Source organism: Haematobia irritans, chromosome 4 (assembly GCF_050003625.1).
Source record: "Haematobia irritans isolate KBUSLIRL chromosome 4, ASM5000362v1, whole genome shotgun sequence".
Taxonomy (NCBI): Eukaryota; Metazoa; Arthropoda; class Insecta; order Diptera; family Muscidae; genus Haematobia; species Haematobia irritans.
In genome coordinates, this window is record NC_134400.1 from 58,084,208 (window position 1) to 58,156,296 (window position 72,089).

The window sequence follows — 72,089 nt, forward strand, 5'->3', positions numbered from 1 at the left end:
TCTGGCTGAAATTTGATATATGATGTTGATATATGGTCTCTAACAACCATGCAAAAATTGGTCCGCATCGGTCCATAATTATATATAGCCCCTATATAAACCGATCCCCAGATTTGGCTTGCGAAGCCTAAAAGAGAAGAAAATTTCATCCGATCCAGCTGAAATTTGGTACATGGTGTTGGTATATGGTCTCTAACAACCATGCAAAAATTAGTCCACATCGGTCCATAATTATATATAGCCCCCATATACACCGATCCCCAGATTTGGCTTGAGAAGCCTCAAAGAGAAGCAAATTTCATCCGATCCGGTTGTAATTTGGAACATGGTGTTAGTATATGATCTTTAACAACCGTGCCAGAATTGGTCAATATCGGTTGATAATTATATATAGCCCCCATATAAAACATTCTCCAGATTTGACCTCCGGAGCCTCTTGGAGGAGCAAAATTCATCCGATCCGGTTGAAATTTTGAACATGATGTTAGAATGTGGTCTCTAACAAACACGCAAGAATTGGTCCATAATTATATATAGCCCCCATATAAAACATTCTCCAGATTTGACCTCCGGAGCCTCTTGGAGGAGCAAAATTCATCCGATCCGGTTCAAATTAGGAACGTGGTGTTAGTATATGGTCGCTAACAACCATACCAAAATTGGTCCAATCACACAAAAATTGGTCCATATCGGTTCATAATCATGGTTGCCACTAGAGCCAAAAATAATCTACCAACATTTTATTTCTATAGAAATTTTATTTCTATAGAAAATTTTGTCAAAATTTTATTTCTAGAGAAAATTTTGTTAAAATTTTATTCGGTTCATAATAAAATTTTCATCATTGTCAAAATTTTATTTCTATAGAAAATTTTGTCAAAATTTTATTTCTATAGAAAGTTTTGTCAAAATTTTATTTCTATAGAAAATTTTGTTCAAATTTTATTCGGTTCATAATCATGGTTGCCACTCGAGCCAAAAATAATCTACCAAGATTTTATTTCTATAGAAAATTTTGTCAAAAGTTTATTTCTATAGAAAATTTTGTTAAAATTTTATTTCTGTAGAAATTTTTGTCAAAATTTTCTTTGTATAGAAAATTTCGTCAAAATTTTTATTTCTACAGAAAATTGTGTGAAAATTTTATTTCTATAGAAAATTTTGTTAAAATTTTATTTCTGTAGAAAATTTTGTCAAAATTTTATGTCTACTTTGTCAAACTGAATTACATATGTATTGGATCGATCTTTTTTGATTTAATATATACCACGTATGGACTTACATACAATTTAGAAGATGGTGTTAGGAGATTTTAAGATACCTTGCCATCGGCAAGCGTTACCGCAACTTAAGTAATTCGATTGTGGATGGCAGTGTTTAGATGAAGTTTCTACGCAATCCATGATGGAGGGTACATAAGCTTCGGCCTGGCCGAACTTACGGCCGTATATACTTGTTTCACACTCATATAATACATTTTAGAATATTGTTATTTATTTATACTTAGGTTAGGTTAGGTTAGGTGGCAGCCCGATGTATCAGGCTTACTTAGACTATTCAGTCCATTGTGATACCACATTGGTTAACTTCTCTCTTATCACTAAGTGCTGCCCGATTCCATGTTAAGCTCAATGACAAGGGACCTCCTTTTTATAGCCGAGTCCGAACGGCGTTCCACATTGTAGTGTTATTTTATTTATTATTTATACTTATACTTAATGTTATTTTATTTTAATTATAATTGTAATTTAATTTAATAAACATTAATAACAATATTATAAAAATCTAACCATGTTACTCCAGTACTATAATTCATAAGATTCAATCTTGTTGTACTGGAAATACCATTCAATAAATGAAATGAAATATCGTCAGTCACTGCTTTTAACTCCGCCGGAGTAATTCCATCAGGTCCGGGGGACTTGAATTTCCAAAAACTATTTAACACCTATTTTATTATAGATTCCGATACAATTTCCTCGATAGGAAATGACCGCTGAGCCGCTGTGGCACCGCCAGAACATGGTTCAACCGTCTGATTTCCAGGAAAATGTGTGTCCAATCGTACCTCCAGTGTCTCGTCACTGGACGTTGTCCGATTTCCCTCCGTTGTTTTAATGAAACCTGGAGCGGAGTTAGTGGACGCTAGTACCTTCCGTAGCCTCGGACGAATTTTCAATACTGCTGCAGTAATCATTCCAAGAGTTATGCTGAGCCTTTCTCAGTTCTCGCTTGTATGCTCTCATATTCTTCTTGTAAGCGTCCAAATCCTCCGGAGCTCTGGTGGACTTTGCCTTGTTAAAGAGCTTCCTGCAGGATTTCCTCATATTACTTAACTCCGTAGACCACCATGGCGGTCGATTTTCCCCCTTAGCTTCCCTCTATGGCTTACAGCTTTCAGTGAGATGTTGAAGGCCTTAGTAATCCGCTCCAATGCGTGTTCGATATCTTGCACAGTGCTAGGGATCTATAAATCGAAAATCGATTATTCGAATTGTGGCATGAAAATGTAAAAAATCCGAAATCGATTATTGACATAAAAACAAGTATATACGGCCGTAAGTTCGGCCAGGCCGAATCTTATGTACCATCCACCATGGATTGCGTAGAATTCTACGAAAGACTGTCATCCACAATCGAATTACTTGGGTTGTGGTATCTTAAAACTTCTTAACATAATTCTCTAAATTGTGAGTTAGTCCATACGTGGTATATATTAGACAAAAAAATTATGTATAGGTAACTCTACATTTAATTATGAATCGACATGGAGTTTTGCACGGTACGTAGAGAGCCAGAATTGAAATATGGGGGTCGCTTATATGGGGTCTATATAGAATTATGAACTTGATATGGACCAATTTTTGTGTGATTGGGGATCGATTTATCTGAGGGCTATATATAACTATAGACCGATATGGACCTAGTTAGGCATGGTTTTTAACGGCCATATACTAGCACAATGTACCAAATTTCAACTGACTCGCATGAAATTTGCTCCTCCAAATCTCGGGATCGGTTTATATGGGGAGCCACCGAGGTGCAATGGTTACCATGCCTGCATACACAAGGTCGTGGGTTCGATTCCTGCTACGACCGAACACCAAAAAGTTTTTCAGCGGTGGATTATCCCACCTCAGTAATGCTGGTGACATTTCTGAGGGTTTCAAAGCTTCTCTAAGTGGTTTCACTGGAATGTGGAATGCCGTTCGGACTCGGCTATAAAAAGGAGGTCCCTTGTCATTGAGCTTAACATGGAATCGGGCAGCACTCAGTGATAAGAGAGAAGTTCACCACTGTGGTATCACAATGGACTGAATAGTCTAAGTGAGCCTGATACATCGGGCTGACACATAACCTGACCTTTATATGGGGGCTATATATGATTATGGACTGATATGGACCACTTTTGGCATGGTTGTTAAATATCATATACTACCACCACGTACAAAATTTCAACCAGATCGGATGAATTTTGCTTCTCCAAAAGGCACCAGAAGTCAAATCTGGAGATCGGTTTATATGGGGGCTATATATAATTATTGACCGATTTCGACCAATTTTTGCATGGGTGTTTGAGGCCATATATTAACACCACGTACCAAATTTCATTTGAATCAGATGAATTTTGGTCTTCCAAGAGGCTCCGGAGGTCAAATCTGGTGATCGGTTTATATGGGGCTATATATAATTACGGACCGATGTGGACCAATTTTTGCATGGTCATTAGAGACCATATACTAACACCATGTACCAAATTTCAGCCGGATCGGATGAAATTTGCTTCTCTTAGAGGCTCCGCAAGCCCAATCGGTGGATCGGTTTATATGGGGGCTATATATAATTATGGACCGATGTGGACCAATTTTTGCATGGTTGTTAGGACGGACATGCTCAGATCGACTCAGAATTTCACCACGACCCAGAATATATATACTTTATGGGGTCTTAGAGCAATATTTCGATGTGTTACAAACCGAATGACAAAGTTAATATACCCCCATCCCATGGTGGAGGGTATAACAATCACAAACCCGATTTTAGATTTTCAACTGATTTTTAGTTTTGACCATTAAAAATCGATTTTAGGTTTTGAACTATTTATACCCTTCACCACTACTGTGGTACAGGGTATAATAAGTTTGTGCATTTGTATGTAACGCCAAGAAGGAGTAATCATAGATCAACCTTTTAGTATACGGATCGGCTTAGAATTACATTCTGAGTCGATTTAGCGATGTCCGTCCGTCTGTCTGTCTGTTGATGTATTTTTGTGTGCAATGTACAGCTCGCAGTTTTAGTCCGATTGTCCTAAAATATGGTATAGGGTCCTGTTTCGGCTCAAAGACGATCCCTATTGATTTTGGAAAAAATCGGTTCAGATTTAGATATAGCTGCCATATATATTTTTCACCGATCTGGTCATAATTGGCGTGTATATCAACCGATCTTCCTCAAATTCCGTACATCCGAATATTCTATGAGTCTCGAAAAGCTTGCAAAATATCAGCCAAATCGGTTCAGATTTAGATTTAGCTCCCATATATAGCGTTCGCCCGATTTACACTCATTTGCCCACAGAGACCAATTTTTTGCTCCGATTTAGTTGAAATTTTGCATAGGGAGTAGAATTAGCATTGTAACTATGCGTGCCAAATTTGGTTGAAATCGGTTCAGATTTGGATATATCTCCCATATATAGCTTTCGCCCGATTTACACTCATATGACCACAGAGGCCAATTTTTAACTCCGAGTTAGTTGAAATTTTGCACAGAGAGTAGAATTAGCATTGTAGCTATGCGTGCCAAATTTGGTTGACATCGGTTCAGATTTAGATATAGCTCCCATATATATGTTTTTCTGATTTCGACAAAAATTGTCAAAATACCAACATTTTCCTTGTTAAATCGCCACTGCTGAGTCGAAAAGTTGTAAAAATGACTCTAATTTTCCTAAACTTCTAATGCATATATATCGAACGATAAATCATAAATAAACTTTTGCGAAGTTTCCTTAAAATTGTCTCAGATTTAAATGTTTCCCATATTTTTTTACTAACATTGTGTTCCACCCTAGTGCATTAGCCGACATAAATTTTGAGTCTATAGATTTTGTAGAAATTTATCAAATTCTGTCGAGATCGAGCGATATTTAAATGTATGTATTTGGGACAAACTTTTATATATAGCCCCCAACACGTTTGACGAATGTGATATGGTATCGAAAATTTAGATCTACTAAGTGGTGCAGGGTATAATATAGTCGGCCCCGCCCGACTTTAGACTTTCCTTACTTGTTTTTTACTAACATTGTTTTCCACCCTAGTGCATTAGCCGATATAAATTTTAAGTCTATAGATTTTGTAGAAGTCTATCAAATTCTGTCCAGATCGAGTGATATTTAAATGTATGTATTTGGGACAAACCTTTATATATAGCCATCAACACGTTTGACGAATGTGATATGGTATCGAAAATTTAGATCTACTAAGTGGTGCAGGGTATAATATAGTCTGCCCCGCCCGTCTTTAGACTTTCCTTACTTGTTTTAATTTGATTTTTAATGGAAAAATATATTTTTTCAAAAATATATGCCGAAACTACTAAGTAAAAGTTTTTTTATTGTAAAAATTAGATAATAAGAAAATTAAAGTGTTAAAAAGTGATAAATAGTGGTGGAAGAAATTTTTGGTTTTTTGGTTTTTTTTAATTGCTTCATTCAAATGAACTTCCAAGGCACAACTTTTAAAGCAATGGAAAGGATCCAAAAATTGAGTTCTATGATACACACAAAAATTTTTTTTCTGATTCAAACACGAAATTAATTGATCCAATTAATTTTTTAATTGAAATGTCTTCAATCCCTGAAATGATAGTATCAATTAAAAACTTAATTGGTAGTCAATTAAAAAAATATTTAATCCAATTAAAAAGTTAATTGATACTATTAATTTATGTGATTGATTTTTATTTAAATTAAAAAATTTGTTTATTCAATTAAATTTTTAATTGAATATTTTTTAAAACTCCATTAAGATTTTAATTGGAAAAATGTTCGTTGAAATTTTTTCTGTGTAAGCCCATGTAAAAATCATTGGAGATGATCCATGTTTTCACTACTTCACAAATTGGGGATAAAAAGTACTTTTTTGGAAGCTTTTTTGCTGGCTGATAAAACGATTTTACAAAACTTCAATTAATACTTTCCCAGAAATCGAGAATACAATCCGTCAACTTGCTTACCCCCAGAAGAAGAAAAAAGGTATTGAAGATATTGAGTACTCATTTACTAGTAACGACTACTCAAAAATTAGTCAGTAATGAGTATTTGTAATCATCTACTCGTTACTTTCCCATCACTAATTTGAGTTGTTTGATATGTTATGATCCATTACAATAAATACCAAATACTTTTTTGGGTTGGAAGTTAGCGTGATTTTATCAGATTGACGGACAGGCATAGCTAGACTGACTCAAAATTTTACCAAGAATGTATATACTTTATGGGTCTGAGTTGGTGTAGAATATAATAATAAAAGGTTATATTAGGTTAAAGTGGCAGCCTGATTTGATCAACATAAACTAAAATTACCTATTACATATAGGCTCTTCTAGTTTTAACCGTTGAACCCACCCGATTATTTTCAACTCTTGAACCATCCTGATTGTACCAAAAACATTAGCAGACTGCTTATGCCCCTAACATTTGTTTACACCTTACACAAAATGTAGGACACTTACACAAGAGGTGTTCAATTGAATCCTTTTCCTCCGCATCATGTCAGCTCATACAGTAGTCATTATACTTCACGCTAATAGTTTTTGAAAAATCGCCAATAAGGCAGCGACCCGTTATATCAGATATCAGGATTGATATCTGACGTCTTGAGAACACTAGCATATCTAGTGTGCGGTTTAAGGTTAAATGGCGCCATATTTGCTTGTTGTCGTTGCAACTCTTGCAACTCTCCCATTGGACTCTCCCATTCATAACAGCCTTCTCACGCAGTTCCCCTGGAATGTGTAAGGTAGTTCTTAGCCTTGCTAACATACCCGCTTCGCAGTTCCCTGGTATGTTTCTGTGGACAGGCACCCATATGTTATTTGCGCCAGTCTATGGTCGTTTGCGGGTTAAGTAACACAGAGTCCAAGGATTTTATTGCAGGTTGACTGTCGGAGTATATATTTGTTGGATCATTACTTTTCAAAAAATTGTTTTTCTGATTCAATCACGAAATTAATTGATCCAATTAATTTTTTTAATTGAAATGACTTCAATCACAAAAGTGATAATATCACAGTTTTGATTGGGCATAAAAAATTAACTGATCTCATTACCAAATTTCTGTTAATTTTTTAATTGATTCAATTAAAAATTTAATTGATGTTGATTGCAAAACACAATTAATTATTTTAATCAAAAACCTAACTAATTCCAATTACTTTATTAACTGACTTTTTCTTTTTATTTTGATTAAAAAATTTATTGTTTGAAATAATTTTTTTATTAAAAATCAAAAAAAGCCATCACTTTTTTAATTGACTTAATTAAAAAGTTAATTGCATGAAACAATTTATTAATAGAAAAATTTTTGAACTTCAATCAACTTTTTAATTGGAAATATTTTGGTATCATTTCGCTATTTAGGTAATCATTTCGCTATTACAGGTCTTTAGAATATACTCCAAAACCCAATTGTCCGTCAAATTTGGAGCCATGGCACAGTGGTTCCAATACGCTTTTTTGCAAATAATTCTGCAACTTTTGAACGGATAAAGATATCAACATAATAAGGACACGTATTAAGCTTTTATCTGCCTTTTTTGTCATGTAGTATATGAGTTCTTCTCCTCAAAAAACCGGCAATTTTTCTAAAAAAAAAATTTTGTTTTCAAAAATTCTTATTTGGCAATCCACCGATTGCTAAGCCGATATCTTTTCCAAAAAGCCCCATGTGTCTACAGCTGAGAAATATGCAAATTACAAAAAATAACGTTTTTTTAGCACTGTCTCTACTTTGGGGATTTTTGGTCCCAATTTTGGGAATAGTATATTCAGCAATGATTCCCCGCAAAAATCAATAAAAATCATAACGATGTCTTAATTAGTTTAAAAGTTATTAAGGTTTGAATTCATATTTTTAATCAAAAATCAGAATTGTTCTTTGCACCAAAAACTTAAAATTTACGTAAATGCTATCTGTGAAAAATTTAAAGTAAATCGGAGTGAAACTGTGGCCTCGGAGTGAAAATTTGTAGCTCGGTGGTCATGCAAGTGTATATCCGACAATATATATATATATATATATATATATATATATATATATATATATATATATATATATATATATATATATATATATATATATATATATATATATATATATATATATATATATATATATATATATATATATATATATATATATATATATATATATATATATATATATATATATATATATATATATATATATATATATATATATATATATATATATATATGGGAGCTATCTAAATCTGAACCGATTTCCACCACAATTGACTGTACTACTAATTAGACTCCTCGTGCAAAATTTCAAGCAAATCTAAACAAAACTCTCGCCTCTGAGGCCATATAATATACTGATCAAATCAGGTGTTACTGCTTTATGGCCCCATAAGTCAGAGTTTTACGCACAAGTTCTATCCAGCAAAGAAAAAATCATCCAAATCGGTTCAAAATTGCCTAGATGACAGCTAAAACAAATTGTCATTCCCCCGAGGTGACCAACTTTCAACGCCTACAGGTCAGCCCGTGGACCCACTAGGGACCCATAAATTTGCAAGTTTAGAGGAAAACAAACATTTAGTGCATGCATTAAATTTAAAAGGGCTACATATTCGCGGTGTTTTCGCAACCATTGAAATTTTCTCCCCGGTATTTCGCTAATCATAATAGCCTGCTCACGAGGTATGAGCTTGTAGATAACCAAATGCATATCAACAGGTTCTCGTTCTCCTAGACTGTGTAAAGCAGTTCCTAGTCTATCTGGTTCATATTAGGTGCATATTGAATTGTTCAGCCATTACGTTCAAAGATTTAATAAGCCCAATAGAACTTTTTCAAACATTCACATACATTCGTATTATGCTTGCCCTTAAATGGCTACAATATTTATAAATTGGTATTTTCTTTAGGAGTTATCCCTTTAGCACTACACTGTCTTTCGAGGATTCCCTGTATGCGATTCATGATAGAGAGCACCTAAACGTAAGATTCGGTCATATTGAGTTGTTTCTATTAGCGTGGAAAACAATTTTGCACTTTGAAGGTCAAACTAATTTTGTGGTCATTGGAATCATTGTATGTACTTGCAACCAAGTGCAAAAGTTTGTCCGTGGTAGGTGGGATATTTACTAAAGCTACAATAATAATAAAAAATGCCAAAAGGTAGTTCGATAGCTATGGTTATTATGTGGATGCCTTTCACAACCAACAATGTAACCTAGCCGGCCATCATGAGGTAAGACAGTTCGAGGAGGGACTGCATAATGGAATAAGGAATGTTAACAAATAATCTGCAACTTTCTTACAACTAATAAACCTCAACTTCTGCCTACTCTCCTATGGAACCCTTACCCACTAACCGTTTCATGGCAACTTGATGAAATAAAACTGCAAATGTGCAGTAAAGTTTATCCGAAGAAAATAATCGCAATTCCAAGTTTGCTTCAATTTATAAGGAACAATATACCAACTAACTAGAGGAACACTGTTTGTTTCTTGCTTAATACATAATGGGATTTTGCAAAAGCTTAAAACATAATAACTTCTAATAATCCCAAGTTATACGGCTGAAATACTATTTTCCTACACTTAAGAAAAATTAATCAAAAATTGCGACCTTCCCTTAAAGGCAGCCAGACAAAAATATTCAGAAAAACAACATTTTTGCCGCAAAATTTTTGGTTTCTTCCCGAACATAAAGTGGCTGTCGAAATTTGATATTTTGTTCGCCGTAAGCGAGAATGAAAATAAACAAAAAATAAAACGCAAAGTTGGTTATAGTTTTATAATAGTAAATAAGGGCAGCCGTAAGCTTTATTTATGAAATTCTAAATTTTGGAAATAAGTGTACCTTTGTGTTTTAAATTATACCAAGATGTAATAATCAACGAGAATGATCCGAGTGATCCAATTGCTCGAAAACCAATAACAATTATTATCAAGATGGAGAAAGCGGGGGCGTCAGTCAGTTAAAAAAACAACGAATTACTGGGTAAACCTGTGTAAAAACTCCCTCTCTATAAAAAACTCCTCAAGGGTTGGAATAAAAATGGAGTGCAGATTTTACCCACAACAAAATTCCACATTAGAGTTGCCAATACAAATGTAACCGATAAAAAAACCAAATTATTTATTCAAACTTAAACATATACAATGTCCGAATATAGTGTGTATCGGTCAAGTTTTGGTATACAAACTTGTTATATGTTCACCGTCCAAAATTAACATTTTGCTATAGGAGGTGATAATTCTTCTCTGGGTGTACTTCGCACTGACATCAAAGTTAATTTTAAAGAATAGTTTGAGCTAACTAAGTTTTCACATTCACAGAATCTGTCGAATGACTGATTTGTTTATGATGTAAATATTCTCTTAATTTGAAAAAATGATCAAATTTCCGCTGTGGTTAAAATTTTCATTGTTTTGTATTTTTATTGATTCTATTCCACTATCGCCTGAGTCATTTAGTTGTTCAAAGTTCAATTTTTCATTTAAAATAGACAACAACCCCATTTTTCTGAGACTTGTCAAAAACCCTTAAACGGATTTAGAAATAATTCGAACAACTTCCATTTTGTTTTTGTACACAACAAAACGTCATTCGGAAAGGACAAAAATGTTGTCACAAACGATAGATGTTATCCCCAATACTCAAGTCATATCTAAGTAGCCTAAGTATGCCTGGGAGGCTGAAAAACTGGGGATTATTGTGACATTTCTGCTTCTATTTGTTTAGTGCCTCGTAGAGGCACAAAAAGATCGATGATGCTTTCAAAAGGGTAAAGTGTTCTCCACACACCGCCAACATTAATACAAGCAATAACTTGCATAAAGGTTTTACAATTTTAAATATGTATATTTATTTAAAAAAAAAAGAAAGGCAAAATTGCCTTCTACATTTTTTTGCTCACAACCCTCTCGAACTTTTCATGAAAAATTATACTTTGCATATATAAAATGGAATCTTAAGCAGTATGAATACACAAAATAATTATTTTTTCTGCTTTTCGCTAAAGACTAACTCAAAACAAATGTTATTTTCATGTTCTCACTAGATGCATATTCCTCATATCGTTCTCACTTCAATGTGGCTTATTTACTTCCCAGAACATTTTTCTGTCATATAAACATTAGAAATTATTCGATTTTATAAATTTTACCTTACGGGCAGACGGAGAAACCGCGAACCACGCAGTTTGTACACTGAAAAAAGCATGTCCGGTTCCAAGGATTTTGTCTGTACGCGAATGATGTTGGTATTGATTCCGAGCCAAAAAAGCAGAGAATTGAAGGAAAGATACTTTTAGGACAGAATTTCTTTTGAAATTGGAGTTTTAGGTATTTGATTCTACACTCAAAAAAGTTTACTTGGATCCAAAGATTTTGACCTTGCTTGGATCCGAAGATATGGCTTCTTTTAAATAAAAAAACTTTTTTAGGGACCAATGTATTTATTAAATTACTGATTTTTTTGTCTTACTTGCGGGTTCTTTAAAATAAGGACATTTTTTTGCGACCTATCTGGCTTTAAATCTAGGATCTATAAAATTAAAATTAGGATACAGATCTCATTTATAGAATTTTCATTCTATTTTTCCGGTATATTAATAAAGCTATTCACGTACAAACAAAGGCCAGTTTAAAAATCCAAATTATGACGAATACTTCGAAGTAAAAAATATTTTCTTAATTCCAAAAAAACTTTAAACCAAAGATGCTAAATCCTCAAAGTAAGTCTTAGCCTATATTTGAAGAGTTTTTAACTTAAATCTAAAGATTCAATATTTCAGTTAATTTAAGGACGATTTCTTTAAATCAAAAATGTGTTTCTTTACTTTAAGGAAAATTTGCCTTAGTTTAAAGACATGCAACTTTAACAAAGGCACGCAAATTTTCAAAATGTGTGTCCTACATTTAATGAAAAACAAGTAAGGAAAGTCTAAAGTCGGGCGGGGCCGACTATATTATACTCTGCACCACTTTGTGGATCTAAATTTTCGATACCATATCACATCCGTCAAATGTGTTGGGTGCTATATATAAAGGTTTGTCCCAAATACATACATTTAAATATCACTCGACTTGGACAGAATTTGATAGACTTTTACAAAATCTATAGACTCAAAATTTAAATTGGCTAATGCAATAGGGTGGAACACAATTTTAGTAAAAAAATATGGGAAATATTTAAATCTGAAACAATTTTAAGGAAACTTCGCAAAAGTTTATTTATGATTTATCACCCGATATATATGTATTAGAAGTTTAGGAAAATTAGAATCATTTTTACAACTTTTCGACTACGCAGTGGCGATTTTACAAGGAAAATGTTGGCATTTTGACCATTTTTGTCGAAATCAGAAAAACATATATATGGGAGCTATATCTAAATCTGAACTGATTTCAACAAAATTTGGCACGCATAGCTACAATGCTAATTCTACTCCCTGTGCAAAATGTCAACTAAATCGGAGCAAAAAATTGGCCTCTGTGGTCATATGAGTTTAAATCGGGCGTAAGCTATATATGGGAGCTATATCTAAATCTGAACCGATTTCAACCAAATTTGGCACACATAGCTACAATGCTAATCCTACTCCTACTCAATTAAATCAGAGTAACAGATTTTTTTTTTTTTTATAAATATTTCATTTATTCAGAAATTCATATAAATGAATATGGTTTAGTCTACATAAAATATTAAATTGCCTCAGCGCCGAAATGACTTTATAGAGGCTATTTGGCAACTAATTTAATTTATATCTATGTTAAAAATCACAAATTGATTAATAATTTCATATTTATGTTAAAAGTATTTCCACGTTGTTCAAAAAGAATGTCTTTAGATTAATCTTAAAAGTTGATAAACATTGATCACTTTTTAAATGAGGTGGTAAAAGGTTATACTCTGGAGCCACCGTGGTGCAATGGTTAGCATGCCCGCCTTGCATACACAAGGTCGTGGGTTCGATTCCTGCTACGACCGAACACCAAAAAGTTTTTCAGCGGTGGATTATCCCACCTCAGTAATGCTGGTGACATTTCTGAGGGTTTCAAAGCTTCTCTAAGTGGTTTCACTGGAATGTGGAACGCCGTTCGGACTCGGCTATAAAAAGGAGGTCCCTTGTCATTGAGCTTAACATGGAATCGGGCAGCACTCAGTGATAAGAGAGAAGTTCACCACTGTGGTATCACAATGGACTGAATAGTCTAAGTGAGCCTGATACATCGGGCTGCCACATAACCTAACCTAACCTATACTCTGTAGGTCCCGCAAAACTAATTCGCTGCTTAGTCAATTCTAGTCTACATCGAACTGCAGCTAGGTCCATCGACTGCCTAGTGTCTCTTTGGGTATATTCAATATTTCTTCGGAAATCAATGGTTCGAAATCCTAACATACTTATAGATTTGCGAACAGAGGTAAGTAGTTTTTGGAGATAAAGACCTCTAATTGGAAGCACTTTCTCTCCATATACTTGGTATAAACGCCTTGTCGAATATCTGAGAGGTAAATTAAAAACTATTTTCAATGCTTTATTTTGATAAGATTGTAGACCTTTCAGAGCCAAACTTGATTTCCAGGCATAAACCATAGGGATATACGTTAAATGAGAATGTACTAAAGATTGATATAACAGCATTTTCACGTTGACACTTAATTTATTCTTAAATTTATACAATATTCCAATTCCCGATGAAACCTTCGCCTTCAAACTTTCAATGTGATTCTCCCAGCTTAAGTTTTGACTAAAGTTCATCCCAAGGTATTTAACACAATTTGTTTCCTCTATAACGCTCCCTCCTATGTTTACAGACATTTTTGACTCATTCTGTAAAATGCATGGCCTAAATCGAACAAATTTTGTCTTCTTAGCGTTTAAAACCAATTTATTGACACGCAAAAACTCAGAAAGAATAGATGCGTCGTACTCTATTTGTGTCTGCAAAACCTTTGGGTGATTGTAATTATAAAGTAAGCATATATCGTCCGCAAACATGAATAACTTCCCTCTAAAACCGACATTCTTAATGTCATCTATATATATTTTGAATAATAAAGGCCCAAGAACGCTTCCTTGAGGAACCCCACACAATACCTGGCACTTAGTACTCTTCGCCTCTCCTACCTGTACATATTGTTCCCTACCTTGAAGATATTCCCGAAACAAACCAACTGTGGATGGTGAAAAACCTATACATCTTAATTTCCTTATTAATATTTCGTGGTCCACTAAATCGAACGCTTTCGTGAGATCGAAAAACACCCCGGCGACACCCTTATAACCTGCGACCAATCCTCTACATATACACTCTACTACACTTGCAACTGCCTCATCTGTTCCCGTATTTCTCTTAAATCCATACTGACGGTCAAAAAGTAGTTTGTTAACCTCAAGGTATTCAGAGAGTTGCTCGAATAAAACCCTTTCAATTAATTTGTCAACAGTTGGCAAAACAGAAACAGGTCTAAAATTTTCAATTTTGTTGTTACCAGTCTCTTTTGGAATCGGAACAATTTTGTGTAATTTCAAACCATTGGGGTAATAACATTCCCGAATCATTTTATTAAATATCACAGTGAGCATATTTGCGACCTTATCCTTCCTTGTAGCCAACATTTTCGGTGTAATCCTATCAAATCCTGGGGCTTTATTTGATTTCATATCATCCAGTGCCTCTCTAAATGTATCGTTAGAAACACAATCTAATGTGAAGAGAGTGTCCGCAGGTGACAGGGAATTAAACATATTGATATCATCATTACTAAAACTCGGTATGCTATCTCTCGTATTCTGAATTATTTTATGAAAATAGTTGTTAAGTTTACTAGCTTTATCCTCATCAGAAGTCAAGAGCACATTATTCTCATCAAGTATATCAATAGTCTGACATTTCTTATTCCCGATTTGCTCATTCAGAAAAGCCCACACCTTTCTCCGATCCCCATTAAAGCTGTTAATTTTCCGCTCATAGAAATTATCCATTAATCTCCTACCGCATACTTTAATTACCTTGCTTACTCGTTTCAGACATTCGTGTAAATCTCTGTTATTCTTATTCTTCCTTCTTAGAGACAATAGATTACGTTTATACGCAATTAGAGATTTCAACGATTCTGTCATCCATGGGTTAATTTTCTGTCTGATATTAACGTTTTCCCTTGAGATGGTACAACATTGTCGTTCTGCTACGGAAAGCATATTCATAAAACTCGTGCATAAATCAGATGCATTTGCCGTAATATCAATACTATCTAAATTACTATCAATAAAGTTACCGATAAAGATTGGCAACTGTGGTCATATGAGTGTAAATCGGGCGAATGATATATATGGGAGCTATATCAAAATCTGAATCGATTTCAGTCAAATTTTGCACACTTGACTATACTACTAAGTGTTATGTTTGTACAAAATTTCAAGCATATCGGTATAAAACTCTGGCTGCTGCGTCCATATTAGTGCATATCGGTCGAAAGATATATATGGGAGCTATATCTAAATCAGATGCATTTGCCGTAATATCAATACTATCTAAATTACTATCAATAAAGTTACCAATAAAGATTGGCAACTGTGGTCATATGAGTGTAAATCGGGCGAATGATATATATGGCAGCTATATCTAAATCTGAACCGATTTTTTCCAAAATCAATAGGGATTGTCTTTGAGCCGAAACAGGACCCTATACCAAATTTTAGGACAATCGGACTAAAACTGCGAGCTGTACTTTGCACACAAAAATACATCAACAGACAGACAGACGGACAGACAGACAGACAGACAGACAGACGGACATCGCTAAATCGACTCAGAATTTAATTCTAAGACGATCGGTATACTAAACGATGGGTCTCAGACTTTTCCTTCTTGGCGTTACATACAAATGCACAAACTTATTATACCCTGTACCACAGTAGTGGTGAAGGGTATAAATATGGGAAATATTTAAATCTGAAACAATTTTAAGGAAACTTCGCAAAAGTTTATTTATGATTTATCACCCGATATATATGTATTAGAAGTTTAGGAAAATTAGAATCATTTTTACAACTTTTTGACTACGCAGTGGCGATTTTACAAGGAAAATGTTGGCATTTTGACCATTTTTGTCGAAATCAGAATCTAAATCTGAACTGATTTCAACCAAATTTGGCACGCATAGCTACAATGCTAATTCTACTCCCTGTGCAAAATGTCAACTAAATCGGAGCAAAAAATTGGCCTCTGTGGTCATATGAGTTTAAATCGGGCGAATGATATATATGGGAGCTATATCTAAATCTGAACCGATTTCAACCAAATTTGGCACGCATACCTACAATGCTAATCCTACTCCCTGCGCAAAAGTTCAATTAAATCAGAGTAACAGATTGGCAACTGTGGTCATATGAGTGTAAATCGGGCGAATGATATATATGGGAGCTATATCTAAATCTGAATCGATTTCAGTCAAATTTTGCACACTTGACTATACTACTAAGTGTTATGTTTGTACAAAATTTCAAGCATATCGGTATAAAACTCTGGCTGCTGCGTCCATATTAGTGCATATCGGTCGAAAGATATATATGGGAGCTATATCTAAATCTGAACCGATTTCTTCCAAAATCAAAAGGGTTCTATTCTGACCCATCTTAGGAACATGTGCCAAATTTGAAGGCGATTGGACTTAAATTGCGACCTAGACTTTGATCACAAAAATGTGTTCACAGGCAGACGGACGGACGGACAGACGGACATGGCTATATCGACTCAGGGATCCACCCTGAGCATTATTGCCAAAGACACCATGTGTCTATCTCGTCTCCTTCTGGGTGTTACAAACATATGCACTAACTTATAATACCCTGTTCCACAGTGTGGCGCAGGGTATAAAAAGTTTGAATCAAAGATTATAAACTTTCTTCTAATTAAAATATCAAAATTTTAAAAGACATTTGTCCTTAATATTGTGTAAATTGCGCATCCTAAAATTGAGGTTGCGTAATCTTTAGTATCACGTAAACATTTTTTTCAGTGAATAAAGTTTTGAAAGACATGTTCTGTTTTCGAACGCTATTTGGCTTTCTTTTCAAGATGCCAAAAGTCAACAAATTGAAAGATGATTTCATTAATTTTGAAGAATTTTACAGAATTAGTAAAGCCAAGATGACCTTTGTCAAACAAAATTTTCTTTCATGTAAAAATTTAATTTAAATCACTTAACTATAAGAACAAAACGACTTCATAGGTAATATTATAAACTTTTAGACAAGGAAAACACTTTATATCAGAGAAATGCTTCTTCTTTGTTAAGCAAAGTTCGCATTCGTATTTTAAGGATATGAAATCTTTGGTCTCACGACAATATTCTTTTCAAGAACCCTATCCATTGGGCAAAGTAGCTCCCATTAGACCTGATTTGTTTAGTACTCGATACAACATTTGTATAAAATAAAATATTTTTTTCAAGAACACTATCCATTGGGCAAAGTAGCTCTCATTAGACCTGATTTGTTTAGTACTCGATGCAACATTTGTATAAACTGTCCAAAACATCTCATGAGTGGATGAGAATAACAGAGAGTATTAAGAAAACAAGAGGACGAAACTGTCAAGCGAAACTGCGAAAGTAGGTGGCAGTCATGAGGAAATTTATCTAATGTCATGCAGTTTTTGTCGGCGCTTCTCTCAAATATCATACACACCCAGAAAAAAGTGACCCCTTCTTTAAGTTAAAATGAACTCATTGTGAAGAAAGTTGAACTTCGTATAGCGCCAAAGACATTTTTATTTGTTTGAACGATGTGATTTTCGTAGAAATTAGGAATAATGCATTCCATATATTAGTTAACATTTTCCTATATTTATATACCACTATACTACAGAATGAAAAAATTTAACTAATTTGAATTCATATATGGAATGATTTTATTGAAATTTTTTCATTCATTTCGACAAATCTTACACATTTGTGGTAAAACTTTTACTTCATAATTAGAACTGCTTACCTTCGTTTTTAAATACAATTTTATTTATTTCTATAAGCAATTTTATCTTCAATAAAAGACATGTTTTATTAATATATTGAATATATTTATTAAGAATCAACAGCATCGAATCTCTTTGAAATATTAGTTTATTATTCCACTATTTCCAATTTCCGTGTGATATTATCAACTGTAAAACGCACTTTTTCTTCTTCTTGTACTTTTCACTTTTAATAAGTTGCTGCCTAACGATTTTGTCCTCCTTTTACAATTTCAATACCTACAAATATAAAAAAATCATAAAACATTTTTGTTGCAAAAGGTTAGCGTCACTGAATATTACCTGATAATTGAAGATTCCAAAATGAAGACAAATGAAAGGGTTGTTATTCTGCTGGTGTTTTCTTTCTTTATACACTATCACAAACATTGATAGATTTATTTTAAAAAACGAAAATTTTTCTCACTAATTTAAAATAACAAATAGTTTATATATTTTATTTGTTATTTATTATATTATTTTACCATATTATTTTTTAACAATCTCTCCGTATACCAAAACAACGCGATTCCAACTAAAAAAACAACCGACGCGCAAATATATCGATTACACCCACGCGCAAACACATCGATTACGATGACAGGTATCGATTACAGGTAGACAATAGAAATTTAGGAAAATTTCCTATATTCTAACAAGTGTGTTTCCTTAAGTTTTGAAAGGATTGCATACTTCTTAGTACGAATGAACTAAAATATTTTTCTATGCCAAGTGTTGTTCGTATGTATGAAAAACTTTCTATTATAAAGGAAGTCGCAATTATCATTTTATAAGAAATTTTACTAATTTTGAGGAAACTTGGTTTTAGTTCGGTTTTTGTTTATTTTTACGAATGCTTTGTTATCGGTGAATAAAATTTTCTTTTTCAGTAGTAAATTCTTATACCCAGCGAAGAAAATAGTATGAGTAAAATTCCATGCCTTATTCTAGTTAATGAACTAATCCTAACTGCTTACAGTTTAGGATTTTTTTACTGAAACGAGTAAATTTTATTATTTTTCACAAAAATTTACCTTAATGGAAATAAAATGGATAAACTATATTGATGAAAATTTTTTCCTTTAGTTTCGAAGGCACTTTTTTCTGGGTGCAGTTTGCGTCGGTTATACCAAAGCTGCAGGCATTGTGCGACATCTATACGGTTGACTTTTGTTGTTTTTGTAGAAGAGAAATTTTCGTCCTCTTGTTTTCTTAATATTCCTCAGAATAATACAATCGGTGTTGTCAGATTGTATTTTGATAAGGTGACGTTTCCTCCATTCACAATAGCAATTTATTGTGATTAATTTTTCGAATAAAATGAAATTAAAAATGGTAAAGTGTCATAAATCTCATAAGTAAATATTTATTACTACACCGAAAAAAAGTTTACTTTTGTTTATGAACCCATGGTAAGAATGACCATGATTTGGCGCCAAAGATTTTTTCATCTAGATAAGTTCATGATTTTCTTATAAATTAGTTCATGCATTGCATCGTATTTTAGTTCATTAATACTACGCTGTGGAAAGAATGTACTTACACTCATTCAAAATATTCCTGCTATCCGGAAAAATTAAAAATTTTTTTTTGGGAAACCTATATTAAGAAATTGGTTTGAAATAAACTGCTTGTCAGTATAATTTTCAAAAAAGTAGAGAAATTGAGGAATCAAAGGTACAACAAGCCTGTATACAACTAAGCAATTGTTTGTACAACACAAGTCAATTTTCTACAACCACTAGTACTTTATTTCAAAAAAATTATTATTATATTACACAAAACTATGGCTTATATCATAAGCCAATAATAAAGGAAATATTTTTATTCGTACGTTGGATGCAGTTACTTGTCGGTAGTTAGTAATTGCTTCTTTACAAGAGTAATATTCTATGTTAGTAAGACAAAATAATTAATTTCAATTTCCATGTTTTCTATCCATATGAAAAATATATTCATTGCATTTTTATCCAATTTCATCGATTTGTCTAGTTTTTGTTGAGTGGATTTGCTTTATAAGCATCTGAAATTACAAAGTAATACAAAATATAAAAAATATTATCAAATTCTATCGTATATTGATTTTTAACTTACGGCTTTCAAGAGTATTTTCTTAGAGCTAATAAGGATATCAGCTGAGTTAGCATTAAAAAGTAAGAAAATTCCAAAAAATTACCATTAGAAGGCTTGTCTACCTGCAAATAAAAATAATTATTTTTAATAACTTGAAATTTTGGTTTTATTATAAACGGATAAAATACCGTTTATAGAAAAACTTACCACATTGAAAAAATGCATCCTGTAGTTACCTTAGTGGAATCATATCCATGGACTATTGAGACATTTTTGAAATTCTTCTCAGAATTATTTGAAATAAAAAATATTATAAAATTAGACATAATTTCCACTTATCAGTATAGCATATAGTATATAAGGTGGATATTAAGTTCGAATTTAGCCGCTAAAATCACCATTTTTTCACCATTACTTTTCTTTAATAATCCATTTTAAAGAATATACATTTTATAAAAATCTTTATTTGGGCAATTCTCCTTCAAGTTATAGTAAAATTTGCATCGAAGAGGTATAACTTATGTGTTTTATATTTTTGTATACTTTTCATGTAAATGAATTTAAAATCCACAATAATATTAATCGATTAACAAAAGAATACTGTTCCTTAATCGGTGATTTGTTATCTATATTTTTTATCAACATAAAATGTTTTTGTTTGGTCTACATCACAACATTCACTGCTCAGTTTCTCTAAACACCAATACCTCATGCAATTTTTTGTTTTCAATGAAAACCACGTCTGCATTCATTCCATAAATGCATCAATAGAACTGAATGCAACAATAAAACTCGAAGACACAAATAGTCATAAAAGGATACATACCTGCCGTAAAGAAAAACAAAAGCAGCAAGAAAAATAACAACACACACACGATACCTTTCTGATCTATTGAACAAACAACTATCACCACAAAAGGTACCAACAACACACAAGGAAAATTCCAGAAATTCATCCACACTGTCTTTAGGATCAAAACAAGCAACAACCGTATAAAACACGCAATAACAAACACAAACAATCATACAATATATACACAAAATGTCTCTACAAACTGCCTCACACGATGCAATGATTTCATTACTCTCTTCTCCCTTAATTTTCCAATAGCACATTTATTGATTAGTTGGAATTCTATCTATAGGATAAGGTAAAATATATTCAAAATTTACGAGGAATCTATAAAAAATGATATACACCCGTCAAGGATTATATTAACTACTTTTTATTCTACTTTATCTAAAATGTTGCATGTGAGTAAAAATACTCCAACTTATAATAAAAAGGGAATAAGTTGTAACATAGGTAGCCATCATACGAATCGGTAATGTCGTTAAGTTAATTTTTACTACAAAAAAATTTCCATACAAAAATTTTTCTTAGTAAATTGTTCACATTTCGTAGTAAGATTTTTATATTGCCTATGTATTTTTACAATACAATCAACGATGCATTAACTGTGTTGGAAATTTATTTAAGGAAATATCCTTCCCATTTCGTAGTTAGTGAACTAAAAAACATTTACTGAAATTTTATAAGTTTTCCTCTACTAAGTTAGTTTCCGTTGTGGTTACGAAAAATGAACCATATTACAGTAAATTTTTTGAACTATGTGGAAGTTAAAATGGTCCTTAAATTTACAAGACCCTTTTTTGTGTATTTTAGAACTTCATCGATTAAAAATTTAAGATTTTACTTGATTTCTGTGATTGCTTTTAAACAGCTGATGTCAGTGTTGCACATTTTTGGACATGTCCTGGTTAAAGGATAAAGTCGTTCAATTTTCTTTTAGAACTGGGTATCAAGCGCAAGCAACTCTTACAATTAAGGAGTTCTATATTCCAAACTGTTGGCAACATATCGAAAGGATGTTCTGTATTACATACTACCATATTATTATACCCTCCACCATAGGATGGGGGTATATTAACTTTGTCATTCCGTTATAAAGTATATATATTCTGGGTCGTGGAAAATTCTGAGTCGATCTGAGCATGTCCGTCCGTCCGTCTGTTGAAATCACGCTAACTTCCGAACGACAAAAGCTATCGACTTGAAACTTGGCACAAGTAGTTGTTATTGATGTAGGTCGGATGGTATTGCAAATGGGCCATATCGGTCCACTTTTACGTATAGCCCCCACATCAACGGACCCCCAAATTTGGCTTGCGGGGACTCTAAGAGAAGCAAATTTCATCCGATCCGGCTGAAATTTGGTACATGGTGTCAGCATATGATCTCTAACAACCATGCAAAAATTGGTCCACATCGGTCAATAATTATATATAGCCCCCATAAAAACCGATCCCCCGATTTGGCTTGCGGAGCCTCTAAGAGAAGCAAATTTCATCCGATCCGGCTGAAATTTAGTACATGGTGTAAATATATGGTCTCTAACAACTATGAAAGAATTGGTCCACATCGGTCAATAATTACATATAGCCCCCATATAAACCGATCCCCCGATTTGGCTTGCGGACCCTCTAAGAGAAGCAAATTTCATCCGATCCGGCTGAAATTTGGTAAATGGTGTTAGTATATGGTCTCTAAAGACCATGCAAAAAATGGTCCATATCGGTCCATCATTATATATAGCCTCCATATAACCTGATCACCAGATTTGACCTCCGGAGCCTCTTGGAAGACCAAATTTCATCTGATTCAGTTGAAATTTGGTACGTGGTGCTAATATATGGCCTCAAACACCCATGCAAAAATTGGTCGAAATCGGTCCATAATTATATATATAGGCCCATAATTATATATAGGCTACCATCCTCTAAACGGGATCAAAGATCGTTTGCCTCAGTTGCAAAAGACAGCCTTGTGATGGCTATTATTAATAAAGGAGCATTGGACGGTATGATTCCAAGGCAAAAATGGGGGGAAATTGAGAACGCGATGTCTGGTGTCTACTCAGAGGTGCGAGAAAAGTTTCACGGACCAAGTCCTCGACGGCAAGATGCTGGATGGTATCAAGGACGATATAAGTTAATAGCTTTTGCTGACCAGAGGTCTATGGATTGCTTTAAAGCTGCATTGATGCTAATTGGTGAAGTTTGGGAAGGAGCCACTTTGGAGTTAGTCGATAAAAAACATACCGGCTAAACCTAGAGCACATGCATGGGTACCGGCAAACCCTCCTGATCCTGAGTCAATACTAGAGAGACTAAAAGAATGTAACCCAGATCTTCCAACCGCCGATTGGAAGGTTGGTCGTTTGGATGAGGTGGATGGACCAAGACGACATGCGGTGTTTATATTAAACATAGAGTCGCTGCCACATCTAGCCCAGACCCAAGGACGCGTAAGTTATGGCTTTCATGATATCCATATGAAGGTATACAAAAGCGATCAGCCAAAGGATACCGAAGCGGACAAGCCTCCGGTAGAGGCAGCAGTGAAAAAATCTCCTAGCGAAGCCGAAGGAGACATAAAACCTGCAGACTATGGCGAAAATCATATGCGGGAAGTTTCTACAGGCTCAAGCCTCACCAAAGCTGAACCGCGGATTGTTGCGAGAGTCACCGAGATCTGTGAAGAGGAAGCCCTTGATGACTCAATTGAAGCGGCTGATGTGACGGTGGTTGAAAATTTGGATGGTTCTACGGTTCCTCCAGATAAATCTTCACCATTGTAAGGCCGCTTGTGCTGCCTTAAAAGTTCTCCTTATGAAAGGAGACATAGATATAGTTCTTATTCAAGAACCATACATATATAAGAACAAGATCTGTGAATTAAGCACTCCGGGTTTCAAACTTTTGCATAATACCGGTAACGATATAAATCGGGCATGTATAATTGCTAAAAACGAACTAAACTTGTTTCTGCTTCCTTCATTGAGCAATGCAGACACTGTCGTAGCCAGTCTAGAGATATCCACATGCAAATATTGGGTATCTTCGGTCTACATGGGACATGATAGGGAGATGCCACCCTGTGCCGTTAAGACCTTAGTTGAGGAGTCACTAAAAACAAAGACAAAACTCATTATGGGATGCGATGCAAATGCACATCATAGTATTTGGGGAAGTAGTGATACTAATGCAAGGGGAGAGTCGCTAATAGAGTTTATTTTGCGTACTAACCTGGTAGTTTGCAATAAGGGAGATGCACCAACCTTCGTCACCAGGAACAGACAAGAGGTTTTGGACGTAACGTTGACCTCTCCGGAGCTGAATGATAAGATATCTGAGTGGCAAGTTTTGAGGGAACATAGCTTCTCAGATCATCGCTACATCAGTTTCAGATTGGATGTTCGTACTTCAAAGACCATATTTCCGCCAAATGTTAGGAAAGCTGATTGGAATAGGTATAGGGAATCGTTCAATTTGATGATACCGGAAATGCCGGAGACAAATATGAGCACTGTGCAAGATATCGAACACGCAGTGGAGCGGATTACGAAGGCCTTCAACATTTCACTGAAAGCTGCATGCCCTAGAGGAAAGCCAAGGGGAAAAAATCGGCCGCCATGGTGGACTACGGAGTTAAGTAATATGAGGAAATCCTGCAGGAAGCTCTTTAACAAAGCAAAGTCCACAAGAGCTCCGGAGGATTGGGACACTTACAAGATGAATCTGAGAGAATATAAACGAGAACTGAGAAGGTCTCAACAAAACTCTTGGGATGATTACTGTAGCAGTATTGAGAATACGTCAGAGGCTTCCAGACTACGGAAGGTACTAGCATCCACTAACACCGCTCCAGGTTTCATTAAAACATCGGAGGGAAATTGGACAACGTCCAGTGAGGAGACGTTGGAGGTACTTTTGGACACACACTTCCCTGGAAATCAGACGGTTGAACCATGTTCCGGCGGTGTAACAGAGGCTCAGCGATCATTTCCTATCGAGGAAATTGTGTCGGAATCTAGAATAAAATGGGCTTTAAATAGCTTTGGACCATTCAAATCCCCCGGACCTGATGGAATTACTCCGGCGGAGTTACAGGCAGTGGCTGAAAGAATTATCCCCTGGTTGACGGTGATATATAAACAATGTGTAAACTTAGCATATATTCCAGAAAAGTGGAGGGAAACAAAAGTCGTCTTCATACCTAAAGCAGGAAAAGCCTCTCACTCGAGTGCGAAGGATTTCCGACCAATCAGCTTATCCTCATTCCTACTTAAGACCCTGGAGAGGATGATAGACATGTATCTTAGAACTAGCGTGGATTCAAGTTTGCTCTCGAAACGACAGCATGCATACTCGAAGGGCAGGTCTACTGAGACCGCATTGCATGAACTGGTCAGCTTTATTGAAAGCTCACTATCTGTCAAAGAATACACAATCGTGGCGTTTCTAGACATCGAAGGGGCGTTCAATAATGTCCATCCGAGCTCGATATTAAATGGACTGACAACTCTGAATGTTGATCCAGGTATACTTAGGCTGTTAGACGAACTTCTAATGAAGAGACGTATTTCAGCCACACTAGGGCAAGCAAACATACAAAGGTATGTGAAGAGAGGCACTCCCCAAGGAGGAGTTCTATCACCTCTTCTTTGGAATGTTGCTATAAACAACCTTCTGGTTTCTCTAGAAAAAGAAAGGATAAAAGTGGTGGCATACGCAGATGATGTGGCGCTAGCAGTCAGGGGAAAATTCCCATCCACAATCAGAGATATTATACAGAGAGCTCTCCGGATGACTGAGAAATGGGCGAAAGATAATGGTCTTGGTGTAAATCCAGCAAAGACAGAAATAGTCATGTACTGCAAAGATCGCAAAACTCCCACGGTTAGGCCCATTTCCTTAGGGGGAACTGAAATTCCCTTTGGTGAGTGTGCAAAATACCTTGGCGTTATTTTGGACAGGAAGCTGAATTTTAGGCTTAATATTGAAGAGAGGGCGAGAAAAGCCACGGTAGCTTTGTACTCGTGCAAAAAGGCAATAGGGAAAAAGTGGGGACTAAGACCAAAAATTGTGCATTGGCTATACACGGCAGTGGTTAGACCTATAATGCTATATGGTGTTGTAGTCTGGTGGCCGGCACTTCAGAAACCGACTTGTTTAGATAAAGTTCAGCGTATGGCGAGCTTATGTATCTCAGGCGCATTTAGTAAGACAGGAACAGACTCCCTTAATGTCATGCTACATCTATTGCCTTTAGACATTTTGGCCAAACAGTCAGCTGCAACAACGGCTGTGCGGTTGCGCGAGATATCGCTGTGGTCGGAAAAAATGTACGGTCATAGTTCGGTCCTCAAAGTAATGCCAGATGTGCCTAACGTAGTGGATTACACCCTGGCAAAACCACTTTTCGACAAAAAGTTTGAAACTCTAATTCCCAACAGTGAGGCGTGGTGCACACAGACCCCGGGGAATAAAAGATATATAGATTTCTATACTGATGTCCACTGAATGGACAAGTGGGGTTCGGAGTATATTCTAAAGATCTGGAAATTCTAATAGCGAAAAGATTACCTAATCACTGTAGTGTTTTTCAGGCTGAAATATTGGCAATAAGAGAGGTGGTGAATTGGCTGAGAAGTAATGTTCCAACAAATATTGGCATTAATATATACTCAGACAGTCAGCCTGCAATAAAATCCTTGGAATCTGTGTTCCTTAACTCAAAAACGGCCATAGACTGCCACAAATCTCTCAACGAGATGGCTGAGCAGTACAATATTCACCTAATATGGGTGCCTGGTCATAGGAACATACCGGGGAACTGTGAAGCAGATGTGTTAGCAAGGCTAGGAACTACCTTACATATTCCAGGGGAACTAGAATCTGTGAGTAAGCCTCTGGCCACCTGCAAGCTCTTACTGCGTGAGAAGGCTGTTATGATGGCCAATATTCGATGGGAAAATTGCAAGGGCTGTAACGACACCAAGCAAATATGGCCCCATTTAAACTTAAACCGCACACTAGATATGCTAGTGTTCTCAAGGCGTCAGATAGCACTCCTAATATCTGCTATAACGGGTCGCTGCCTGATAGGCGAATTTGCAAAAACTATAGGTGCGAAGTATAATGACTATTGTATAAGCTGTCATGACGTGGAGGAAAAGGAATCAATTAAACTCCTCTTGTGTGAGTGTCCTGCTTTTTGTGTAAGGCGTAAGCGAATTTTAGGAGCATATAGCTTTAGATTACTGGCTGACCTGGAAAACGTTAACTTAAGCAGTTTGTTAATGTTTTTGGAGCAATCTGGTTGGTTCCACAAAAGTAAATAATAGAGAAGGTTCAGTGGTTAAGACTAGAAGTGCCCATATGTAATAGGTACTTTTAGTTAAATGTGGTATCACAATGGACTGAATAGTCTAAGTGAGCCTGAAATTTAATCGGGCTGCCACTTTAACCTAACCATATATAGGCTAGGTTAAATAGAAATAGAGAAAAACGGCAGAATTCCATACTTAGACACGCTGGTTATCAGGAAGGAAAATTATAATCTTGGTTTAGATTGGTACCAAAAACCAACAGCATCGGGGAGAATAATGAATTATTTTTCACAACACCCAAAAAGGATAGTGATTAACACAGCAAAAAATCTTATAAACAGGGTGTTAAACATAAGTGACAAAGAATATCATTCTAAAAACAAATCCATTATTAGAGATATTCTACACAACAATAATTTTCCAAAATATTTAATTAATGACTTAATATCACAATTTAAACCGGAGGGGAAAAAACAAAACGAAAATAAAAACGAGGAAACAATATACAAGTCACTAGTATATGTCAACAAATTATCAGAACGAATTACAAACTCTGAAATCTTTGATAAAGGACAATACACTTTAGCACACAAGTCAAACAATACTCTCAAAAAATTATTTTCCAACATGAAAACCAAGATCCCCACTATGGAAAAACATAATACGATTTATGAAATACCGTGCGGTGGAAATAATAAAGAAAAATGTGAAAAAGTTTATGTAGGAACATCCAAAAACAAATTAAAAACAAGAATTTCAGGACATAAATCGGATATTAAATTACGCACCAACTCGAATACCACAAAAACGGCACTAGCAGGCCACTGTGCGAGAAACAATCATACCCCAAACTTTGACGACGTAAGAATATTAGAAAGAGAGAATAATTACAGCAAAAGGTTTACACTAGAAACACTTCACATAAACAATGTACCTGCAAGCAAACGAATGAACTTCAAAGTTGATACAGAAAACATCGCTCACTGTTACAGGCATTTGCTTCGGAAAAGGAAACAACAAATACATGGTAGTGATCATCGTGCAATAGTAAAAACAACTCAGTGCAATACAGACAGCTGACGAGGGTAGTGAATCTACAGTAGCTTTAAGTATTTTGTGTTGTGGATACTATACATGTAAGTCATTGGTTGTGTTGCTGTTTTAATTTTTCTGTTCGCCTGATACTTGAAAAATGAGATTAAGATATGTCTGTCCGATTTTTTTTATAATTATATTATCCTATAATACCATTTGAGATTATTAACTAAAAGTAATTAAGATTTACACTTCTTTAAATTATTAAATGTTTAATACTGTGATATTTATGAAATGTAATTTCTATAAATCTATTGTAGACCCCTGAGGAAGCGATTCAATATCGTAATCGCGAAATATTGGGAATAATAAATAAAATATTTTAAAAAGACCTCGAGCTTGAAGAACCATTAATTTATAATTCTAACGAAAAGGTCGACCAAAAATCAAACAAAAACTAATATATATAGGCCCCATATAAACCGATCCCCAGATTTGACCTCCGGAGCCCCTTGGAAGAGCAAAATTCATCCGATTCGGTTGAAATTTGGTACTTGATGTTAGTATATGGTATCCAACAACCATGTAGGAATTGGGTCATATCAGCCCATAATCATATATAGCCCCCATATAAACCGTTCCCCAGATTTGACCTCCGATGCCTTTTGGAAAAGCAAAATTCATCCGATCTGGTTGAAATTTGGTACGTGGTGGTAGTATATGGTATTTAACAGCCATTCCAAAAGTGGTCCATAATCATATATAGCCCCCATATAAACCGATCCCGAGATTTGGTTTTGGAGTCTCTTGGAGGAGAAAATTTCATCCGAGTCAGTTGAAATTTGGTACATTGTGCTAGTATATGGCCGTTAACAACCATGCCTAACTAGGTTCATATCGGTCTATAGTTATATGTAGCCCTCAGATAAATCGATCCCCAATCACAAAAAATGGGTCCATATCAAGTTCATAATTGTATATAGCCCCCATATAAGCGACGCCCATATTTCAATTCTGGCTCTCTACCACGTATGGACTAAATCACAATTTAGAAAACGATATTAAGAAGTTTTAAGATACCCCAACCCAAGTAATTCGATTGTGGATGACAGTCTTTCGTAGAAGTTTCTACGCAATCCATGGTGGATGGTACATAAGATTCGGCCTGGCCGAACTTACGGTCCTATGTTATGTTATATACTTGTTTTTTTATTACGAAATCTCAAAATTTGTCTTATTTAAGACATAGAGCCGGATATATGATGATTTTATATCCGTTTTGCAAACGTTGTTTTTTGTGTATGCACTGAAAAAAAGTAAACTACATTATGGGAAAAATTTGCTATCTCCAAATTTTGAGATTCATTAAATTAAATAACATTTTCCGACATTTACCAATGCATCTTTCTCGAAAACCAAAATGAACTAAAAGTAAAGAAAAAATCTTAGGCGCCAGATCATTCCCATTTTAGCCACGCTGTAGTTCATTCTTACTTTTTTTCAGAAGTGTACGAAAAGATCCTTCTGTTTTAGTTAGAATTTGTATGTCTTTGAAATTTTACTTCCAATTCTATAGCTTCAACAATATTCATAGATTTCAATTAATGCCACAATCACTTAGTTAATTCAAACCTTAAAACTGCTGGACTTTTATCATTTGTATACCCTAAACCATAGTGGTCAGGGTATAATAAGTTTGATCTGCCAAAAAAAGTGCCTACCAGGAATATTGATTTTAGACCCCATAAAATATATACCGATCGCCTCAGAATCGAGTCGATCTAGCGCTTGGTGTCCGTCCGTCTGTCTGTCCATGTATTTGTTGTTCACAGGATTCCGGTCGCAATTATTAACCGATATTGATGAAATTTGGTACAGGGAGTTTGGAAAAAATCGAATCAAATTTAGATATAGCTCCCATATATATGTATCAACCGATTTCGACAAATGGGGTTGCGTTGCGCTTTTTTACAAACGGATCGTCACCAAATTTGGCAAAAAATAATATTTTTCATCGGCCTTCAAGTCTGCAAAATGTCATCCATCCTTATTTATCAACCGATCTTACTCAAAGTTGGGTAAATGTAATCTTCTATAGCACTAACTATATGTGCAAAAAATCATCGCAATCGGTTCAGATTTAGCTATAGCTCCCATATATATGTACCGCCCGATTTTTCTAAATATGGCAACTCTTATGTATCAACCGATCTTACTCAAAGTTGGCGAAATGTAATCTTCTATAGCACTAACTGTATGTGCAACATTTCATCGAAATCAGTTCAGATTGAGATATACACAGTCTCACACAAGTTTACATACCCATGAGTTTTTACCTCTTAACTAAACCTGTTTCTTGTTGTTGTTATAACCCACATCAAAAAAAAAACTTCTTGAAAATTAACAAATACTTTGTTTTTCGAATTAATTTACTAAAACTAAAGAAATATATATGCATATTTTTTAAAATTTTATTATTTAAAGGAAATATAAATTTGTTAACCGTATGTAAACTTGTGTGAGACTGTGTAGCTCCCATATATATGTTATGTATGCCCGATTTTCTCAAATTAGGCCATAGAATCCTTATTTATTAACCGATCTTACTCAAAGTTGGCTAGATCCAGTCCTCTATAGTACTAACGGTAGGTGCAAAATTTCATCGAAATCGGTTCAGATGTACATATAGCTCCCATATACACCCTCAAAAAAAAACACTTCTCTAACATATGTTCCAAACATATTTTGCAGGAAGCATATATATTATTGGATACTGCCAAAACATTAATATGTTTGTTTTATGTGAACATATTATATGTTTGGAAGCATTTTGAGCCCAAAAATAGTATATGCTTGGAAGAATTTTCCCCAAAGAAGATTGTGCTCATTCCCTCACATAATTTTCATTTCCACGAAATTTTTTAGTTCTTGGCACCTTTTTCTGTAATACAAATAATGTTGAAGAAATTATTCAAAATCGAACCGAGGACCATACAGTTTGTAAGCCATCACACTATCTACTGAGCTACTTAGCTGTTATGGCCATCAATAGACAATTATCGTTATAAGTTATATTTATGTAGCATAGTCTGCAGCGCCCACGAGCCGATGCAAACAAAACATTATTTAACAGAAACATACATTTGTTGGCCACGTGGAGCAGTAGTTAGCATATCTGCCTTGCATGCAAAGGGTCGTGGGTTCAATCCCTGCTCCGACTAAACACCATTTTTTTTTAATTTACATTACACATTTATATTTATACTATATTAAATTGTTTAATAAAACTTCGAAATGTGGGTTATTAAAGATTTACAGTCAGAAACAGTGCTTGATATAAACGAAATGGACTGAGCTTTTGGATAAAATATCATTATTTTTTTTATTGGAAAAATAACAATTTTGTAATAAAAAACTGTTTTTGGTATAAAAGTTTGAAATTTTGGAAGGAACTTAAAAACTCTAACAAAAGAAGAACGTGGAGTCGAGTATAAACATACATAAATAATTTTATAATATACACATAAATTTATTTAGGCGTGTGCAGTTTTTACTAGCATTTAACACCATTTTAAATGCATTGAAAACTTATCGTGTTTTGTACTTAATTTCATTTTTACCTTTAAGGCCGGTATTAAGTTGGCATTATTGCTCTAAAATGACCCTGTTTTGCCTTTTACTTTTCTTTAATAATTCATTTTAAAGAAAATAAACTTTTTCAATTGTTGTAGCTGCAAAACACGAACTTAATGCCCGCTTTTATATTTGAAGGTGTCCGTCAAGTCCTCTTGGGCTACTTATTAATAAAGGGGAACTAAACTTTGTTTTTATACATTTTACTGTTTAATTTTTCACTGTTTCCTCCTTTTTTCATTTTACTGTCCCAACTCTAGAAAGAGTATAGTGCCCTTTCGTTATTTTTATGAAGATCCCTTTGTAATTTTTGTATATTTTCCACCGATTCTTTTTAATTTCCTTTGTCTGAATATTTTGACTTACTCCTCGTACGTTCCGATTTCTTTTAACAAACCGAGAAAAAAATTGTGCCCATAATGCCAAAATGATAAACAAAGCACATGTCCACACATACAAAAAATGCTGCTCTCAAGACGAAAACACATGCTGTTTTTTTTTTTTTAAATGTCTATTCTCTTTACTCCGAATACTCTAATATTCAAATTAAATAATATTTAGACTTAAGCATATCAAATTTTTGGCCTTATCATAAAACAGTTTTCCGAAACAACATACAAGCGGTTTCACAGAAGTTGCTCTCTTTTGATTCTGTGTTATGTTGATATCTTTCGATTTCCATCTCTATTTCTTTCTCTACACTCTCTCTGTCACTCTCTGAATAAAATATCACAACATATATATGTTTACTCGAAATTTGTAAATGTATATATATTTACATTCACACATATTATTTTTATGTAACATTCATGCCCCAAACATAATATATTCTAACATACTAACATATGTGTCCCAAACATTTAGAGTTAGTTTAGGAACATTACATGTTTGCACTTAAATATATTGTGTTTAAAAATTGTGCCCGAAACACATTTTGTTTATATCGGAGCATATGAAAAACATATTTTTCTAACAGTGTATGTATCGCCCGATTTTGAAAAATTTGCCCCTAATAACCTTATGTTTGACCATCAGAGATGGTCTGTATCAAACTTTTTTAGGTTTGCGACTCAAAATACTTTAGTCGCGTCAGCTAGGCAGCGAATTCGATGATATCCAAGACGATGGTATGTGCGAAGAAGTTTCAATTCGTAGGAATGTTCACAATTTTCGGTTTTAGTCCCCACATTTTCCCTATTGCCTTTTGCACGAGTACAGGGTAACCGTGGATTTTCTCGTCCTTTCTTAGCTTTAAGTTCAGTCTCCTGTCCAATATAACTCCAAGGTATTTTGCACACTCACCAACGGGAATTTCGATACCACCTAAGTTTCTTAAATATGCAACTGCGGTTTATCTCCCAGACCTATATCAATGTTACCCCACAAATGCTTATGATTACTAATTCAGTAAGGCTGGTTTAGGGTATGATTTAGTCGGCCCCGCCCGACTTTCTACTTTACTTACTTGTTTCTCAATGCATTTGGCTATCATTATCTTAATTACTTGGATATTAATAAAAGCGAGAAAAAACGGTAATACATACTCCAAACCTCAACTAAAACCACCTTTTTGTAACATTGCTCCAAAGGATTGATATTACAATTCAACACAAAAGATTTATTCAACCGAATATTAAGGACAGAAAAGGAATTCGAACATTCATCAAAGGAATAAAGAGTAACGACAAGTGAAATGAAGCGATTTCTGATTAAAATGAACATTTGTCACTTCAAACCTACACAATGTGGAAAGGGGGTGGGTGGATGGCTTTTACAAAGTTGAAAAAGTTATTTCGTCAAACAATAACAGCTTGATTACAGAATATTTTTGGTCATCTTATTCGAAAAGGAAATTTAAAAATACCTTTATCATTCTTTCGTAAACACCAGCCAATCAATAAATAGAGTTCCACCCTTCAGTGGCCCGGCTAAAAACTGGACACCCCACACACACCTGCTTCTGTCAATTACAGCCTAACTGGGGCAGTAAATCCGATGATAATACAACAAACAAAGGCTACAGACAAAAAAGAAGAGTTATCACAGCCACATTCATTGTGTTCAAAATAGCCAGCCTAATTTGAGAAGGAATGAAAATTGTAGGAGAAAGCTTTATAACGATTCAATATACACAGAAAAAAAGTAAATTGTTTTATTATACCCTCCATCATAGGATGGGGGTATATTAACTTTGTCATTCCGTTTGTAACACATCGAAATATTGCTCTAAGACCCCATAAAGTATATATATTCTGGGTCGTAGTGAAATTCTGAGTCGATCTAAGCATGTCCGTCCGTCCGTCCGTCTGTTGAAATCACGCTAACTTCCGAACGAAGCAAGCTATCGACTTGAAACTTGGCACAAGTAGTTGTTATCGATGTCGGTCGGATGGTATTGAAAATGGGCCATATCGGTCCACTTTTACGTATAGCTCCCATATAAAGGGACCCTCAGATTTGGCTTGTGGAGCCTCTAACAGAAGCATATTTCATCCGATCCGGCTGAAATTTGGTATATGGTGTTGGTATATGGTCTCTAACAACCGTGCAAAAATTGGTCCATATCGGTCCTTAATTATATATAGCCCCCATATAAACCGATCCCCAGATTTGGCTTGTGGAGCCTCTAAAAGTAGCAAATTTCATCCGATCCGGCTGAAATTTGGTACATGATGTTGGTATATGGTCTCTAACAACCATGCAAAAATTGGTCCACATCGGTCCATAATTATATATAGCCCCCATATAAACCGATCACCAGATTTGGTTTGCGGAGCCTCAAAGAGAAGCAAATTTCATCCGATCCGGCTGAAATTTGGTACATGATGTTGGTATATGGTCTCTAACAACCATGCAAAAATTGGTTCACATCGGTCCATAATTATATATAGACCCCATATAAACCGATCTCCAGATTTGGCTTGCGAAGCCTCAAAGAGAAGCAAATGGCATCCGATCCGGCTGAAATTTGGTACATGGTATTGGTATATGGTCTCTAACAACCGTGCAAAAATTGGTTCACATCGGCCCATAATTATATATAGCGCCCATATAAACCGATCCCCAGATTTGCGTTGCAGAGCCTCAAAGAGAAGCAAATTTCATCCGATCCGCCTGAAATTTGGTACATGATATTGGTATATGGTCTCTAACAACCATGCAAAAATTGGTCCACATCGGTTCATAATTATATATAGCCCCCATATAAACCGATCCCCAGATTTGGCTTGCGAAGTCTCCAAGAGAAGCAAATTTCATCCAATCCGGTTGTAATTTGGAACATGGTGTTAGTATATGATCTTTAACAACCGTGGCGGAATTGGTCCATATCGGTCCATAATTATATATAGACCCCATATAAAACGTTCTCCAGATTTGACATCCGGAGCCTCTTGGAGGAGCAAAATTCATCCGATCCGGTTCAAATTAGGAACGTGGTGTTAGTATATGGACGCTAACAACCATACCAAAATTGGTCCAATCACACAAAAATTGGTCCATATCGGTTCATAATCATGGTTGCCACTCGAGCCAAAAATAATTTATCAAAATTTTATTTCTATAGAAAATTTTGTTAAAATTTTATTTCTATAGAAAATTTTTGTTAAAATTTTATTTCTATAGAAAATGTTGTCAAAATTTTATTTCTATAGAAAATTTTTCCAAATTTTATTTCTATAGATTTTTTTGTTCCAAATTTTACTTCTATAGAAAATGTTGTCAAAATTTTATTTCTATAGAAAATTTTTGGTAAAATTTTATTTCTATAGAAAAGTTTGTTCAAATTTTATTTCTGTAGAAAATTTTATCAACATTTTCTTTCTATAGAAAATTTTGTGAAAATTTTGTTTCTATAGAAAATTTTGTTAAAATTTTTTTATGTCTATAGAAAATTTTGTCAAACTGAATTATATACGTATTTGATCGATCTTTTTTGATTTAATATAACCACGAATGGACTTACATACAATTTAGAAGACGGTGTTAGGAGGTTTTAAGATACCTTGCCATCGGCAAGCGTTACCGCAACTTAAGTAATTCGATTGTGCATGGCAGTGTTTAGAAGAAGTTTCTACGCAATCCATGGTGGAGGGTACATAAGCTTCGGCCTAGCCGAACTTACGGCTGTACATACTTGTTTTTTTGTTGTTGTTGTGGAACCTTCTCCTCTTGCTTTTGGTCCGAACCGTCATAGAGAGAAACCCCGGACCGTGGTGCACTGAAAAAATATTGTCGTGAGGCCAAAGATTTCATGTCCTTAAAATACGATTGATTTTTTTGCTTATCATAGAAGACGCAGTTCTCTGATATATAGTTTTTTTTTTCTTTGTCCAAAAGACAATAAACTTTTCTATAAAATCGTTTTTCCTTGATTTCCTTGATTTTAAGTGATTCAACTTAAAAATTGGTATTAAAATGAAAGAAAATTTTGTTTGACTATGGTCAACTTGTCTTTAATAATTGTGAAAAATTCTTTAAAATGTGTGAAATCGTCTTTAAATTGCCTGTCTCCTTGCATCTTGACAAGAAACCAAAAAATCCTTTATTTTAAAGACGAGTTTTACTTGAAGCAGTATATAATTTCTACTTGAAGTCCAGTCTGAGTTGTCGCTAAGACATTTTAAAGGACTTTATCCGTACATGGAGAAAAACAAAAAACAACGAAGAGATTAAAATTTCCTATATAGAAACAAGTACGCAAAACTTAAATTTAAAAGACAATTCTGTCTTAAAGGTATCCTTAGGTTAGGTTAGGTATAGTGGCAGCCCCATATTTGAGGCTCACTTAGACTATTCAGACTATTGTGATACCACAGTGGTAACTGTGCTCCAGGTTATAGTCCAAACATTTAGTGTCTTTTGTGTGGGAGACTTTAATGCCCACCATGAATTCTGGCATTCTCTCCTTGGTAATGACCAGAGAGGTATAGCTTTGGCAAAGCACACATTTTGCACGGTGAACGAAGATGGCCCCACGAGAACTATGTGTGATTGCAGTGTCACCTGGTCTGATAAATGACATATCCTGGCACCCCGTCATTTCACTGGGATCAGAGCACCTCCCCATAATTCTCACCATTAACGAACCCTCCGATTTCATAACCTCTGAACGCCGGACCAAAAGAAAGTCAACTGGGAATGCTTCGGAGAATACCCAGATCGCCACTTCAATAAGCTCCCTTCCCCTCACATGTTTATGTTGCCCAGAGGGTGTTCCGGGCATCATCAACGCAGCAGCCACTCGCTTCATACCCGCTGATCGAATTTTGAATTTTTCCATTTTCCAAGTAAAAGCGTAAACGCGTTAGCATTAGCTTTTCGCTGTAAGGAAGTTTGTTTGGAAGAAACATATAGACTTTTTGTGATAAACGTTGACTTCTTTACAGATATAAAAGATACTATTCGATTTTATAAACTTTCGAACCGCGAACCATAGACTTTGTAAGCAAACACACTAGCCACTGTGCCATGCAGCTGTTATCATCATCAACACTCACATACTGTCAAGCAGTTTTATTTATGTAGCACATTTTTGGGCGCCTACAAGCCGATGTAGAGAAACTTTATTTAAAATAATAAAACCCTTTAGTCGGTCCCTTTCTAATAAACGATGTATGAAATACAACGGAAATAATATAATTTTACATGTATTCCAAAAATGTTCCCAAGGTTAGGTTAGATATGGTGGCAGCCCGATATTTCAGACTCACTTAGACTCCATTGTGATACCACAGTGGTGAGCTTCTCTCTTATATCTAAGCTCAATGACAAGGGACAGTGAAACCAGTTAATGAAGCTTTGAAACACTCAGAAATGTTGCCAGCATTACTGAGGTGGGATAATCCACCGATTTTCTTTCTATCTTAATGCTACTAAGTTTTCACGATTTCGCACGAAAAACTATCATACTCTATATAAAAAACGTTCGCGCGGAATAACTGCGAAATTTTTTATTGAGTTATTTCTAACCCTGAAAAATGTTCCTTATTTTTTGTACACTAACGTTATCCTTTTTCATTTTACTACGACCTATTTCGATGCGCTTTAAGTTGCATCATGAGCAAAAATGAGAATCAAAATTTAGTTTAATTTTTTAGTCAATTCATTTTTAATTATTTTTAATAAAGTATTCCTTTATTATTGTTGTTGTTTCAGCTTAAAACTATGCATTGACTAAACTACAAGTGTAGCTTAACTAACAGAGAAAAAGTATGCTTGTCAAATTTATTTGGGCAAAGCCCTATAGACTGCAAGATGGTTGGGTGTACAGCTGTTTCGGAAGTACCACATTCCTCATCAACATTCTCTACTTGCAGCAAAACTATCAACCAATTATCAGAATAAATTCGGGTAATTCACTCAACCTAAAGTGAACTACACTTGAACCTTCCGAAAAAAGGTTTGATAGTCGGCTACTGCCTGAACAAATTTGCAAGCATATCTCTTTTGCTTTGCCAAACTCAAATCATCGATTTGAATGTAGTTGGCTGGGTTTTGTTTTTGAGCGTGCTTCCTCTATCTTCATTCGTTTTGTTTGTTATTGTTGGTTTCTCTTCAATCATTGTTGTTGTTTTTGATTACAACCATGAGCTTACAACCATGCATTGACTAAACTACAAGTGTAGCTTAACCAACAGAGGAAAAGTATGCTTGTCAAATTTATTTTGGCAAAGCCCTTTAGACTGCAAGATGGTTGGATGTACAGCTGTTTCGAAATTACCTCATTCCTCATCAGCATCCTCTACTTGCGTGTCGACAACCAAAAAAGTAATAATCATTTTTATCCAAACCTCTCCCATATATACATAGATGTCCACCACACATACCTGCTTATCCGAAAAACGCAGACACACGAATAGCATCCAGGCAAAGGCCAGAACAATATTTGACGTTGCTTACAGATTGCAGATTTGGAAAGGGCAGCGAAAGTAACTTATTAAAAGGGGTTACAAGCCAATTACTTCCAAAGTATTGACTTTGAGTTAAGGACCAAAGGATGAAGACAGAAGTACTACTACCATTTTGGGTTAATTGAAGATTAATCCCACAATTAATGAAAATATTGGACAAGGGACTGATAATTTGCAGAAGGAAGAAATGGGAAGGAACTTTAAAGAGATAATGGAGTAATTTTATTATTTTAAAATTTGCTTCGCTGGTCTTTCTTCCTATAGATGAAAAATCAAATGGCCTCTTAAAATAAAATAATTTTTAAAGGAATTCTTTTGATGGGGATGGTGAATGAACTCAATTTGATATTTAATTTGATTTGTATATCAAACAAATAAGATTTGCACGTGAAAGTGTAATTTGAGGTTGCGTTAAGGATTATAATTTTAATCTACAAATCGATTTAAAATTTGAACATTAGACTTTAAAACTTTTAAAAAATTGCACTTGGAAGTTGTAACGAATAAATGATTAACTTCGAAACTTGTCTTCTTTACCCGTTAAAATGTACTAATAACATAGCTACCCCATTAAAAATTGAGAGATATAATTTGATACAATTAGATATGAGTAGATCCGGAAAATGGTAATATATAATCATATCTAATTACTGGCCAGATGCCAATATTGGCTTAGATCTAATGTCTTAGATATAATTATATCTATCCCTATATATAATTGGATCTATTGCCAGATATGATCATATAGGGAATTATAAACGTTTATATCTAATTCTATCTTATCATATGTGGGTATATCTGCTTATATCTAAAGGGGTCCATTATGAAATCTAATCATATCTGTTTAGATCTACCAATATCCATCTGTCTGTCCATGTAGTATGGATCGTAATTTAAGTCCAATCGTTCTCGAAATTTTTCCAATGCATATGTATCACCCGATTCTTCCACAAATGGCGATATTGTCGTCATTTATTATTACATTTCGGTACAATATTATTCACGGTAAATGATTTTATCCCTGCGAAATATCAATACAAGAATTTTATTAAAAAAAAATATTTAAAAAAACAAGGAGGAGCTATTTTCTCGTGTATATATCAAGAAAATCTAAAAACTTTAAATTTTCAAATAATCGGACAAGGACGAGGTGCTCCTCCCCGAGCAGATATTACAAAATGATGTACACTACACGCAAAGAAAAAAAACGTTTGGAAAACGTGTACCGAAAACGTTTTTCTTTTGTTAGAGTTTTTTGAATTGCTTCGAAAATTTTAAACTTTTATCACCAAAAAAATTCGTTTGTTACAAAATTTTTATTTTTTCAATAAAAAAAGTTATTTTTGAAATAACAACACAGTCCATTTCGTTTATATCAAACACTGTTCTTTTCTGACTTTAGGTCTTTAATAAGACACATTTTACAGTTCAAAATTTAATATAGTACAATGTAATGTTGAACATTTTTTCGGAATCTTCCGAATATATCTGGAATATATGTAAAAAAAAAAACAAAAGCAAAAAAAAAAACTTTGGCCGAAGCAGGGATCGAACCCACGACCCTTGGCATGAGAGTCGGACGTAGCTACCACTGCTCCACGGTGACAAACTAAATGTTTGTTTCTGTTAAATAAACTTTGTTTATTCGGTTCGTGGGCGCCGCAAGCTATGCTATATAAATATAACTTATATGGATATTTATCTATTGATGACCATAACAGGTACATAGCTCAGTGGTTAGTGTGTTGGCTTACAATGTGCATGGTCCGCGGTTCGATTCTCCGTCCAGGCGAAAGGTAAAAAAAATTTTAAAAATTTATAAAATCGTATAATTTCTTCTACATTGTTGGTATTACAGGAAAAGGTGTTAAGAACTAAAAATCCTCGTGGATGTGAGAAAGATGTGAGGGACAATGCAATTAGCAAGAAAAAAATGTTTTTTTTTGAGCTAGTCTTTATGAAATTGTTTTTACATCCTGGAAAAGAATAAACGTTTATCACAAAAAGTATATACTTTTCTTCCAAATACACTTCCTTACAGCGAAAAGCAAATGAGAAACGAACTTTGTTTGTCTAAAATTTCGTTTGGGAGGAAAGAATTATTTTTTTGCGTGTATATTAATTTCATAACCTCGCCCACGTTCACTATAAATTCTAAGTAATTGGATGAGTTAGCAAGGCTGCCTTTTCCCATTCAAACCTATAGAGACAACCCTCTAGCTTCGTTTAAAATTTCAAGCAAATCGGGGAACTTTTCTTCAAGTTTCAAAATGTTATGCAAGGGAAGGTGTGAAGAGCGAGTCACCCACATATTCATGTTATATGTTAACATCCCCTCAGGCCCTCTCCAAATTTCAGGTAAATCATAGCAGTTTAGATTTCTCAACATACTAACAAACAAACGTTATTCGGATGTTAAATATATAGATTGATACTGGGTTAGCTTAGGGCAATTTCAGATTTGATTTCTTTAACTGTACCATTTACAGTGATCTTCTTAAAAATCCCTATCGATAAACTTTCATCATATCCGGTATCTGCAAGAAAAATTCTTGTAAGCAATTCTAGGTGGACGGGATCATTTATACTTTTTTTATGTCGATTGTTTTAATTATTTTAATTTTTTAATCAATTTTAAAATGTTATATTCGTGCGTTACACTGAAGCGTGGCGTTGTTAACATTGAAAGCAATGTACAATATTTGTAACAACCTAGATAATGTCAAGCCCTAACATATTCAAATGTGAAGAATCCTCCTTAATACATATATTTATGGCATAATGCCCCTGTGGTTTGCCCCAGTGCTGCTGTACGGACAAAGCAACGATCCATAAAAAAGACCATATCAATTGGATTATGCAATATTTTCACATTGTCCTTACTCCCTAGTAAAAAAAATCAAAAAAAGGGGGAAACCTATGAAAATATCACATCCTAGTAGTCACGTAATGGGAAATAATTTTCGATTTTTTTCTCTCTTATTTCAGTTCAATGCAAATGCAATGTGGACGGAATGCGCCAATAGATAGATGCCCTTTGTGAATGCCCTTTGATAAGGAATGCCAAAATGCCACCCACAAATCAATTGTCATTAACAAGCTTGCCATTAGCTACAGCTGCGTCATTGGACACATTTGGCAGTGGCAGCAATGATGCAGGATTCCGAGTAACCACATCATCGAGTCTGCTGAATATTAGCTCAACATATTTAGATTTCAACATAGATGGAAATAATGATACGGACATTGGCGAACACGGTTGTATGCCACCAATTGAAGAGTGGCATGATAGCTACTTTGGTGTGAAATTGGCCGTGCCTGAGTGGGAGGCCATACTCACGGCCCTTGTGTTATCCATAATAATTGTGCTGACAGTAATTGGCAATATATTGGTCATACTAAGCGTCTTTACGTATAAGCCCCTGCGTATCGTACAGAATTTCTTCATAGTCTCCCTGGCTGTGGCCGATTTGACTGTGGCCCTTTTGGTGCTACCATTCAATGTAGCCTACTCCATTCTTGGGCGATGGGAATTCGGGATTTATCTGTGTAAAATGTGGCTAACATGCGATATCATGTGTTGCACTTCATCAATTTTGAATTTATGCGCCATTGCTCTGGACCGCTATTGGGCCATAACTGATCCCATTAACTATGCCCAAAAGCGCACAGTGGAGAGAGTATTGCTTCTGATTGCTGGCGTCTGGATACTATCATTACTGATAAGTTCACCTCCACTGGTGGGCTGGAATGACTGGCCGGAGGAATTCACTAGTGCAACACCCTGTGAACTTAACTCTGATCCCGGCTATGTTATTTACTCTTCGTTGGGATCCTTCTTTATTCCTTTGATAATCATGGCATGCGTTTACATTGAAATTTTTATAGCCACCAGGCGGAGGCTAAGGGAACGAGCCCAGGCAGCTAAAATCAATACAATATCTACCCGGTCTGCCAGTGCAGATGTGACTGCGACTGTAGTCGCCTCAAACACAAGTGGCACATTGAGCATAACGTCCATGTGCTACAATGTCATCTGTTGCTGTAGGAATGCTACACAATTTTCCACATCACCAATGATACAAAATGACCAAGAATCGGAGAGCAGTGAAACGAATGCCAACAACGAAAGTACGCAAATCCAAGAATCAAACACAGCCACAGCATCCCAACGCAAAAAGACACGTAGGGCCAAAATTAAGGACTCCATTAAACATGGAAAGTCAAAAGCCCGCAAAAGTCAACAGACAAATGAACAGAATGTTCAGTATTCCAAGGAAGGTGGTGGTCCGACAGCAGAAAGTCTACTATTATCGCCCAATGTGAAGAATGGCGATCAAGAAAATCCTGAAATATCCACCGAGAGCGGAAGTGATCCCAAAGGATGCATGCAGGTGGTTTGCAGCAACCGCGAAGCCAATGAAATATCTACCGGCGAAGTAGAAGATGAAAACCTTTCTCTAAAAATAACACCACCGCAGTCATCGGTGGGTGCAACATCACTACAAGGTGTACAACTCCAAAAGAAGCCCGGCGCAGTATACCAGTTCATTGAGGAGAAACAAAAAATTTCCCTCTCCAAAGAGCGGAGGGCCGCCCGCACTCTTGGCATTATAATGGGAGTTTTCGTGATTTGCTGGCTTCCGTTCTTTCTGATGTATGTCGTCCTACCGTTTTGCTCCACCTGCTGTCCCTCGGTGAAACTTAAGAACTTCATTACATGGTTGGGCTACATAAACTCGGTACTCAATCCAATCATCTACACCATATTCAATCTAGACTATAGGCGAGCGTTCAAAAGACTTTTGGGTATCAAATAATCACGTTTGACAAAAAGCTACTAAGACAATGTTTACTCAATCATAAGCATAATCATGAAGTTAGTTAAGTTAATTCTAGTTAGATAATAAATCGATAGTGGATTTTATGCAAAATGGAATTCTGGTCTTTACACTCAAGGACACAAACAAAGATATGACTATGCTAGCAATTTATTTAAATTAACGGCTTTCCTGGTTATGTCAAGGTCTACATATTAGATAATTGCATTGCTTGTCAAAGTTAAAGGTCAAGGCCTTCTCCAGTCCTATCTTTCGAAAAGCTAACATATAGCCTTCAGAAAATGACCTCTTGTAAGGCCCTCAGAACAAATTATTGTTTGTCTTCAATCACGAAATTGTTTAATTAGAGCAATTAGTTAATTTTAACTCAATTAATTTAGATAACTTGAGTGATTGATTTTAGTTTTTATAAAAATAATTGAATCAATAAATGAATAAATTAATTTGTTAATATTTATTACACGAATTCCAAGAATTTGATTAACATATGTTAAAAATTTTAACATTAAAAATTTAAAATGTATCATTTTACAATTTTAATTTGCTTTTAGAAAAAATTGAGGTGTACCCGTGAAACGAAATTTTCGTGACACTCGTAATTCACCCATGAAATGTGCGTGAATAGGTCTAACCAAATAACACGTGAGCGTGAGTGACAATCAAATTCTTTCCGTGAAATTGCGTGAGTAAAATTTCATCGAAATCATGCTCACGAAAAAATTCACGATCACTATAAAGTTGACGAACCACGCTCACTATAAAAATCGCACTCACGATAAACTTCACGATCACGAAAAATTCACGTTCACAACAAAATTCATATTCGCAATAAAGTTCGCGATCACCAAAAAAATCACACCCACAAACAAATTCACATTCATGATTTCAATACCGATTTAAAATTTCAAGACCGTCCGTTGTTTGATAGTTTGCTGTTGAACCATATTTTAATTTTACTAATGGTTCCGTCGTGAGTTATGAAAATGTTCCTTACTCATGGGTAATTCCAGGGAGTCATGAGATTTGTCGCGAGTCGCGAGAATTTTCGCGAATCACGCGAATTGTCGTGTTACAAACATTTTCGTGAATTACGAATATTGTTAGGAGCGTAAGATTTTAAATCCCCCCTAAATTATGAATATTGGCGTGATTCACGAAGGTTGTCGTGAATCGTGCGTGAAACTTTGAACGTTGTTCGTACCGGAGCGTTCGTGAAATGACTTTCCATTTCATGAATGTGACATGTGGGTAATAACCCACATGTCGTGCGTTAATATCTGTGAGTACAAACTTTCTTTATGAATGCGCGTGAGCGTGAGTAAAATTTCACTCCAAACTAAAACTAAACTGGAACCCAACCACGGTTACCACTCGAGCCACAAATAATCTACCAAAATTTTGAGAAAATTTTACCAAAAAACTACCAAACAAAAAAAGCTTATATTGCAAAATTTTATTTTTACAGAAAGTTTTGTCAACATTTTATTTCTATAGAAAATTTTGTCAAAATTTTATTTCCATAGAAAATTTTGTCCAAATTTTATTTCCATAGAAAATATTGTCTACATTTTATTTACATAAAACTTTTTTTCAAAATGTTATTTCTGTAGAAAATTTTGTCAAAATTATATATATGAATAGAAAATTTTATTTCCATAGAAAATTTTGTCTATATCGGTCAAATGGGCCATATCGGTCCACTTTTACGTATAGCCCCCATATAAACGGACCCCCAAATTTGGCTTGCAGACCCTCTAAGAGAAGCAAATTTCATCCGATCCGGCTGAAATTTGGTATATGGTCTCTAACAACTATGCAAAAATTGGTCCACATCGGTCAATAATTATATATAGTCCCCATATAGACCGATCCCCCGATTTGGTTTGCGGAGCCTCTAAGCGAAGCAAATTTCATCCGATCCGGCTGAAATTTGGTACATGGTGTTGGTATATGGTATCTAACAAACATGCAACAATTGGTCCACATCGGCCCATAATTATATATAGCCCCCATATAAACCGATCCCCAGATTTGACCCCCGGTGCCTTTCGGAGAAGCAAAATTACCGATCTGGTTGAAATTTGGTACGTGTTGGTAGTATATGATATTTAACAACCTGCCAAAAGTGGTCCATATCAGTCCATAATCATATATAGCCCCTATATAAACCGATCCCGAGATTTGGTTTTGGAGCCACTTGCAGGAGCAAATTTCATTCGAGTCAGTTGAAATTTGGTACATTGTACTAATATATGGCCGTTAGCAACTAGGTCCATATCGGTCTATAGTTATATACAGCCCTCAGATAAATCGATCCCCAATCACACAAAAATTGGTCCATATCAAGTTCATAATTGCATATAGCCCACATATAAGCGACCCCATGTTTTAATTCAGGCCCTCAACGTACAGTGCAAAGGTCCATATCGAGCCGTAATTATTTGTAGACTTACCTATACATACCTTTTTTGTCTAATATATACCACATATGGACTAACTAACAATTTATAAAACGATGTTAAGAAGTTTTAAGATACCACAAGATCGATTATGGATGACAGTCTTTCGTAGAAGTTTCTACGCAATCCATGGTGGAGGGTACATAAGATTCGGCCTGATCGAACTTACGGCCGTTTATACTTGTTTTTTTTTTTTTTTTTCAAAATGTTATTTCTGTAGTAAATTTTATCAAAATTTTATATCTATAGAAAATTTGTCAAAATTTTATTTATATAAAAAATTAAAAAAAAAATTGTCAAAATTTCATTTCTATAGAATATTTTGTCGAAATTTCATATCTATAGAAATTTTGTCAAAATTTTATTTGGAAAAAATATCTATATAGAAATTTTTGTCAAAATTTTATTTCTATTGAAAATTTTATCAAAGTTTTATTTCTATAGAAAATTTTGTCAAAATTTAATTCTATATAAAAATTTTGCCAAAATTGTATTTCTATAGAAAATTTGTGAAGTATCCCTTGGTTGGAGAGGAATATTTTGCAATATCTACCAAAACAGTACGAATTCTATCAGTCTACCAAAAAGTAAAAAATATACCAGAATTCTAACGACTGTGGCAACCGTGAACCCAACACGCGGTCATAAGCTCTAGCACATGCTGACGAAATATATCATTTAAATTGATCTAAGAAACCATTTCATGAATTCAATGCAACTTTGTTGTAATGATATTTCTTCTAATGGTTATTTTCCGTTAGGCCAATGAAAAATTTCGTTGTCTATGTTTTATTGGGTTTTTCTTTATGTACTCTAAGATGCAAAACACAGAAAGAAATATCTCCAAACTAGTATACAACAACAATAAAAAAAAAACTAATTATTACAATTAATTTTGTAATAAAAACAATAAATCAATCACTCATATATAATTAACCATCTGACGATGGTGATTGAAGGCCAATCACTACACCTGATCTTAAATCTTTCAGTAACGCCTTAGGTATTGAAAATTCTAAGAAAAAATCAATGAATTTTTAATTTCAAAGAAATTTATCCTATAATATTGGATGAGTCAGTATAGCTAATACGTAAGTATTACCAATTTATATGACTATAGTTTTGTCCCCTAAACCACGTATTTAGGGTGATCAACACCTATTTCGACTTTCGTGACAATCGTGACCGTTTTCTGTGGACCGGTAGAACCAGTGTTTTCAAGGCCTCAAAAGCTTTTGGTTTTTATATTTTCATTGAATTAAGCAAATAAAACTGGGTATTTTAATAAACTGCTATGAAACCACAAATAGGTGCAATGTACGTTTGCATTAAAAAAATTACGTTCAATCGAATTATTTTTTTCGTTGATTTACAATAAAATTAATTAATTACAATAAAATTAAATTTAATTTTAAAAGTTACGCGTTTTTTTAATGAAAATCGGTTGATTTGGTTATGCCGGTTATTTGTTTCAAAAGAAGACCGTTCACCAGTTTTGGAAAAAAGTCCGGGGTTTTAAAACCGAGAAACCCCGACTTTCATAAAACCCGGTTTTTTTTAATCACTCTACATGTAGTGGTTAGATTATAAAGGGTGATTTGTTAAGAGCTTGATAACTTTTTTTTTTAAAAAAAACGCCTAAAATTTGCAAAATCTCATCGGTTCTTTATTTGAAACGTTAGATTGGTCCATGACATTTACTTTTTGAAGATAATTTCATTTAAATGTTGACCGCGGCTGCGTCTTAGGTGGTCCATTCGGAAAGTCCAATTTTGGGCAACTTTTTCGAGCATTTCGGCCGGAATAGCCCGAATTTCTTCGGAAATGTTGTCTTCCAAAGCTGGAATAGTTGCTGGCTTATTTCTGTAGACTTTAGACTTGACGTAGCCCCACAAAAAATAGTCTAAAGGCGTCAAATCGCATGATCTTGGTGGCCAACTTACCGGTCCATTTCTTGAGATGAATTGTTCTCCGAAGTTTTCCCTCAAAATGGCCATAGAATCGCGAGCTGTGTGGCATGTAGCGCCATCTTGTTGAAACCACATGTCAACCAAGTTCAGTTCTTCCATTTTTGGCAACAAAAAGTTTGTTAGCATCGAACGATAGCGATCGCCATTCACCGTAACGTTGCGTCCAACAGCATCTTTGAAAAAATACGGTCCAATGATTCCACCAGCGTACAAACCACACCAAACAGTGCATTTTTCGGGATGCATGGGCAGTTCTTGAACGGCTTCTGGTTGCTCTTCACTCCAAATGCGGCAATTTTGCTTATTTACGTAGCCATTCAACCAGAAATGAGCCTCATCGCTGAACAAAATTTGTCGATAAAAAAGCGGATTTTCTGCCAACTTTTCTAGGGCCCATTCACTGAAAATTCGACGTTGTGGCTCGTTAGTAAGTCTATTCATGATGAAATGTCAAAGCATACTGAGCATCTTTCTCTTTGACACCATGTCTGAAATCCCACGTGATCTGTCAAATACTAATGCATGAAAATCCTAACCTCAAAAGAATCACCCTTTATTAACTTTAATCTGCAATATATGTATATACCGATCCACTCAGAATCACCTCGTGAGTCGACCTAGACCTAGGTGTTGGTAGGAGAGAAGACGCATTTCACTGATATAAAATTTTGTCCAAAAGTCGATAAAATTTTCAATGAAGTCGTGTTGTCCTTATAGTTAAGTGAGTCGACTTAAAACAGTCCATTATGATACCATAGATGTTCACCATCTGTGCAATCACTACGTACAGAATAGTCTAAATTAGCCTAAAATATCGGACTGCCACTACACCTTCATCTTGAGCTGGTTTTTCTATAAATGTTTAATTTTTAATGGGATAATTTTAATCCCTTGATTGAATTAAATTCAAGTATTCACTCCACCCCATAACATTTGACAATGCTACGATGATAACGATGATGTGATTTCTTCACTTTGAGGTGTATACTGTACACTGTATAGTACCCAAATATAGCCATCATGTAGCTATCGATTGAGGTTTGGCAATACTACGTATCAGCTATGCTGTAATCTTTCATATTAAGTCAACGCTTTTTGGTAAGCCTTGGAGAACAGAAATAAAAGATTGCATAAAAATCCGCTATTCAGTAATAAGATAAAATATCTTAATAGAAATAGTTACTAATCAAACTTCTAGATTTGATCTCCTTCGACAGACATAAGATGGCATGGCGATAGGAAATTGAACCTGGTTCTACAATTCGATATATAAATACTAATTCGATTCTCAACTGGAAGTTAATGTGTTGTTTTTCAAATGCTATTAAATATTGTATAAGCATATTAGTTAAGAAATTGTTATGTAATGTTTTATTAGATACAATTAAAATATTATTTTTAGTTTATATCATATAAGAAAAGTTCCGTCATTTCATGGTTGTAAAGAATTGTATTTCCATTAGCAAAATTTACTATAATTACTATCTTTTGTATAATGGCAATTTCTGCAGACGACTTATTCCACATTCAAAGCAGATTAAACCCTTGGAGTAGATCCTTAAATTGCCGTCTTTAAATCTTACTTATTTCCTTTCTCAAACCACAGCAACAATAGAATTTTGTAAATTGTATGATTCGAATTTTACCATTTGTTAAAAACGAACGCATATAAATTTGACAATTGTCGAATCTCCGGATTATAGCATTTTGAATGAATAAAAGTTGTTTATTACTTCATGAAGAGGAGAAATACAGTTGATGCCAAAACTTGATGACCAATTTCTGTACTCCGCTATGGTTGGACCCAAAACAGATGAACAAAGTGAACGCCACATAACCAATTTTGAGTGAAGATCTAATCAACTGAAGGTTAGGTTATTTCAGGCTCACTTAGAATATTCAGTCCATTGTGATACAACAGTGGTGAACTTCTCTCTTATCACTGAGTGCTGCCCGATTCTATGTTAAGCTCAATGACAATGACAATAGAGTAAAAATGAATCTATTTATAAATATGAATTCTTACTTATATTTTGAAGCTCCATGATTTTGGCTTTTGGACAAAGAATGTGGCAGATGGTAACAAAAAGTATAACGATTTAGAAACCCCTATATTGTTCCACCATAGGATGGGGTATACCCCCATATTAACTTTGTTATTGTGTTTGTAACACATCGAACTATTGGTCTCAGACCCCATAAATTATATATATTCTGAGTCGTTGTGAAATTCGAGTCGATCTAGCGATGTCCGTCCGCCTGCCTGTTGAAATCATACTAACTTCCGAAAGAACCAAGCTATCGACCTAAAACTGATGTAGGTCAGATGTTATTGCAAATGGGCCATAGCGGACCACTTTTACTGTAGCCCCCATATAAACCGAACTGGCTTGCAATGCCTCTTAGAGGAGCAAATTTCATCCGATCCGGTTGAAATTTGCTATGGGGTGTTACTCTATGGCTTCTAACAACCATGCAAAAATTGGTCCATAACGGTCCATAATTATATATAGCCCCTATATAAACCGATCCCCAAGTTTTGCTGACGGATCCTCTTGGAGTGGCAAATTTCATCCGAACTGGTTAAAATTTTGTAGATAGTGTTAGTTTATGGCCTATAATAACTCTGCAAAAATTGGTCCCCATATAAACCATCAACAGATTTTAACTCCGAAGATACTTGAAGATGCAAATTTCATCCGATCCGATTGATGTCAATATATCTGAACACCATGCAAAAATTGATACGTATAGATCAGTATAGCCTAGATATAAACCGATCCCCAGATTTGATCTCCGGAGGTACTTTGAGATGCAAATTTCTTCCGATGCAATTAGCATGCGAAAATTGGTTCATATCGGTTCGTAATTATTTATAGACTACTCTATATATAGGTATTTAATCTGCCTTTTTGTCTAAGATAGACCCCACGTGGACTAACTGCCAATTTAACCGACGATGTTCCTTTGGAAAAGACTCTATTTGGCCGTGTAAAGTGAAAATTAAAATTTTTGACAGTTTAAATGTCGCAAAAACGAATAGAAAATCAATAAATCATTCACATTACACTTCCATTTAAATACATTTTAACTAGATTTCAACTATCATTTGCCTTATAAATAAGGGATTTCAAATACACTTTTTTCGAGCATAATGTGTATTAGGTATAAAAAGTAAAATACAATAAAATTGAAATTGAAAATACTACACCCCCGTGAATTTGAAAAAAATCATTAAAATTGAGCCAACGAAAATTGTTCATTGATATAACGAAACATTTTCATTAATATAATGAAAATATTCGTTAATAGTACGAAAAGTTACGTTGAATAATAGTAAATTCGTTATAATAACGAAAATTTTCGTTGTATTAACAAATTTGCTTCATAGGCTTTTAATGACACATTTCGTTAACCCTTTCACTACCGAAATAAACCTAATGATAAAAACTTTTATTTTTCTTCTGTTTTTACTTGTACTAACAGCATGTAGAATAAAAGTTGTCATTTTGGAAACCTACCTCAATTACTTCAAGAGCTTTATGAGCTTGTTCTGAAAATTTGATTCTTGAATTGTGACCAAATGGCCTTACGAAAATAAGTGCTATTTGGCCTTAATATCTTTCAAAGAGTGAGAAAAAAAGAACCCGTAAAAGTATCAGCTATTTTTGTATAAATGTCCATTTACTAGAAACATACAGTAAAATTGTCTCAAATTTTCGTATTTTTCGTTTATTGTTAAAGAAGTTTATAAAAATGTATTTTAGACCTCATCAATATGGACAATATTTATAGCTTATTTAGATTAAAGCCTCTACTTTAATATAACATCGAGAAATAAATCGAAACTAAGTGGGAAAACAGAATGCCCTTCTAAGTGGACATCGGTAGTGAAAGGGTTAATATAACGAAACTTTTTCTTTTAGAGAAGGTACAACTAACGCAGTGTAAAGTATCCAAAAACGGAGTTCTTCCCTCCTATGACAAGCCCATGTAAAATTCATTCGAGATAATTTGCATTACTTCCGGATCTGGATCCAATCCACCATCGTGAGTGAAAGCGATGGTAAAAATCCATGAAGTGATTCCGTATTCACAATGTTTGGAAGAAAATTGCGACAATTGAAAAGTGAACTGCTGAACTGAGCTTCCTTCATTCAAAATGCTATAAGTCATAAATTAATTATCCCACAGTGGTATCATGATCAAAAATAAAATTATACTATTTTAGGAATTTGGGTTTCTTGACCAATTCCCAATTCTTACCAGCTTAGGTAAGATCCGCCGTCTCCAGGGTCTCTTTAAGAATCCATAATGTAATCTTCATCGAGAGAAATATTAATCAATATGGTTTTATAGATAGAAACTATTGACAATATACTTGTCTACAAATGAGATAGTCCAACATAATTTTATATGAGTGGAATTCGAATAGATGAATAATGTTGTCCCACAATTGCTCAATAAAAAATTGCCACATAAAATTATAGTACAATATGTATCTCATACATGTTTAAGTTCATTATATTTATATTTTAGTAATAAGCATTTGTACATACATACCTACATATATCTAGAGAATATAAAATTCAAATAAAAATAGATGTGTTAAACAATATATACATTTAATTAATGACCAATACACCCAAACAATTGCGTAATATTATTTTAATCAAATCTTGACAAAACTAAAGTAAGTGCATTTTTTCTTCTAGAATTCTCCATATTGGCAAAGCTAGCTACATTATCCGATGTTCATGGGAATCTATTTAAATATACAATTTATATCCTACAAATGATCAAACTTGAATAATAAATCATCCAAATATCCAATTACGCATCCAAAAGAAAAACAAAGTACGTTAGACTATATGAAACTAGCCGAGTACGTAGCGAAGCGGGCCGGTCTTACAAAATTTTTACAATTGAGAAACTATTTGTTTGCTTCGAAATACATCCATATCATTTATGTTACTGAATATTAAGAAAGAAAAGATAATGATATAATCCTTCTGAAAGAATCCTGTTAGCTCTGGTCGTGAACCAAGGGCTAATAATATTTAATGCTCTTTACAGACTATCAGTTATTCCGGACGGAATGTCGGTGTTTGTAAAGAATCTTACAGGGTGTCGAATCGATACGTCTTGTCGGCGATGACTAAATAATCGGTAAATGTGTTATCGATCACATAAACATGCAGCATTATCGATTATGCCTTCGGACTTAACTTATAATGTGTCCAATATATGGGATATGTTCGACACGAGCACTGTCGTCCGGAACAACTGATAGTCTGTAAGGCGCATAAAGGGGTTTTCCAAAAGGATAAAGGAAAACAACAAAAAGAATTCCATTTGAATTCATACAATTATTTGCGACTTTATTGGTCGAGGTGAAGTTGGTAACTAAACTTACAGTACAAAAGAACCGCTTCATGCGGAGAGAAAAATAAAAACTTAACGAAAATAAATGAGATCAAAAAGAGCTAATGTACTAAAATTATTACTTCAAAAGTTAATAGGTCGTTTTAACTATACAATTAAATAGTAAATGAGAAAATATTTCAATGTAATATTAAAAGAAATTAAATAAACAAAAGAGTATAAAAATTCAATGAAAATACTTAATCTGGTTGAACGGTGCGTTCAACATACTCCCGGGCCAGAAATAAGGTGAGGTGCACATCTTGAGAATGAGCCAAAACAGAGCATCCCGAAAGCAGAATTTTGAGTGTCCAGGCTGGGGTTGACGCGCAACTCTGTGCGGTCTCCGTATAGTGCGTAATGACATATATCGTTTCCGATAACTCCTTTAATAAGAACATTGCTATTCTTTACGGGTGGTGGGATGTACACATTCAAGTCGTCAACGATGATTAGCCATTCCTTTAAAACTTTACCAGAGCGGGTAAAAATTTCAAATTGTCCGTATGGAATGTTCGCCTTGAATTTGGTCCGATAATTTAATTGCTCTACAGCGGAATATTTGATGTGAGGCTTAGGAACAGAAAGGGAACGATGGATCATGGTATGATGTGCACCAGAGCACACATTACAGCGACTTGTAGAAGTGCAGTCTATGCGTCGGTGACGATCTGAGAGGCAATTGAGACAATAGTTGAATCGCTCTAGGACTGATCGCCGTTCATCTTTGTCCATCCATCGAAAATGAGTGTAATATTTAATTGGGTGGTTGAAGCCGCAAACGAAACATCTACCCATGGTGGATATGAGGGAAAAAGAAAAGAAAGAGAGAGAAAAAGAGAGATAGGAGCAATGGGAGATTAACATTCTAAAAAACGACCATTTGTCGATGTATCATTTAGCTTTTTATGCAAAGAGTATGATGATGATGTTGTAGGTAATAAGCAAAGTTTCGCGATCGTTCTCACGATTGTGCCATTTTGGGTTTTAATTTATGCAACGCGTACATTGTTATTATTTCCGCGAATAACTTTAACGATACGACCGAGTCTCCACTCCGTGGGAGGCAAGTGGTCATCCTTGATTATGACGAAGTCATCAACTTTGATATTATTTCTTGTGGTTTTCCACTTGAAACGGCGTTGTAGCTCAGTAATATATTCCGACTTCCAACGTTGACCAAATGCATATTGAAGAGCTTGCAACCGTTTCCATCTGGACAAATGTGAAATTTCAGTTTCGTGTGGCTCAATTAAAGACTCAGGTAAGAGTAGCTCCTCTGAGCAGATGACCTGGAGTAAGTGGTAATAATTCGTCTGGATTTTCCGAGATAGGTGAAATCGGTCTGGAATTCAGCACAGCTTCAATTCTAATCAGCAAGTCGTAAACTCTTCAAATGTGAACGATAGATTATTTGTTACTTTCTTCAGATGGGACTTCATACTTTTTACGGCGGCCTCCCATAGGCCGCCCATATGTGGAGCGTAAGGGGATATATTTTTCTGCGTTTTTCAAAAAATTATTGTGTAGTTTAAAATTTGCACCAACGAAGTTTCGACCGTTGTCGGAGAACATGGTTTTCGGTAAACCACGACGTCCAGTAAATCTCGAAAACGCTGCGAAGAATGAATCAGCTGAGAGATCGGAACAAACTTCAATATGGATCGCTCTCGTTGAGAAACACACAAAGATGGCTGCGTAACCCTTAATAATCTTTGCATTTCTTAAACTTGATGACTTAATATTAAACGGGCCAGCAAAGTCCACAACCGCATAAGTGAATGGTAGCGAAAAATTAACACGTTAAGGGGGAAGAGCCGCCATCAACTGATTTTGGAATTTTTGTTTATATATGGTGCAAGTCTTGCACTCCCTTATACATTTTCTTATACAATTTTTAATACGGGGAATACAAAATCCTTTACACGGAGCATAATATTATATTCTGCATGTAGAAGAATTTGGTGAGCATATCTTACAAAAAGCATGGCGAAATGAGATTTTTCTGGTATTATGACAGGATGTCGTTCGGAGTAGCTCAAGCCAGCATTTTGAAGTCTTGAATCAACTCTAAGTAGACCTTCCTTGTCTAAAAACGGATTTAGACTCAAGATATGACTTTTATTGTTGATTTGCTTTTTATCTTGAGGATATTCGTATTCTCTAGGATAGTGAATGCGTTGGGCCAAAATAATCAAACGATTCTTTGTATAAACTATTTCAGCTGCGGTTAGATTTTTATTTTCAGGTTGAATTTTCTTGCGACATAATTTAACAAATCGAAACATATAACAAACGACAGGTAGTGCCCTGTTTAAAGATGAAAATCGCGAAGTTATGTCCTCTTGCAGTTCAAGATGAAATGTTGACACCTTCTTTGTTTACGGATGTACTATCGAATGTTCTTGGTTTTGGCCAAACTTCAATCGGTTGTTGAAGCCAGGATGGTCCATGCCACCACAGTGAATTACTTACCAAATCTTGAGAAGAACACCCTCGTGTGTCCAAATCGGCAGGATTGTCCTCCGTTTTTACATGTTTCCACTGTGATTCTCGAGTAATGTCCAAAATTTTCGTAACACGATTTGCTACAAACGTTTTTAAACTTTGCTGTGGCTTTTGTAGCCAGCCAAAGACGATGGGTGAGTCTGTCCATAAATATAGATCATATGATTGTCCGAAAGAGAATTTAAATTGTTTTAGCATTTTTGTAAGTAGCTCAGCACCACATAACTCGAGCTTTAGAATGGTGGTTCTCTTAAGTGGAGCTACTTTTATCTTTGCAACCAGTAGGTGACTGAAATTTATCAATAGTTCTAATATAAATTGCGCCGCAGTACGTCTTCTCCGACGTGTCGCAAAATCCATGTATTTGGACCGGAGATCCTGGAGAAAAATTCGCGTATCGGGGGATTTTTATTTCGGCGATATTCGGCAAACTTTCGATAAACGATTTCCATTTTATTAATAAAAGGGGTGGGATGCCTTCATCCCAATCTATCTTACCTTCCCACAACTTCTGCATAAGAAGCTTTGCTGTAATAACAATTGTCACTTTGTTGCTCCTGATGTGGGACTAATAGGTTCGACAGCATAGTAAAAAATATCATGTATGGCATTCCAGCGGATGTCTAATGTTTTAATGGTGCTGGAGTCGTCGATTTAAAAAAAATCTTCATCCAGAAGATCCTCCCGGACCAAATGTTCGAGAAGAACAGAATTATTTGCAGTCAGTTTTTTCAAGGGGAAGCACGCTTCTTCTAATGTGTGTCCTTCTGACAACACATCATCAACATAAATTTCAGATCTCAAAATATCAGAAGCCCTGGGATATTGTTTTTTACAATCATCACTTAACTGTTGCAGGGTCCGTAGGGCCAAGAAGGGCGCACAATTTATCCCAAATGTAACAGTTTTGAGTTGGAATTGTTTGGCAGTTTGATTTGCGCTGGGTCGAAAAATAATTTGTTGGAATTTTCTATCTTCAGGATGAATCAAAACTTGGCGATACATCTTCTGTATATCAGCTGTGAAGACATATTTATAGTATCGCCAACTGAGTACAATTTGCATTAAATCTGCTTGCAAAATTGGCCCAGCATATAACACATCATTCAAGGAGAACCCACTGTCTGTCTTTTTTGAGTCATTAAATACAACTTGCAATTTGGTTGATTTGCTCTCCGGCCTAATCACAGCGTGGTGAGGTAGAAACAAGTATAAACGGCCGTAAGTTCGGCCAGGGCGAATCTTACGTACCCTCCACCATGGATTGCGTAGAAACTTCTACGAAAGACTGTTATACACAATCGAATTACTCGAGTTGTGGTATCTTAAATCGTTTTCTAAATTGTGAGTTAGTCCACACGTGGTATATATTAGACAAAAATGTATGTAAGTCTACAAATAATTACGAATCGATATGGACTTTTGCACGGTACGTAGGGAGCCAGAATTGAAATATGGGTGACGCTTATATGGGGGCTATATACAATTATGAACTTGATATGGACCAATTTTTTTTGTGGTTGGGGATCGATTTATCTGAGGGCTATATATAACTATAGACCGATATGGACCTAGTTAGGCATGGTTGTTAACGGCCATATACTAGCACAATATACCAAATTTCAACTGACTCGGAGGAAATTTGCTCATCCAAGAGGTTCCAAAACCAAATCTCGGGATCGGTTTATATGGGGGCTATATATGATTATGGACTGATATGGACCACTTTTGGCATGGTTGTTAAATATCATATAGTAAAACCGCGTACCAAATTTCAATCAGATCGGATGAATTTTGCTTCTCCAAAAGGCACCGGAGGTCAAATCTGGGGATCGGTCTATATGGGGCTATATATAATTATGGACTGAACCAATTCATGCATGGTTGTTGGATACCATATACTAACATCACGTACCAAATTTCAACCGAGTCGGATGAATTTTGCTCTTCCAAGGGGCTCCGGAGGTCAAATCTGGGGATCGGTTTATATGGGGGCTATATATATAATGTTCGGACCGATTTCGACCAATTTTTGCATGGGTATTTGAGGCCATATACTAACACCATGTACCAAATTTCAGCCGGATCGGATGAAATTTGCTTCTCTTAGAGGCTCCGCAAGCCAAATCTGGGTATCGGTTTATATTGGGGCTATATATAATTATGGACCGATTTCGACCAATTTTTGCATGGTTGTTAAAGACCATATACTAACATTATGTACCAAATTTCAGCCGGATCGGAGGAAATTTTCTTCTCTTAGAGGCTCCGCAAGCCAAATCTGGGGATCTGTTTATATGGGGGCTATATATAATTATTGACCGATGTAGACCAATTTTTGCATGGTTGTTAGAGACCATATACTAACACCATGTACCAAATTCCAGCCGGATCGGATGAAATTTGCTCCGCAAGCCAAATCGGGGGATCGGTTTATATGGGGGCTACATATATTTATTGAGCGATGTAGACCAATTTTTGCATAGTTGTTAGAGACCATATACTAACATCATGTACTAAATTTCAGCCGGATCGGATGAAATTTTCTTCTCTTAGAGGCTCCGCAAGCCAAATCTGGGGATCGGTTTATATGGGGGCTATATATAATTATGGACCGATGTGGACAAATTTTTGCACGTTCATTAGAGACCATATACTAACACCATATACCAAATTTCAGCCGGATCGGATGAAATTTGCTTCTCTTAGAGGCTCCGAAAGCCAAATCGGGGGATCGGTTTATATGGGGGCTATATATAATTATGGACCGATGTGGACCAATTTTTGCATGGTTGTTAGAGACCATATACTCACACCATGTACCAAATTTCAGCCGGATCGGATGAAATTTGCTTCTCTTAGAGGGTCTGCAAGCCAAATTTGGGGGTCCCTTTATATGGGGGCTATACGTAAAAGTGGACCGATATGGCCCATTTGCAATACCATCCAACCTACATCAATAACAACTACTTGTGCCAAGTTTCAAGTTGATAGCTTGTTTCGTTCGTAAGTTAGCGTGATTTCAACAGACGGACGGACGGACGGACGGACGGACATGCTCAGATCGACTCAGAATTTCACCACGACCCAGAATATATATACTTTATGGGGTCTTAGAGTAATATTTCGATGTGTTACAAACGGAATGACAAAGCTAATATACCCCCATCCTAGGGTATAAAAAAATTGTTTTTCAGCGGAAGTTTCAAAACTATATCATGGCTCCATGTGATCCATGTTCACATATTCTTGAAGAACTTTCCGGTAAGAAATTTTGAGATCAGGAGTTTTCTCTAACGTTTTTTCCATGCGATGGAATTGGGCAAGTGCCATATTTCTAGAATGTTCGAAATAAACTTTCTCTGGAAACTCTGCCTTAAAAGGAAGACGTACGACAAAACGGCCACCAGTTAAGCGAAAGGTTGCCTGCCGAAAAAAGTCTTCACAAAATTGATCTTCCTCTGATATAGGATTCGATCTTTCAGCTTCTTCGATCTCCCAAAATTGTCGTATTTGTTCATGTAGAAGAAAATCATCGGAACTTGATAAAATGGTTGAAAAAATATGAACATCCGCGGATAGTAAAGGACCGGACAAATACCACCCAAAATAAGATTCTCGCGCTTCAAGGCCGCTTTCGATAATAGATCGAACACCATTTAAATTTATAGAAGGCAATTAATCACTTCCAATTATCATGTCAATAGGTCCCGGCTTAAAGAAATTAGGGTCTGCTAACTTTAAATCATTTAGATCAAGGAGATTTTCAATTCTAGCTTGCTTTGACGGCAAAAAATGTGTAAGCTTTGGCACAGCGAGTGCATTTGCTTTAATTTTAAAATTCAATATCTTTGATTTTATATTAACGCAGCATAATGATTTTGAGTTATCAACAACCGTCCCATCGAGCCCAGAAATTTGAAAGTAACTATAGGGAGGTTTAAGATTTGTTGAACTCGTCTTGATATGAACGTTCTTTCCGACCCTGCATCTAAGAGAACACGTAACGTAAACAATTCTACTGCATGGTCAATGTCAATAAGAGCCGTAGGTAAAATAGTCCCGCCATTTTGAGTGAAATGCGCTTGAACATTAGTTGACTGAGAACTGGTGCTGGGTATTTCTGAAGGCGCTGAAGAGGAAACTGGTTGTTCTAAAGCTTGCACTTGTTCTCGGCGAGAACTATTTTTTCTTTCGTTGGATTCACGATGAAGCATGGTATGATGCTTCTTATTACATTTTGAGCATGATCTGGCACTCGTGCAATTTGATTTAAAATGTGATGGAGAAAGACAGTTCGAGCAGTATTAGTTTGAGTATACATATTTGAGACGATCGTTGACCGAAAGTGATTTAAAATAATTGCAATTGCGCAATGGATGATTACGATTACATTTTTGTTTATCCGATTCTATATTGGATACGAAAGATTGAGATTTTTGCTGTTGTCCATGATTTTCTCTCGAGTTGGATTTTCGAAAATCGGAGATTGTTTCTATTATTTCAATTCGTTTGGACAGAAAAGAATTCATTTGCAACCTAGTTGGTAACTCTTTATGATTGCAGAGAGAATCTTCCCAGGCACGTAAAGTATCCTCTGGAAGTTTTGTGGAACAGAGGTGGACCAATATGGGGTCCCAATTATCCGTAATCCAATTTAAAAATTGACAAACTGTCATTGATACCACTTTGTATCTGGCGAATAGATTTTGGGATCTCCATTTGAATTGATGGTAAACCGAAAAGTTGTTTTATCTGTCAATGAACTAAAATTCTTGTATTTTGATAACACGTTACTAGCGCATCCCATGCCAGCTGTAAATTTCCATCTACCAGATCAAACTTGTTCACGATTTGGTAGGCCTCCCTCTCGCTTTGCTTCGCAAGTAGTAAAGCTTTTGCGCTGGCGATAATTCGGGATGATTCGTTTGGACAGAAAAGAACTCATTTGCAACCTAGTTGGTAACTCTTTATGATTGCAGAGAGAATCTTCCCAGGCACGTAAAGTATCCTCTGGAAGTTTTGTGGAACAGAGGTGGACCAATATGGGGTCCCAATTATCCGTATTGATTTTGTAGGATTTAAAAATTGACAAACTGTCATTGATACCACTTTGTATCTGGCGAATAGATTTTGGGATCTCCATTTGAATTGATGGTAAACCGAAAAGTTGTTTTATCTGTCAATGAACTAAAATTCTTGTATTTTGATAGCACGTTACTAGCGCATCCCATGCCAGCTGCAAATTTCCATCTACCAGATCAAACTTGTTCACGATTTGGTAGGCCTCCCCCTCGCTTTGCTTCGCAAGTAGTAAAGCTTTTGCACTGGCGATAATTCGGGATGATTCGAGAAAACAGCTGTAAAAATATCCCGAAACGCCGGCCATTTCGAATAACCCCCTTCGAATGGGTGGGTATCGCAAGGTGGGAGCTTGAGAGAAGAAAACCCAGGTTGGATCATCGATGTCTCCATTCTGAGAGACTCATCTGCCTTTAACTGTGACCTTCTTTTTCGCATTTCTATCATTTTGGTCTTACATTTTCTGTAAGCTAAACTTGCCTCTTTATATTTTGTGGTAGCCGTTCCACCAAATTCGTTCGTTAAAGACTCATCCTCACCTGTCATTATTTCTTCGAATGAAACAGTAAGCTTGGACCAACGTCTTTCCAATTCAGCATGCTCCACGTCGAGCTGAGAAATATTGATGTCATCTTTTGCAAATTTACAGTTATTACAAAATTGTATTACCTGACCGTGGTTGTAGAGATATTTTCTACGTGCCGCCATATTTTATTATACCCTCCATCATAGGATGGGGGTATATTAACTTTGTCATTCCGTTTGTAACACATCGAAATATTGCTCTAAGACCCCATAAAGTATATATATTCTGGGTCGTGGTGAAATTCTGAGTCGATCTAAGCATGTCCGTCCGTACGTCTGTTGAAATCACGCTAACTTCCGAACGAAACAAGCTATCGACTTGAAACTTGGCACAAGTAGTTGTTATCGATGTAGGTCGGATGGTATTGAAAATGGGCCATATCGGTCCACTTTTACGTATAGCCCCCATATAAAGGGATCCTCAGATTTGGCTTGTGGATCCTCTAAGAGAAGCATATTTCATCCGATCAGGCTGAAATTTGGTACATGGTGTTGGTATATGGTCTCTAACAATCATGCAAAAATTGGTCCACATCGGTCCATAATTATATATAGCCCCCATATAAACCGATCCCCAGATTTGGCTTGCGAAGCCTCAAAGAGAAGCAAATTGCATCCGATCCGGCTGAAATTTGGTACATGGTGTTGGTATATGGTCTCTAACAACCGTGCAAAAAATGGTTCACATCGGTTCATAATTATATATAGCGCCCATATAAACCGATCCCCAGATTTGGGTTCCGGAGCCTCAAAGAGAAGCGAATTTCATCCGATCCGCCTGAAATTTCGTAAATGATATTGGTATATGGTCTCTAACAACCATGCAAAAATTTGTCCACATCGGTTCATAATTATATATAGCCCCCATATAAGCCGATCCCCAGATTTGGCTTGCGAAGTCTCCAAGGGAAGCAAATTTCACCCAATCCGGTTGTAATTTTGAACATGGTGTTAGTATATGATCTTTAACAACCGTGCCAGAATTGGTCCATATCGGTCCATAATTATATATAGCCCCCATATAAAACGTTCTCCAGATTTGACCTCCGGAGCATCTTGGAGGAGCAAAATTCATCCGATCCGGTTCAAATTAGGAACGTGGTGTTAGTATATGGTCGCTAACAACCATACCAAAATGGTCCAATCACACAAAAATTGGTCCATATCGGTTCATAATCATGGTTGCCACTAGAGCCAAAAATATTCTACCAAAATTTTATTTCTATAGAAAATTTTGTCAAAATTTTATTTCTATAGAAAATTTTGTGAAAATTTTATTTCTATAGAAAATTTTGTTAAAATTTTATTTCTGTAGAAAATTTTGTCAAAATGTTATGTCTACTTTGTCAAACTGAATTATGTACGTATTGGATCGATCTTTTTTGATTATATATAAAGGGTGATTTGTTAAGAGCTTGATAACTTTTTTAAAAAAAAAAACGCATAAAATTTGCAAAATCTCATCGGTTCTTTATTTGAAACGTTAGATTGGTCCATGACATTTACTTTTTGAAGATAATTTCATTTAAATGTTGACCGCGGCTGCGTCTTAGGTGGTCCATTCGGAAAGTCCAATTTTGGGCAACTTTTTCGAGCATTTCGGCCGGAATAGCCCGAATTTCTTCGGAAATGTTGTCTTCCAAAGCTGGAATAGTTGCTGGCTTATTTCTGTAGACTTTAGACTTGACGTAGCCCCACAAAAAATAGTCTAAAGGCGTCAAATCGCATGATCTTGGTGGCCAACTTACCGGTCCATTTCTTGAGATGAATTGTTCTCCGAAGTTTTCCCTCAAAATGGCCATAGAATCGCGAGCTGTGTGGCATGTAGCGCCATCTTGTTGAAACCACTTGTCAACCAAGTTCAGTTCTTCCATTTTTGGCAACAAAAAGTTTGTTAGCATCGAACGATAGCGATCGCCATTCACCGTAACGTTGCGTCCAACAGCATCTTTGAAAAAATACGGTCCAATGATTCCACCAGCGTACAAACCACACCAAACAGTGCATTTTTCGGGATGCATGGGCAGTTCTTGAACGGCTTCTGGTTGCTCTTCACTCCAAATGCGGCAATTTTGCTTATTTACGTAGCCATTCAACCAGAAATGTGCCTCATCGCTGAACAAAATTTGTCGATAAAAAAGCGGATTTTCTGCCAACTTTTCTAGGGCCCATTCACTGAAAATTCGACGTTGTGGCTCGTTAGTAAGTCTATTCATGATGAAATGTCAAAGCATACTGAGCATCTTTCTCTTTGACACCATGTCTGAAATCCCACGTGATCTGTCAAATACTAATGCATGAAAATCCTAACCTCAAAAGAATCACCCTTTATATACCACGTATGGACTTACATACAATTTAGAAGATGGTGTTAGGAGATTTTAAGATACCTTGCCATCGGCAAGCGTTACCGCAACTTAAGTAATCCGATTGTGTATTGCAGTGTTTAGAAGAAGTTTCTACGCAATCCATGATGGAGGGTACATAAGCTTCGGCCTGGCCGAACTTACGGCCGTATATACTTGTTATTTTCATACCCTCCACCATAGGATGGGGGGTATATTAACTTTGTCATTCCGTCTAAGACCCCATAAAGTATATATATTCTGGGTCGTGGTGAAATTCCGAGTCGATCTGTCCGTCCGTCCGTCCGTCTGTTGAAATCACGCTAACTTCCGAACGAAACAAGCTGTCAACTTGAAATTTGGCACAAGTAGTTGGGCCATATCGGTCCACTTTTACGTATAGCCCCCATATAAACGGACCCCCAAATTTGGCTTGCAGACCCTCTAAGAGAAGCAAATTTCATCCGATCCGGCTGAAATTTGGTACATGGTGTTAGTATATGGTCTCTAACAACTATGCAAAAATTGGTCCACATCGGTCCCCAGATTTGAACCGATCCCCAGATTTGACCTCCGCTGCCTTGTGGAGAAGCAAAATTCATCCGATCTTTTTGAAATTTGGTACGTGGTGGTAGTATATGATATTTAACAAGTAAGTAAAGTCGGGCGGTCCGATTATATTATACCCTTCACCATTATGTAGACCAAAATTTGTGTTACCATATCTGATTTATATCTGAAAAGATTTGGGGACAATTTTTTGTACTTCTACAAAATCGCTAGAATTAAAAATTAAATCGGCTAATACCCTGGGATGAAACACAATGTTAGTAAAAAAAACAAGTAAGGAAAGTCTAAAGTATATATATATATATATATATATATATATATATATATATATATATATATATATATATATATATATATATTAAATATATTTAAATTTAATTAATTTTTTAAAAAAAGGTTTCGCAGCCTTCACGGCCTGCGAACTTTATTGTTTCAAGTTAAAATCAGAACTAACTTAAAACTAAACATCAATAAAACTTATTACTTAAAGAATATTTGCTGATGTAGATGCATTGTTGCACACGCCGGTCGAGTTACGTGGGAAACTGCATGCACTTCGTTTCCCTAGGTTTCGTTGACACCGTTGTCAGGTATTCTGCTGACGCTATGTCTGTTTGGCTGGCACATGTTGATGATGGTATTTGGTAGTGTTAATATAATATTTTGTTATTTTGGTGCAATGTTAAATATAATATTCCTTAACTCCTCCCCCTTTAAGTCCATACGTCCTCGTATGGATTGTTAGAAAAATGGAAGACTATGGATGCTCTTGTTGTTGGCATTTTTTTGGAGCTTGGGATGCGAGTCTTCGTTTTGTTGCTCTCCACTTTCTAGATCTGAGCGGGTTGATGATTCGTTTTGTTGGTTTGTATCGTAGGGAGGGGTTTTCTTCTGTTGATAGATTGTACAATTGGTGGAATTTGATTTCAGGTATTTTATGGCAAATAATAGTGTCACTATAAAGGTAGTTGCAAGCAGGATTATGGTTAGTGATAGGCTTATTCGGTTCTTCATTTCTAGGTTGTATAGAAGTTGCGTGTTATTGACATTCATCTCATGTACCATCTCCAATGAAAGTGTTTTTGTCAGGTCGGTCCTTTCCATTGGTTGCACTAGGGCCGGTAGGGGCTTGGTGCCTGACACCTGTGATGACAAGTAGGTTTTGTTGTTGATTTCAATAGTTGAGTTATTGTGGTGTATTAAAAAAGTGCCGTTTAGCCATAGTGGTGAGTGGTCAACTTGTATTTCTCCTCCGAATTGGTTTAACATAAGAATTCCTTCTTCGATTTCCTCGACCGTAGGGATGTGATCATTATTGGTGGCAGTGCATTTAGAGCTTCGACTTCTCAAGAGATTCGGAATACAATCGGATTCTGATATTTCTATAACATTTTCTTTATTGCAAATACTTAAGCTATTGTAAGACTGACAAGTTTCTTTTATACCAAATATTTTATTGTCACAATCCAAAATATGATTAAAATTTATTTTAGTAATACTATTTCCGTGTTTTACAGGTTTTATTAGAATTTTCTTACAATTTTTTGATTCTGTAGTAGGAATACTAACAATGTAAATAATGTTTTGTCCTTCGGTTGCTATCTTTATTTTTGAAAAATTTAACAATTCATCGGTACTCTTAAATGGTATGTCTTCTTTATCAAATATTTTATTTAGAATTTCAATTTCAAGGGATGATAGGATAAATGAATTTACAACATTTACTTTAGCTAAATGTATTGCCAATTCTATATTAGAGATTTCATCTTTTAAGATTTCCAATTTATACTTAATTTCTAACATTTTTTCGTTTTCTTGAAAGTTTTCAGAATGAAGGACTTTTACAATTTCGTTTGATATTTTTGTGAGTTCAGAAATTTTATCAATTGTTAGTTTATTGATTATTACTTGATTGTTGCTATTAGCCAGGACATTGGACATTTTTTTCTGAATAATTTCGAAATCATGGTGGTCTGGGCTGCCAGCCAGCCATTTCCAAGCTGTTCCAAGAAAATCTATTGAACGTTTTGATTTCAATTTTGGTTTGAGTCTTGCTATATGTGTTTTGATTTGTGTAATGGTGAAGGAAAGGTATGGGATTAGGGGATGACGGGATGTGTTCCTTAGGATGTTGGCCTCGAATTGTCCGACAACGTCCTCGTAGTTTTGTAGGTCGATGGTGTGAATTATCTTGAATGTACCTGATTGAATTTTTGCTAATCCAGAATGCATTGCTACCAAATTGGAATTAGAATAGTCCAATATTTGGACCTCCCCCTTGCAGAGCACGGTTAGTGCTAGAAGTCTGTAGAACAATAAGTAAAAGTTAATTTCGGATGTAGCTTTTATGGACTATACGTCCGCTTTCGGTGAGTATAGTTGAGTTCCTATCCTCTTTTACTACTTCCTCCTTGTATCTTTCTGATAGTTTAGTTCCTAATCGCTTGTTTACCCTAACAAATATTGTCTGTCCAGGTAAGTAATTCTTTGGTTCAGTTCTGTTTTTGTTGTGGAATTGCAGGTCCTTGGTTTGTTTTTCCTGTAGTTTCTCGATGGTGGAATGTCTTGTACGGTCATAACTTCCAGGAGAAAAATCAACTGTCCTCCCGAAAAACAGATCAACTGGTTTTTTTCCTACAGTTGAATGAACAGAGTGGTTGTATTCGTTCACCGATTTTTCGAGAAGTTCCTCAAAGTTTCTTGATAATCCTTCGGCTTTGATGCATCTTAGCACCTCGGCTAAAGTCGAGTGAAACCGTTCTACTTGTCCATTGACTTCACTTTTGTAGGGTGGCGAGCAAAATACTTCTATACCAAGTTCATCTTGCATCATAAACATTATGGAAGATGAATTCAAGGAACGCTCATTATCAATGACTACGGTTTTTGGTACTCCATAAAAAAACAATAATTCTCTGAGAGGCTTTCGTATATCCTCCGTTGATTTTCCCTTAAGAATTCTGGCTTGTGCGTACTTGGAATATTTGTCTAGGGAGGTAAGGACGAGTTTTTTATCTGTAGAGAAAATATCTATATGGACTACTTGTCCTGGGTACGATGGTATTGGTGTTTCCCCTAATTTAGGTTTGTTGGGATGTCGATCATATTTATTAGCTTTACAGATAGAACAAAGCTTGACGATCCTTTTTACCTTAGCTAACATTCCGGGGAAATAATATTTCTCTAATATCTGTGCCTTATTTTCTACGGCATTACGGTGAGCCCGTTTGTGCGTATCAATAATTATATCGTCCTGGTCCGATTCAGATGTTACGTCCTCTACAATAATTTGTGAAAAACATGTCTTATAATTACGGAAATTATCGGGATAGATTTCCTGAATTTTTCCCATAACAAATTCTGGTGCCTTAATGCAATTCCTAACTGAAGGTTTAAGGTACCTTTTCAGTATATTGGTCAGAGTTACGGGCGTAAATTCCGTTTCGGCTATTAGATGCCTATGGTATCCTGGAAAAATTATTTTAAATTGATAAGACGATGTTTCATCGATGGAAAATACAATTTGATTTTTGAATGCATTTATGGGAGCTTCCACGCTATGGACTAAATTTTCCGCAGAGCTTTCATGACTATGAATAGTTCCTGTTAAGGAGTTAATGTTCGTAGTAGTTGCTCTAGAGAGAGCATCTGCCACTATATTAGTCTTTCCAGGCTGATACTTGATTTCGTAGTTATACTCTTCCAATATTGCTTTCCATCGTTTCATTTTTGAATTGTTATTTTTATTGCTTAGGGCATACGTTAGGGGTTGATGATCCGTGTGGATCACTACCTTGGCTGTGCCATAGACATAGTTTCTCAGGGTGTCTAAGGCCCATATTATAGCCAACATTTCACGCTCATTCGTAGCGTAATTTTCCTCTGTTCTTGATAGAACCCTGGAGATGAAGGTGATAGGCCTTCCATCTTGGCTGAGTACCGCACCCAAAGCAGTGTTAGACGCGTCAGTGTAGAGGTGGAATTCTTTTTCATAGTCCGGGTAATAAAGCATTACATCCTTAGAAAGTAAGGCATTCTTCAATCCGTCGATTGACTTTTTCTCTAAATCACCCAGTGTTATTTTGACTTTGCTTGATTCCGACTTGGGTATATTTCCGTATGGACCTCTTAACATGGAAGTTAAGGGTTTCGCAATATCTGCATATCCCTGTATGAAACGCCTATAATAATTGCAAAGACCCAGGAATGATCTAAGTTTTCGTAGTGTATTCGGATATGGTATATCAACTATTGCGTCGACCTTCTTTCGAATAGTTTTCACGCCCTCGCCTGATACTAAGAAACCCAAAAATTCGACGTCACTTTTAAAGAATTCACATTTGTCTAGTTGTATTTTCATGTTTGCCGCATTGAGCGTTTTAAATATTTCCTGTAGATGCATTAAGTGGGATTCCTCGTCTCTGCTAAATATTATAATGTCATCAATGTAGACATAGCAGATTTTACCTATGTAGTCCCTAAGTATGTCATCGAGTGCTCTCTGGAATATCGAAGGTGCATTCTTCAATCCGAATGGCAACCTAGTGAACTCATACTTCCCATTATTAACTGAGAAGGCAGTTTTCTCTATATCCTGCTCTTTTAATGGTATTTGATGGAAACCACTTTTGAGATCGATGACAGTAAAGAACTTGTTACCACCGAGACGAGACAAAACTTCCCCAACTTCTGGTATTGGATACCTATCGGCTATGGTAATGGCATTCAATTTCCTGAAATCTACAACGACACGGTATTTCCTTTTTCCCGATGAGTCCTCCTTTTTTGGGACGACCCATATTGGCGAGTTGTAAGGTGAGCGGGAAGGTCTTATAATTCCGTCTCTAAGTAATTTACTAATTTCTTCATCAACTACATCCTTCAAAGCCATCGGGTATGGATAATTCCTAGTGTATGTAGGTGAGTCAGTTGTAGTTCTAATCTCTCCCATCACTCTTGTGGTGTACGTTAGCCTTTCGTCAGGATCGGCAAACAAGTTTCTAAACTTGTTAACCATTTCCATAAGTCGCGAGGTTTGATGAGGGGTTAGATGTTCCATACGTATTTCGATGTTATTAACATTTTGTGTTAGATATTGATGTATTGGTATTTTGAGGCCATTTTTTACCGAAAAGTAATTTTCGGCAGAGTAAATGACTGCTGACAAATCTTTCAAAGTGTCATTACCCAATATTCCATCAAAGGTCCTTAATCCTGGTAGGATATAGAATTTGATGGGTCCGGTGTCCTCACCAAATACGTCTATGATGGTATGATGGGTAACTAAAACGTTTCCCGAGATGGCATTTGCCGAAAATATTTCCTGATTAGGTAGGGGTTTTTTTACTAAACTCGATTTAATATAATTTTTATTACTGCCTGTGTCCAATAAAATTTTAAGGTCCAATCCGTTCCTCGTTTTGATTATAAAATATGGCAACGAGGAACTATTTAACCAAAAAAATTAAGATCCGTATTTAATTCATTGGAAGGGTAATCAATATTTTTGTTGTATTCCTCCTTGCCGTAATCAAATGGATGGAGATAATCTTCAACTTCCTCCCTGACCATGACTTCGTCGTACTCCTCAGAGCATACGGCGTCATTCTCCCATGATCCTGGATTCGTTGAATCATGAGTGTCATTAATCTGATTATACTCTGAATCTTGATTACCCATTGTTTCCAAGTGGAAATTCCTTTGAATTTTATTTATCGGGCTCTGGAAAGATCCTGCCGGTCTTTTAAAGGTATTAAATTGTGGCCGATTTACATAATTATCGTGTCTAGTTTGAGTAGATTGGTCAATTTCCATGGGTTGGGGTCTCTGTTGCTGTTGACTGTTGCCCGAAGGATTATTTCGGAAAAATTGCGACCCCTGTTGATATGGCTGTCTAAATTGTTGTCGGTACCCAAAGTTGGGCACAGATGGACGATTTTGATCCCAATTGTTCACATTAGTGGGAAACATTGGCTTCTGCATTCTTGGTGGAAGTGGAGGCCTGGGCTGATGCCGTGGTGGTCCTCCTACATGGGCCAATTCTGGGAAAAATCCTTGTTTTGGTAAGGGATTATGATGATTGATTCCTGGTCCCCTTAGGTGACCGAGAGCATGACTAGTTCTCAGATTCATATTTTCCAATTTGAGACAAATATGTAATGCCTGTGGTAAAGAACTAGGAGCGGAGGTTGCTAATAGTTTCGGCAGTTCTCCCTTCAGTCCTCTAATAAAGGTGTCTAACGCTTTATCCCTATAGGCATTAGTCATGTTCGTTAAACTTTTATCATCATAATCAAGACATGAAATTTTGTCCAATATCAATGACAGGTGTTGGTATACGGCACGGTAGAATTCCGTAATTGTCATATTCCCTTGCCATAATGAGGTCATTTGGTACTCCAAGGTACTAATGTCGCGTCTGTCCGAATAGTGCATCATGAGACACTTTTTTATCCTACCCCAGTCAAGCGGCGTCCTGTATGACTCTAATGCTGTGTCTGCGTCCCCAACTATTTTCGATCTAATCGTATGGAGGATGGCGAAATATTTTCCCGATCCTTTTATGCCATCGAATAGTTCTAGTATTCTGTCAACCGATTTCCGCCAGGAATTAAATTCTCCTGGGCGACCAGAAAACTCTCTTAGATTTTTTACGATGTCGGGAATCGAGTCTAGTTCCTTTACATTAATATGACCAATAGGTTGGTCCCCTATCTCTTCCTGAATATCCCTTCTGAAAAAACTGGCTACAATAGAGCGGACATCTTCCTGTTGTGTGGGCGTTAAGCCTCCTACTTTCGAGGTAGCACCTGAGGAACTTGGGATGTGGTTAGAAGGATTAGAGTCAAAAGCCTTTTGGAGCCTTTCAGAGATTTCGTCTATTTCTGTCATTTTTTTTTTGTGCTTTACTTATATTATAAATTATAAAAAATTCTTATTCTAAAGGTTCTTACATAAAAATGCTGGTTTCCATTGATGAATTCCTTAAATTGCCGATGAATCCTTTAAATTTCCGATAAATTTCAGCTGGTTTACTCGTTTTTTTGTAATGTTTATTTAATAATTTCACAGGTTCTTCCTTTTTGTTATTTAATTGTTACTTATTTTTATTGTCAATTTTTAATCACTTTCACAAATTCTTTCTTTCTCTTTTAATTTTCATTCAGGTTATTAATTATATTTTGTTTTGTTT

General features: G+C 35.6%; 2 protein-coding genes across 2 annotated transcripts; one reads left to right on the forward strand and one right to left on the reverse strand.

The window, feature by feature from the left end:
- Window positions 1-10,974: 10,974 nt before the first annotated feature.
- On the reverse strand, window positions 10,975-15,474 carry LOC142235418 (uncharacterized). The gene is made up of 2 exons (XM_075306670.1): window positions 14,559-15,474; window positions 10,975-11,093 (listed from the first exon to the last, which is right to left on the reverse strand). The coding sequence occupies exons 1-2, from the start codon at window positions 15,472-15,474 to the stop codon at window positions 10,975-10,977; spliced, it is 1,035 nt and encodes a 344-aa protein (XP_075162785.1).
- A 26,641-nt stretch (window positions 15,475-42,115) lies between these two features.
- On the forward strand, window positions 42,116-44,052 carry Oct-TyrR (Octopamine-Tyramine receptor). Its single transcript, XM_075304514.1, has one exon. The coding sequence runs from the start codon at window positions 42,182-42,184 to the stop codon at window positions 43,931-43,933; it is 1,752 nt and encodes a 583-aa protein (XP_075160629.1). The 5' UTR covers window positions 42,116-42,181; the 3' UTR covers window positions 43,934-44,052.
- The last annotated feature ends 28,037 nt before the right edge of the window (window positions 44,053-72,089 follow it).

Excerpts from the sequence above, each read along its gene's own strand:
- LOC142235418 (XM_075306670.1), bottom strand. The coding sequence starts at position 15,474 with ATGCTTTCCGTAGCAGAACGACAATGTTGTACCATCTCAAGGGAAAAC. Across the intron at positions 11,094-14,558 it reads ATGTAGAGGATTGGTCGCAG|TTATTGCTTGTATTAATGTT; the intron begins GTTATAAGGGTG and ends CCTTTATGCAAG.
- Oct-TyrR (XM_075304514.1), top strand. The coding sequence starts at position 42,182 with ATGCCACCCACAAATCAATTGTCATTAACAAGCTTGCCATTAGCTACA.